Source organism: Calliphora vicina, chromosome 2 (assembly GCF_958450345.1).
Source record: "Calliphora vicina chromosome 2, idCalVici1.1, whole genome shotgun sequence".
Lineage (NCBI taxonomy): Eukaryota > Metazoa > Arthropoda > Insecta > Diptera > Calliphoridae > Calliphora > Calliphora vicina.
In genome coordinates this window covers 10,223,890-10,295,978 of record NC_088781.1, presented here as the reverse complement: position 1 = coordinate 10,295,978, position 72,089 = coordinate 10,223,890, and the positions used below count along the sequence as shown (strand labels likewise).

Genomic DNA, 72,089 nt, shown 5'->3' with positions numbered 1-72,089 from the left:
GTTTTTTTTATTGTTTTTTATGAATAATTTTGCAAGTTTACATTGCAACAACATTTTTTTTGGTGCATAGCAAAAAACCCAATAGATGGCCAGCCCAATAGATTTATGATACGTTCGAAACCAATTATTCTATTTGGTGAGAGATCAGTTACGTCCCCCGGGGCCATAAAGTCCCCTCCAAGCCATTTAGTTCTGCACGTTGCCAGCATTGGGCAATCGCTTACAACATGTTCAGAGGTTTCGGCATGAAGTTCACAAAACCTGCACTGTACATTCTTAACATTACCTTAAATATATTGGTGATACTTTAATCCACACTGCCCGGTATTCTCAAGTCACGCTTTCCGAGCGAAAGCAATGACTGGGATCTACGTCTGGATAGGGTAATGAATCGTTTGGACTGTCGTAGGCAAGGTAAATTACACCCAAATCCAGCAAATTCCGATTCAACACAGGAACGAATCGGCAAGACAGCGCCAGTCATTGCCAGTATGACCTTCATGGCCAGGTACCGAGTTCATTCAAGGAAGTCCAGCTCATCAGACCTCACCTCACAAAAATTGGCCCCATAAATTCCAGCCCCTCCTGTCCTGTCACCATGACTGATTTAACCATTCGTCCCTTTCAGGTATTAGGACCCTAAACTTTCTATCTAACACCAGAGTTGGTCGCCAGTAGGGTTCCTAATTTCCCGGACTTTTTTCTTTCCAAAAGCCAGAATTTTTTTTCGAATAAAGTATAAAATAAATGTTGGTCCAGCATAGGGTTTCTAATTTAATAGTGACATTTTATCGGTATTCTCGCAGTCGTAGTTTTAATCAGTATAAAATCCATAAATTCTTTGTCTAATTAAACATCTTAAGAATTTCGACTATGTTAAATATATAAAACATGCGTAGATAGAGAAATTTTACATGTTATTACTTTCTCTAAATATGAATAATATTCATTGAATATTCCTAAAAGTTAGACATCTTAATAATTCCTTTAAGAGTATAAACTTTGAATTAGATTCATTCTTAATAACCAAATTATTCTGCTGTGGCTTAAGTTGAGTGAAAAAAAATCGGTTATTCAACCGTAATATGTACTTCTTTACCAACTGACTACCTGTTGCTAGAACCGAAAAAATCTATGGATATAATGAAATGATTCAATTAGCAAAAAATTTGGCCATCGAAACGAATCTGAAAATTGTAACTTTTAGAAGAACACTTATGAAGAAATTCCCGAAAATTCCCGACAAACATTTCCCGAAAATTATCAAAAAAATATTCCCGGGAAATTTTTCCCGCGTAGGAACCCTAGTCGCCAGCCATAAAAGTTTGAAGGCATTACTGCAATAAATGAATATTGTTGTAAAACTCAACAAGAGCTAGCAAAATCATTGGAAGCTACTCAATAAGCAATTTCAAAACGTTTGCGAGCAGCAAAATTCATCCAAAAGCAGGGAAATTGGGTACAATACGAATTCAAGCCGAGAGACCTTGAAATACAGATTTTGCATGTCCGAAAAGATGCTTGAACGCTATAAATGAAAATCATTTTTGCACCGAATCATTAATTGCGATGAAAAACCGATCCATTACAATAACCCGAAGTGTAAGAGATCATATGTAAAGCTCGACCAAACAACCGAATCGACACTAAAGCCAAATGTCCATAGCGCTAAGATAATTCTCTGTAGTTGATGGGAGCAAAAGAATCCTATCTATTATGAGCTGCTGAAATCTGGCCAGACCATCACAGGGAACCTGTACCGAGCACAACTGATTCGTTGGAAGCAAATATGTGTGCGCAAAGACATGAAACCCTAATATTCCATTGTGACTACTTTCGGCCACATGATACAATACCTGTTAAAAAGTATTTAGAATGAAGTGGTTGGAAAGTTTTTCCTCACCCGCTTAATAGTCCAGATCTTGCCCCGTCTGACTACTATTTGTTACGATCGAAACAGAATGCTCTCTCTGGGATACGCTTCACTTTAGAACAGAGTCTCCTAAATTGGCTTAATTCGTTCTTGGCCTCAAAAGATGAGCAGTGCTTTTGGCTCGGAATCCATATGTTCCCATAAAGATGGGAAAATGTCTTAGCTAACAATGGCAAATAATTTGAATAAATTTTTATTGTACATATTGTTACGTTTTAACCTTTTCAAAACGTTGGTTTATTTCCTTTAAATAAACCGGATACTTTTGATTGCAAATTAAAGCCGTTTAGTAGTTTAAAAATTGTAACAACTCTTTATTTATTTAAAATGTACAACAACAGAATTAAATAGTCGCTTAGTGGTTTTTATACACGTTTATAAATTCGTGGAATTACAGACACACTTTTTAATGTACAAGAGTTCGCTGGAAAATACAGCACACTTTAAGGCACTCAGTTGATGTTTATTCGAATAGCGTCTCTGATCTGATCTGAACTCACTAACGACTGCAACCTCTGCCACTATCTATAACACTGCCATCTGCACTCTAGATTGTTCTTTAACTGTCAAAGCTCGTATATTCGAACCCTAGAGCACACGCCATCTCTGGTGAACTTTTTACAATGTTCGTTTATTCGTATTCAAATATACGAGTCGCAGCAAGCATTCAGCGTTGCCATTCTTACGATCAATGATCGACTCAAAGCTTTTATTTAATGTTAACAATGCCCACAGATATGTTATAGTTTGAGAGGCATTGCTTTCAAATAGCATTACGCAACTTTAAATCAGCCGTTAAAATCGTTATATTTGAATTCAAGTACAATTTCGTAACAATATGTTTTACCAGATTTGTTTAAAATTCATTGAAACATTTTTAACTTTTTGCCACAATTCGGCAAATGAAGTGATGTTTTCTATTTTAAATGTCACGGGACTTGTGCGTTTTGAGATAATGATCTTACCTAACCATCACTAAAAGAAAAATAAATCTATAGATAAATCGATATTCAGTTAGAAGCAAGAGTGATCACAAATCAAGATATTAACGATTTAAGAATATCATAGAAAAAATTCGTAGATCAATTAAAGATTTTTGATAAAAAAATTAGTGATCATCAGGGCAACCAAAAATTTGCAATATCATATTTATTGCTGTGCGTCGTATAAACATATGAGTTAGTATTTATCCGTTTCAGACAATTTTAAGAATTTTGGCATCGATTTGTTAGCGCATATTTTTGCATATTTTGCCCTTTACTGCATATTTTGCGTTTTATAGCATATTTTTGCATATTTAACTCATAACTGCATATTTTTGTTGGATATTTTCTTTTATTTTTCATTATTTTATTTTGCTTATATAATTTTATTGTTTGTATTGTAATTTTTCATTTCTATATTTTACTATTTTGTTAAGGTCCAATGATAATTGGCCTAAGTTACATAAATAAAAAATAGAGTACCCATAATCGCTTATATTCACAGAGTTTTCGTTGATTTAAGGGAGATTAGTTTTCATATATTTCAATTAAATTAAAAATATACGCACAAACTTTAAAATTTAACAAATAGCAAAAATACGTAAAAAATTAAAAGAAAATTCCAAAATTGTATGTTATTATGGGGAACTTCTTAAAAAACTGTTGGATACATTTAAAAGAAGGAATTTTAGTCAGCTTGAGATTGAGACAGTTTGAGCATTAATAGTTTACCACTAATGTAAAATTAAACAAGTATTCAACAGACGTTCAGAATATTAAGATCTATCGAAAATCTCACGTTCAAAACCCGTTGATATATTTACACAACTTTTAAAAAAATTTATTAAGAAATCGTTAAAAAAGAATATACGTGCAATCGATAAACGATACAATGGATGAGAAAGGAAGAAACATAGGAAATGTCACGGTATTTTGAGTCCCAGTGATAAAACTTAAACAAAAAGTTTTTTTAATTGCCGCAGTCTTAAATAGAACTAATCATTCCACTATTGTAAGGTTCTTTTATAATTCTATTTAAATTTTAGAAGCCGAATTCAGATGTTAATCTAGATACATGATGAATGCTCCAAAATCCTTTGCAATTTTTTACCAAAAAATTACACGCTATTCACAGAGTTTTTGAAACATTATTCAAATGATAAAAAAAGCTTTTAAAGCTTCATATAGAATAGAAACATTTGGAGAAACTTATTGGGTACATCCTCAGTAGGGATCCTATAAACATTGGGACACATGGATTGAGAATGTAAAATATTATGCCACTAATTACTAAAAAAAGTTTGAAGTATTAAGCAGTTTAAAAGATGAGACAAATCAATTGATTATGATTGTCTAAGAAACTCGGAAATCTAAAACAAAGATTTAGTTAAACAATTTTAGAACTTAAGTAAACACATAGTAATTTATTTCTAAATATAATAAAATGAATTGAATATAACTATTTTCATATAGTGCCAAATTCCCTAAAATCGATATTTAATCCATAATAACCAATTTTAATTTATGAGCTCAATATTTTATTTACTTCATATATATTTTTTTATGAAATTTTGAAATCAAACAATAACCAACTATTTTTAAGTGCATATTTTTTATATTTTAAGATCATATTTTTCGTTTTTAAGTGCATATTTTATGCGCATAAAACACTTTTTTTAGAGCATATTTTTGGTTGCCCTGGTGATCATACATTGCTTTTATCGAGTAAACGCTTGATTACAAAGCTATTAACGATTTAAGAAAATTATTTTTAATCGTGCTGCTTTTCTAGAGAAAGGCATTAACGATTTTAGATTTTCATTCCTAAAATAGATTTTTGTTCAGAAATATGGATGATCACTGATCATGATAATTTTTTCGATTGAAGGCGTATTTACAACTATATGATATAAGATTTTTTAAGAAATACGAGCGATCACATATCGAGCTAAGCTAAATGCCACTTAAAAAATCAATTTTTGGTCAGAAAAATAAGTGACCACAAATTTAGATATTTTGAGTTTCTGATATTCAAATTTGGTAATTGATCAGAAATATGAATTTCTCAAAGTTATTGACAATTCTGCCCCTGCATTTTATGTTATTTCGTTCAGTGTATACTTAAAATGTACGAAACAAATCTCGCTCACTCACCTAAGTCAAGGAAAAGATAACAGGGATTTTATTAGCACTTGCATATTTTGAAAATCGTCACTGGAAATTCAGTGCTTGTTGATATTTTCGTTACACTTAACAAGTACTACTTCAACGACAAGTTAACAAGTGTAAGTTTATCTAGGGAATAATACCAAAAAAGTGGAAAAAAAATATCAACAACAACCCATTCCGGCGTTACAGAGCTCTAACCAGCACCAAGTGGTAGCATGACAATCTTAGATAACTGAACATGAACGAACAACACAATCAACAATGACTGCTACTTATGACGGCAGTGAGCCGCTTTTTTTTGCACTTGAAATCAAAATCGTTATGGATAAGGAAATAAACAACAACAGCACAATACGTAAAGAAAACGCCAGTTACATGACAAAGTATTTTCTACTTGGAATTTCTTAGGTTTTTTTTAAGTAGCATGTGCTACAACTTCAACAGCAGTAGTTAAGGAGTTAAATAGGAAAAAAATCAGGTGAAATAATTACGTTTATAGCAAAGCACTTTAAGCAGCACTGAATACAGTAGATAATTGTAAGTAGTAGTACCTACGTGCAGCAGCAGTAGTACACTTCTAGTACCACTTCTACGTAGCAGACAAGGAAGAAACCAGTAGATACCAAAAAAAAACAGGGCAATTGAAACATTTCAAAATTTACAAATAATACAGATAATTGCAATAGTTAACAGCAAAACAGTTAGTAGTTGTAAAAACAAATACATGTTTTACATGTTTACAAATCACTTTAAGGTAAACAACAAGAGCCTATTAACACCAGCAGCAACGACAGCAACAATTGATGTTGCACATGCAACATTAAAGATTGACAACTTAAGATTTTTATAAACGCGATAATGAGTAGTATTTAGTAAGTTTAGAGGCATATTTTCACTGTTTAAGGTTTAAAGATTTGTTTAGACTTTCCTGAAACATGAGTGATCTCCAATCGCGCTCCTTTTCTCGATTCAAAGAGTATTTTAGACATTTTGCGTCAGAAATATGAATGATCACAGATCGAGCTTCTTTTCTTAATTAAACGCTTATTGGCCAAGTTATTAGCGAATTTAGATATTTTGAGTTTCTATATAAAAAAAATTGATTTTAGGTGATCACAGATCGAGCTCCATTTCTTGATTAAAAGCTTATTGGCCAAGTTATTAGCGTTTTTAGATATTTTGAGGTTTTAAATAAAAAATAGAATTTTGGAATGAAATATGAGTGATCACAGATCGAGCTCCTTTTCTCGATTAAACGCTTATTGGCCAAATTATAAGCGAATTTAGAAATTTTGAGTTTTTATTAAAAAAATCGAATATCAGTCTGAATATGAGTGATCACAGATCGAGCTCCTTTTCTTGATTAATCGCTTATTGGCCAAGTTATTAGCGAATTTAGATATTTTGAGTTTTTATACAAAATATTCAGTTTTTGGTCTGAAATGTGAGTGATCACAGATCGAGCTCCTTTTCTTGATTAAACGCTTATTGGCCAACTTATTAGCGATTTTAGATATATTGAGTTTTTATATAAAAAATCGAATATCAGTCTGAAATATGAGTGATCACAGATCGAGCTCCTTTTCTTGATTAAACGCTTATTGGCCAAGTTATTAGCGAATTTAGATATTTTGAGTTTTTGTACAAAATATTCAGTTTTTGGTCTGAAATATGAGTGATCACAGATCGAGCTCCTTTTCTTGATTAAACGCTTATTGGCCAAATTATTAGCGATTTTAGATATTTTGAGTTTTTATAAAAAAATCGGTTTTTGGTCTGAAATAGGAATGATCACAGATCGAGCTCCTTTTCTTGATTAAACGCTTATTGGCCAAGTTATTAACGATTTTAGATATTTTGAGTTTTTATAAAAAAAAATTGGTTTTTGGTCTGAAATATGAGTGATCACAGATCGAGCTCCTTTTCTTGATTAAACGCTTATTGGCCAAGTTATTAATGATTTTAGATATTTTGAATTTTTGTAAAAAAATCGATTTTTGGTCAGAAATATGAGTGATCACAGATGGAGCATCTTTTCTCGATTAAACGCTTATTTGCCAAGTTATTAACGATTTTAGATATTTTGAGTTTTTATATAGAAAATCATATTTTTGGTCCGAAATATGAGTGATCACAGATGAAGCTTGTTTTCTCGATTAAACGCTTATTTGCCAAGTTATTAACGATTTTAGATATTTTGAGTTTTTATATAAAAAATCATGTTTTTGGTCTGAAATATGAGTGATCACAGATGGAGCTTGTTTTCTCGATTAAACGCTTATTTGCCAAGTTATTAACGATTTTAGATATTTTGAGTTTTTATATAAAAAATCGAGTTTTGATCTGAAATATGAGTGATCGCAGATCGAGCTCCTTTTCATGATTAAACGCTTATTGGACAAGTTATTAGCGAATTTAGATATTTTGAGTTTTTATATAAAAAAATCGAATTTTGGTCTGAAATATGAGTGATCACAGATGGAGCATCTTTTCTCGATTAAACGCTTATTTGCCAAGTTATTAGCGATTTTAGATATTTTGAGTTTTTATATCAAAAATCGAGTTTTGATCTGAAATATGAGTGATCACAGATCGAGCTCCTTTTCATGATTAAGTGCTTATTGGCCAAGTTATTAGCGATTTTAGATATGTCGAGTTTTTATATAAAAAATCGAATTTTGGTCTGAAATATGAGTTCACAGATCGAGCTCCTTTTCTTAATTAAACGCTTATTGGCCAAGTTATTATCGAATTTAGATATTTTGAGTTTTTATATAAAAAAATCGAATTTTGGTCTGAAATATGAGTGATCACAGATCGAGTTCCTTTTCTTGATTCAACGCTTATTGGCCAAGTTCTTAGCGATTTTAGATATTTTGAGTTTTTATATAAAAAATCAAATTTTGGTCTGAAATATGAGTGATCACAGATCGAGCTCCGTTTCTTGATTAAACGCTTATTGGCCAAATTATAAGCGAATTTAGAAATTTTGAGTTTTTATTAAAAAAATCGAATATCAGTCTGAATATGAGTGATCACAGATCGAGCTCCTTTTCTTGATTCAACGCTTATTGACCAAGTTATTAGCGATTTTAGATATATTGAGTTTTTATATAAAAAATCGAATTTGGTCTGAAATATGAGTGATCACAGATCCAGCTCCTTTTTTTGATTAAACGCTTATTGGCCAAGTTATTAGCAATTTTAGTTATTTTAAGATTTTATATAAAAAATCGAATTTTGGTCTGAAATATGAGTGATCACAGATCGAGCTCCTTTTCTTGATTAAACGCTTATTGGCCAAGTTATTAATGATTTTAGATATTTTGAGTTTTTATATAAAAAATCGTTTTTTGTTAATAAATGTGAGTGATCACAGATCGAACTCCTTTTCTTGATTAAACGCTTATTGGCCAAGTTATTAGCGATTTTAGATATTTTGAGTTTTTGTATAAAAAATCGAATTTTAGTCAGATATATGTGTGATCACAGATCGAGCTCCTTTTCTTAATTAAACGCTTATTGGCCAAGTTATTAGCGATTTTAGATATTTTGAGTTTTTATAAAAAAAAATCGGTTTTTGATCTGAAATAATTTTGATCACAGATCGAGCTCCTTTTCTTGATTAAACGCTTATTGGCCAAGTTATTAATGATTATAGATATTTTGAGTTTTTGGTCTGAAATATGAATGATCACAAATCGTGCTCATTCTCTCAGCTATACCCTATTAAATGCATTTAACTCATTAAATCATGGCAGATGTTTTATTCAAATATTTGCATGGAGCACAGAGTTCAATGTGCAAAACTTGACTTTTTTAAAACAAACAGAAATCCCTTTAGAGAACTAAATTTGGGGTCATTTTTGTCTAGGCACGTAGCTGTTGACAATAATAAATAAACAACTGGCACATGTTACAAATTTATGACCTTGACATGTAATGCTGGCCATAGGGAAAAGTAAAAACTAAATCTAAATATTTCATAATAGAAATGCAAACATTGCTAAGCAAACACATGCAATTTAATTAAGTTTTCGAGACATAATAATGCGTTGGTTGAGTGAAGATGTATGAATAACTGATTGTTACTGGCAGGCAACGCACGATTACGCAAACAATCACAGATGATGATGATGATGACGATGATGTCAGCCGCCTTGAGCATTTACATTATGCTGCAGCAGGAATCACACAAAATACAAAAAGACAATCTAAAATAGACAATCTACAACATTGTTGGTCAATAATCGTAAATAGAGCAAATATTATTGGCTTTAATTAACATTGTGTTCGAAAATACCCTAACAACAGATTTCCAAAGACAAAATAAAACAGATGCTTTTACTATTTCACACCCTTAAGGGCTTTGTCTTCTTGTCCATACAATCATTGTCATCATTCGTGACAAACTCAGAAACAAATTTGTAAATGCTCCTACAAATTAAGGGCAACAGTATAATTAAAATTAAATGCCTGTATTGATTTCTCAATACAATAAATTCATTAAAATTTTAACACAACAAATTGATAAAATCATTAAAATTTAATGAATTTCTTATCTTATTACTTACTACACTTACTAGTTATTCAAATTGTTTGTCAGTCTGTCTGGCTGTGTAAAGCAAAACATCACACACACTTGAATTACTAAAATATGAAAATATTCTACATCATTGCCTCTCAATTACCCAGATCATTGAATATGCGTTTCAACAGCAGAAGCCCACTTTTTTTAAATACTTTTTTGAAAATATTCCCATGATAGTTTTTAAACAGTTTGTTTGAAAACATGAAATTGATAAGCTGCAATCTCAAATAAACCTAACGACTCATAAACAATTGGAATAGAGTACGATTATTAAGGGGCGTTTTAAGTGGTTCACCCACAAATGTAAATTTTTTATACAGTCAATCATCGAGTCAAAACTGAAGCCACAATTATTATTTGCCACTTTACAAACAAGCTTAAGAATCAATCGTAAATTAGGATACAATGTATGTAAAAAATATTAATCTTTTATTGCTCATAAATAAAAGTGTATTAAAATGTTAGTTGTTTCTTTAACAGAAACAAATTTGGATTCTCACGAAGTCATTGTTGAATAATTTAATTTAATAAAAATCTTTTTTTTTCAATTGACAATTGACTGTAAACTTTAATAATTGTTGCCTAAAGCCTCAGTGGCTTTCTAATCTGAAATGTTCGCATTAAGTTCCTCACTCGTTTGCATATATTCATTGCCTGTCACGATTATACAGATGTTGTTTAAATTACCAGGATTTTTCCGATTGTTAAAATATAAAGTATCCAACGCGCAAAAACATTTATGCGAATAAGTCACAGATTTGTTATCAAATTGAGTAAATGTAAAACATTTGTCTTCCCAACAAAACGGAATAAATTTATTCTCAAGCGATTGATTTGAAAACCATGTAGAAAAAACTATGTGAAAACCAAAAAAACACTCGTATGTGTGATTATTTTGAGTAATTTTTTTGTTTGAGTTTTTTTTATAGTTTCCGCTCTATGTTTCTCTACGTTGAAAACTTTCAAATATTTGAGAATGATTTGATATGACTTTTGACTCATTTGAGAAATACATTTAGTTACAGATTGAAGGTATTTTTTATTACAGAAGTATAACCAAATTACAGCGTACACATTGCATTAAATATCACCATCACCATTTGAGATTTATAGCTCGTTAAAGGGATTTTAGAGAGTGGGCCTTATATGTGAGCTATGGCCAAATATGGACAGATCGCCATGAAATTAGGTGACATGACTTCCATGGGCCGATTTCAGCCAGCTTCGTCCATGGTCCGAAAATAATAATTTGATTGAAATATCTACAAAATTGCGACTTGTAATTTGCTCACAAGCTTTACATGGACAGCTAGCCAGCCAGACGGACGAACGGACCGACGTGATTCTGAGTCGATCGGTATACTTAAAGGTGGGTCTTACTAGAAATATGTGTGGGAGTTACAAACATCAGCAAAATCGCATAATACCCTCCCTATTATGGTAGTGTAGGGTATAATAACCATAGAGAATAGACATAGAGCGGAAACTCTCCTGTCAAAGACCTAACTCAGTTGTCAGAAACATAAGTGGTGAGAATGTATTAGTACAAAAAACTATGTGAAAAAAACAACACTCGTATGTGTAATTATTTTGAGTAATTTTTTTGCTTGAGATTTTTTCTAGTTTCCGCTCTATGTTTCTCTATATAAATATTTTAAAATATCCCCAATAAAATCACCAGTCCCCAAACGAAATTGTCTGTCCCCAAGCAAACCTGTATGTGACACATAAATCATATTTTAAGCTGGGTTTCCGCATACACCGTAATCGGCGCCGATAACGAAAACTGAAACTGTCTCGTTTCTGAATTGTTTTCGTTTCAGTTGGGTGCGTTGCGAAATTATTTTTTAATTTTGGCTGTCGCACATTAAATAGAATTTCATTATTTTTGACAAAATCTATTATTTTTTCCTCTTCCAATAAAGAAAATTTATTTTTTTATTCATTTTGATTTTCTTTAAATTTGAAATAAAAAATAATTAAAATAGTTTCCTTCCTATAGCAGCCTACTTGAAGTTGTTTTCGTTCTGGCCCCAAATGACAGGTTTTTCGTTACTGATCGGTGCTGTTTCGTTCCCAATTTTCGTTGCCGATTTCTGAAAGGAAATTTTTTTCGGTGCAAATGTATGGAATTTCGTTTTCGGTGCCCATTACGGTGTATGCGAAAACGTAGCTTTATTATATTAATTGAATTACTTAAAATATATACAGTGGTCGACATAAGTCTACCATTTTATGAGAGAAACCCCGGTAAATAAAAAAAATAATAATGCAGTTTTGTTTGAAATCTATTTCTATAGCTATGCACCAAAAAAAATGTTGTTGCAATGTAAACTTGCAAAATTATTCATAAAAAACAATAAAAAAAACATTGACAAAAGTCTACATACAACCACAGCATGTCCTTGTTTTTTTGAATACTAACAGATAAGCAATGCAATTTATAAGTCTACAGTTCAAAAAATATTCAGTTACTTTGAAAACACATCTTCATTTTAAAAGAAGTCAACAAAAACCCAAAAGTCAATACCACAAAATTGGCCGAAGAACTCGCAACAAGATCACAAGTTATTGTTTATCCACGAACAATTCAAAGAACCTTAAATAATAATGGCAATTAAAGCAGAAATCCTCGTAAATTAGCGAACGGATCGTAAACTTCGTTTGGAGTTCGCCCAAAATCACTTTGAAAAGGACATGGAATTCAGGAAGCGAGTTTTGTTCACTGATGAGTTGAAGTATAACATATTTGGAAGTGATGGGAGAGATAAAGTATGGCGCAATACAAATACAGCAATGGATTCGAAAAACTTACTTGCTAAAGTTAAGCATGGTGGTGGCAGTGTGATGGTTTGGGGTACTGTCGCTGCTTCTGGAGTGAGAAGTTTGTGATTATAGAGGGTAACATGGATCGTTATCAGTACAAATCCATTTTGGAACAAAATTTCAGAGCACCGGTTGATATTTTAACTCTTGGTTAAAGTTGGATTTATCAGCAAGATAACGATCCGAAACATACGTCTCAAATTGTCAAAGACTGACTACTCTACCATGAACACGACAATTGTACATACCACCTCAAAGCCCGGACTTAAATGTGCTCAATAACATTCTACAACGGAAGATCCGAAAGCATCTTATTACTTGTGAACCAACGTTAAAGGAGAAGCTTCCAGAAGAATGTCAAAATATAAAGTCCGCAGAACTGGAAAATTTAGTAACTTCGATGCCCAGATTTTTGTAGATGACCGTGGTGGCCCAACGAAATATTGAATTTAATGAAAATTTGTATTCGCCGAAAAATGTTTATTTAGTGTACAGATCGTATGTAGAGTTTTGTCAACATATTTTTTTAATTTTTTGTGAATAATAGTTTAAATTAATTATAAATTTAGCGATATTTTTTTGTTATATTACTAAAAATGCATTTGAAATAAAACTGCATCATTACTTTTACTTATTATGGTTTAGAAGTCCGCGAGTTACGAAAATAATGGTCGTACGTAGACTTTTGTCGGTCACTGTACATACATATTTATTGGTTTGAGAATAATAATATAATAAATGACTCTTTAAAAATAGAAACTTTTTAAGCAAACTCCAACTTTAACCATTTATTTTTGTGCCATGGACATTATATTTTCCAAAAACAAAAAGATAACATATTTTCATGGTAATTCAATTAAGAATCGGCATTCGATATTTTGATAAATGATTGAAAAATGTAAAATTTATGTTCAGCATGCAAAAATTAGTAAGAAAACATGAATTGCAAGATGAAATTATTCCAAAAAAATATTTGAAAATAATTATTTGAAAAGATAGAGGGTTTTGCATTCGGAAAAAATTAATTGTATAAGATAGAGAAAAAATATGTTTGTTATGAAATTCACACCATAGATGGGGCTGTTTTACTGAACATTTTACCATCAAAAATTCATTTTCGTGAAAATCAAAGATAGATGGTTTTGAATATAGTCCCTCGATATTCATATGTATACTCTGGGTTCTTATAAAATTAAAAGACGATGTTTTACAGATATGTTTTTGCCTTTGCAAAACCAAATCATAGTAGATTTACTTGGCAGATATTTATGGATGAAATGCCACCAACTATTAAGAACTACGAGTATATTCAAAATTATTTTGTTCCCCATTTCCCTTGATTTATTACATTAATTTAGTTTATATACATAGTTTGCTTCAATGGCTCTCAAAACTGTACTTCTGACGCATACAATTCCAATTATGTCTTAATAATATTGGTATTAATATCGAGATAAAATTTAACTCAAATAACTTTTATATATGTACACAGAATTCGTACTACTAAATTTGTTTGTGATCGGTCCATAATTTACTCATATACAGGATGGCTGATGAAAGCCGACACCAAAAGAAAACTTAGTTCAGCCGGCTATGGCCGAAATACGCAGAAAAGAAACTCAACCCCCTGTTCGACTGTCCAAACTCCACCGGACTTTTTCTTGTGGGGTTATTGTAAACAGGAAGTGTTACAAAAACTATCAATTCGAGCAATTAATAATCAACTTGTTTTTTTTAATCTTTAAGTCCGGCTACCATTCATAAGTTTTCATCACCAACTAATAGCTTCAACCCTCACACCATAAAATTTGAAAACTTGTCCTACATTTTGAATTCTTGTTAAAGCCACAAATCTAATAAACATTGATAACATTTAACAATCACCTACCTGTTGATAGTATGATGAACATTTTTCACCATTGAAGAAAATCCTTGCTAAAGAACTTGAAATTCATTCACCATTTATTGCAAACACTAATACACTACACCCATTCTCATTATTCACAACTTTTAGCACTTTTTATTAAATTAAAACACATTTTTCTAATTATTTGTCAAAATATTACGCACAATTTTCATTTTCCTATCACAATTTACAAAAGTTTGTTTACGTTCTGCCAATTAGAAACAATGTTGCCAATTAATCACACACATTAAATGTCCAAATTGCAATAAATTGGCGCGAACAATGAATTTTGTTATTGCAAATTGCAGTAGGAAAACAAAAATAACAAAGGGCTAAGAAAATCATAGTGATGCCACTGTGAAAAGTAATTTTAGGTTGGAGTATTTACTATGTTTTGTACTTATTATGTAAACTACCCAACGCTAGGGGGCGAATAGGTTTAGACATCATTATTTTATTTTGACATGTAGATGGCAGAAGCGAATATCCTTATGTGATAACATATATGAGTACTAGAATTTCTGAAACGTTTTTATATTATATGAAATCATAGTTGCCAGATGATATTGAGTGAATGTAACTGCTTTATAAATGACAACTCCGAGTCGAATGGGCGTTAAAAAGTTTTAAAAAATTTAGCAAAATTTTAAATTTCAAAGATTTTTTGGTAATTATTCGAACTTTTTACTACATAATTTGAAAGTTAATTTTTAATAATTTGTAATAATTTAAATAATACCACTGTAAATTAATTTTAGAAAATTGGCACAATAGAATGCATTTTCTGCCCTGCCAATGGCATCATCAACAATGTTTTATTTTACATAGTTTGAATAAAAGTGATATGAAAACATCGTAAAATATCTCTAAAAAATCATAGTGATAGATACAAATTATATTATGATAAAATTCTATTTTTTTTTTAATTTATGTATATTTAGTACAGAGAAGCGTTTATCTCCAAACACATTGTGCTTTGATGTTGTGATTACAAACAAAATTAGTGTCAAATGAAAGCTTTAATTTTGTTTAATTCCAAAATCCTGTAGGCATTAAAATTCGAAAGTACTGAATACAACATCCGGCATAAAAATAACAATTAACCCAAATACAGTAATTTTGACTTACCTGCACAATCAACTTTGCACGAAATTTTGTGCAGGTAAGTTAAAAATGCAGTTAACCTCAATGCACTTACCTGCTCATTGATGCTGGTAAGTGTATTTACAGTTTGCTGCACAAAAAAGCAGCTAACGGCAAATAATTTACACGAAGCTTTGAGATTATTCTGTGTATAAATAACGTCAAATTGATATTTTAGCTACTTTTAAAATTATTAAGAAGCGTACAACATATTTTTTCATTCAAAATCGTATTTTTCTTATTTGTTTTGATTTAATTTTGTATTAGGCAGCTAAATTATTTTTTTTTTCATGAAAACCAGTTATAGCTTCCAAAAGTATTATGCACTTATCTTAAATGTGCAGGTATGAACAATGCACTTAAATTAACGAATTTATATGGAGTTTGGTAAATAAATATACAAAACACAAGTTTTGTGCACTTATATGCAAAATGCTCTTAAGTGAAAATTGGTGAAACATTATTTGTTGATGAAAAATTATGTACACTAATTTGTAAAAAAAGATATTTGAAACCCTCTACTAATTAAAAACAAATCATAGATTTTACTTCAAAAAGTGAATTTAAAAACATTTATTTCATGATACACATAAAGTTAGTAGCAAAATATATGTATATTATATAGTTTAGCTTCCATGCAAGATTTATAATTCCTCCACTTCTAACCTCGACCATACTCTCCACATTTTTATCCCAACCTATAGGTAATTTCGTTTCCTCGTTTGTGGTCAAATCAATGGGTATAGTATTGCATAGACTGCCATTGCAACGCAAACACAAGGGATCATTGTCGGTGCATTCCGGCAAATGGGAAGAGCAACCTCTAAGTACATAGGTGTGCTGCACTTTAGTAATCAACGTACTAACACACAAATCATCATATGAGGAACAATTTCGACGTGCTATGTTTATTGGTGACTTCATTAATGAGCAATCCTTATAATCCATCGACGAACATGAATAACAAGTTCTGATTGGAGTACGATTGCAACCATTTGCATCACGACATAAATGGCAAGCCTCATTATCCGCTATCGATGTATTTCCATAGCGAGCATAGAATTTTTTATCTGCACAACCTCTTGTTACACGATTTCCAGATTCACATGTAAAACAAGATTGAGTATTTTCTTCACATTTTTCCATTTTTAAAAATTTGCCTTGTACACAACTCGGCTGGTCTTCGGAAGAACAAACATTACACGATATGGTTAAGCAGTTGGTGTTACATTTCTCTCCATAACATTCTACTATACTTCCAGACGGATACCAGGGCTTATTGTTAGAACAGCCACGTTGTACAACGCCCGTCTGCTCGTTAACATGGGTAAAACATTTACCCACATGCCCATACAAGTTTTTATTCTGACAATACGTTTTAGTTGATGTCACACATTTATCTGCCTTCCCATCTTGGCCTCGCCAACATGAAGGATCGGGAGTGGCAAATGAATGCGTGCACATCAGACAATTTTGTTCTGTCATACCGGGTTCGTTGTTGCAGCCATTATAATTACATTTGAAGCAAGCATGTGGACAATTATTGGTATCGCCCATTGTGGTTTCACAACCTCGTATAACATTACTAGCATGCAGAACATTAGTAAAACAGCGATCGCCTTCTTTGTAAAAAGGACATGGTAGAATCAATTCTGGTTTCTTTTCTACATTAACACAGGCAGAGCCACTGCATTGATAACAACGTTGACGATCTGCAGGAAATATATCACGATTGCAAAGACTTTTTGTGCAGCGAGCACAAGGCTCCGGACAGTAACGGTTTGGAAAAAGTCGCAATAAACAACCGCGTCTTGTTATGCCAGATGCTAAATAGAGTACGGGAAATCAAACAAAATATATGTATTAGAAAGATGCATTTGGTGTATTAAATATAATATTTGATTTTTTTTGTGAATAATAGTTTTGAATAAAGGATATTACCATTTTGATAGAAAATGCAATAAAAAATCCACTGGATTTTTTTTCCACTTTTACCATGATATCTATATAAATTACTTAGTAATCTAGATATAGATAGAATCAAACATAAGTAAATCGAGAATTACTTTTGCAGGTAGATAATCTTCAAAATATCTTCATATTCATAATAAATTTATAAAACAAAGTTTCCATACAAAATTTGTTTTAAACAAAATTTTTTAGATATGTTTAAAAATTTATTATGAACAATACATCATTAAACTACTTTTAATATTCCTATTATCAGAGCTGCAACTTACCAACCACCTGCACACACTCATCTGTTTCCGATGCACATTCCTCAACGGCTATTTGTTGTCCAGGTTTAGTTGCACACTCAGCATCCTCCGTTGAGTCACACGAATAACATTCTAAAGCTGAATAAACCTCCAAAAGTTTAACAAATCAATCCCAAACTTGCAATATTACACTTACCTGAAGTGGTCAACGAAACTGAAATGAACACCGCCAGAAATAACAAAAACTTTGAGTTGATGTTGGCCGAAATGCAGCTAATGGCTTTCATTGTTTTTCCATAAATGACATGGTCAATATACACTGATTAATATTAATATTAGTGATACAAAGATACAATTTGCTGTTTGTTTTTAATTTAAAAAATACGGTGGCGTGATAAGATTATTATTAATATATGTATGTGTAAAAGTTTAAAAGATTTTTATCATTAACCGCAATGGCCAACAATATTTTAATTGTTTTCTTCTTGAAATTCGATGTCAAAGAGAATTTGTTGTATCTTAAGGCGGGCTAAGGAGTTCTGTCTATAAGTTAGGCGTCTCATAGCGGGCGCACAACTTATTAGAAACTTTTCATCAGAATTTAATAATACTGCACAGTTATCTATATTTGATTCTCCACATTGAATACTCGAATTATTATTATTACATGGATGTTGCTGTCTAGGATACACTGTGCTGTTTGTAACATTATTATCAATATTATTATTATTATTCTTGTGAACTTGCACTGTTGTTTGTTGAGGATTTTCCATTGAAATAGACACAAAATCAGTGGCCTGTACAGACACAGAACAATGTTGTATGTCGGTATTAGGGGTTTCAATATGTTCTGCTACATCTTTATTATTCCTAGCAGACTCTGGTACACTCTGAACCAGAGCTTCATTAGCGGCATTCACATCTACCGGGTCACAGTTTATACTCTGGCCATCTTCAGAAATATCGCCCAGTTCATCTAGTATTTTATCCAAATCATAGCTGAAACATAGGCAAATTAGTAAAGTTCAACGCAATATTAAAGTCTGTTCTACCTGACACCATCCAAATACGGAATTAAAAATGTCATTTTATCATAAAATACCCAATTTCGATGTTTATTTGCCACACTCTCTTCCGTTCTTTGCGAGAGTTTGTAGTGCTTAGCAAAGGAGTCGCGCAAAGATCTCCATCGTTTACGACATTCTGCCTCCGGGGCATCAATGGCTTCGCTTATCTCCAACCAGCATTGTTGGCGCAATGACGTCTTTCGGTATGCCTTCAAGGAGCGATCATAGATTACTGGACGAATAGATACTTGATGAATTAGGTCATCATCATCAAGTGTCAACAGTTTATCGGTTGTCTGCCTCCTTTTCCTTTTCATAGGTCTTTTCATTTTGTTTTTATTATTCTCAAACATGTTTTTAAAGAAATTTTCGAACAATAATATAAACAATGACCATGGAATTCACTATAGTAAATTCGCCTCTTTATCGAATGTCAAACTCCATATATAAAAAATTAACGAATTCGCTTGAGGTATTCGTGCTGCCACCTTGTTTAAATTCGCCTTCATGATTCTTTATAATGATGCCAGAAAGTTTAAAATAACTGTTCCCATTTGCGTTCAAATATACACGCGTTTAAATATACTCGCAAATATATAATTTAGACGGTTAATTACTTTAGAAATCTGGGTTTGTTTTTATGCTCATTGCACAATATCCAGCAAAATCAATATCTAGTTTTTCACAAAAACACTTAAAAATAAATGGTTTTATCTGATCATGTTGTTTTCTGATACAATTTTGTTATAGAGAAAAACCAGTTTATGTCAAAAACTTAAACTGTGGATGACAGTACAATGAAAACTTTTTAAAATATTCAATTAATAGGCTACAATGCAAATAAATTTGTATTTTTTATAGTATTTCATTAATATATAATATTATTTACTAATATTAACAACAACAAATAAGAACATAATTAGCTAATCCAGCAAACAACAAACAATTGGTCATTTCACAAGGTCTCTTATCATGTCATATTGTCTTAATATTTCACAATGGTTTATAGTATTAGTATTATTTTATTGTGTTATCGTAACCAACCAGCAGAGACCTGCGCCGAATGCTTAAGAGTCGGTTAAGCCGATCCGCCCAGTCGTGCTATATTAGGACATTATGACAATATGACTGATAAAAGACCTTGTGAATTGACCAAATGACTATGAAACAGTTTTTGAATGATAAATACAACACTGCAACATTTACTGTATGCTTCCTAAACACAGCCACTAATTATTAGTACACCCAAGGCGAATTTATTATAATAAATTCGCCTTGAGAACACCTATACACTCACTAATACATTACGACCGCATTTTAACAAGAAGAAGAAATATTTTACAACGAAGGACAATTTAGTTGTAAGTAATTTTGTTTGTTTAGATAATTCTCACAAAAAAATGGTAAAATTCTACACAGGTACATCTATTTTTACTTTATTCTTTATATAAAACAATTAACATTTTGATTTTTTTACAGCTAAACAACATATATAAAGAAATTGTATAAAAAACAAATTATTACTCTTTACGGAAAACCCAACAAATATCTTATTAACAAGAAGATTACCAATACAAAAATTAAACTAAATCATACATATATAACAGAAAAACAAATGTTTGTAAAAGTATAGTGACAGAAATCCGCTGATGGAACTTTTACATCTCTTTGCGACACAGATTTTAACAATTTGAGACAATTTATATGGATGTTTTTATTTTTCACAATCCTGTTTATTTAGCTCTACTTTTTGTTACTTGGTTAATACTTCTGGGACATTTCAAATGATTAATATTAATTAATTAAATATATATAATTGTATTGGCCTAGAAAGCCTTATTATAAAATGAAAAAAGAAAATAAAATTATTTATAGCCCATTTACATATACATGATACATCGATATTTAGGTCGGTTTACCACTATCCGGCTTTAATCACTGATACATGGACGTCTGCAAGGCGACGAGATCGATCTTTAGGTCGGTTTACCACTATCCGGCTTTAAATCACTGATACACGGACTCGGCTACGAATTTTGATAGCTAGGAGGCTGAACATTCCTTATAATGACTTCTGTAGAAGTTGACATGATAAAGACGAGTAGGACGAGGTTTAACATCTCCTCTATGTTTGCCCTGCTCTATCGGGGACACGGACTAACGGATCTATCTACTAGCGGAACACTAAAGGTTGAAGTTAAAGAAAAAGTATGGTATGTGTTTGGACCTTTACAATTATTTCTTCGAGTGTCTGAAATAGATAGTATGATCCAAAAGTTACCAGATTTCAGCCCCATCACAAAATTAAATATAAGGAATTTATTTCCCTCGGAAATGAATTTTCTGGAGAAAACATTTCTCCAATACCATATTATTCCGAGGGAACGAAACAAAATAGAAATATTTGACTTGTCAATTAAAAAAATATAATTTGTTTCAGTTGTTTTAATGAAGAATTGTTTTTTAAAAATATTTCTGTTTCTGAAACGTACCAAATAAAAAGTGAAAAGATTGATAAAAAAGGAGTTATCTGGAGTGTCATTTCTAAAAGAAAATTAAGAGACTCAGCAAGGAAATATATGTAAATGCAATAGAAACAATCTTGTAGTTGCTGTATTATGAAATATTTGCAGCTTTGCGAAAATTCTCTTCAAAATTATTGCTTTTGAAAAAATAACAACGTTCTTCCTCGTTTTGCATTGACAATAACAATTTTATTTTTAAATTTGTTTCCTTTAAACATTTGATAAAAAAAATTGAGATAAATTAAAAAACTTCCCTTCCCACAGCTGGGAAGGAAGTTTTTTAATTGAATTTATTTTTCACAGTGTAATTGTTTTGTAATTTCTTCTAGTTTCATCCAAGGCAAATTTATACAAGGTGGCAGCACGAAGAAATCAGGCGAATTCGATTATTTCCTTATATATGCAGCAAGACGAATTTATAAAAGGAGGAGTTAGTCAATCAGCTGATTACTTATTTGGTGCTAGCCTATGTCAATGCTTGTATTTATATTTCAATAGCTACATATTCTATGCTTATTAACAAAATATTAAATTTTTACATAAATAAGTAAAGCCTTCACTATTCAATTATCTACACTATATTAAGTTTGAATACATATTTATTTATTTCTGTTTTTTGACATTTGTTAAGACCAATTGTTGTTTTTGTATAACAGTCACCACCTTATATGAATTCGGCCTGATATGCAGTTTGACATTCAAAGAAGAGGCGAATTATTTTTTTATGTATGGAGTTTGACGTTTGCTATAAAAAAACAACTGGGAACAGCTGTTTAGTTGAGGTCACCATGAGTTTTGCCTTGGTTTCTTTTATTGTTTGCATTATTGATAAAGACGTTTATTTGTGTATCAAGCTAGAAAAAAAGCCATTTTAATTGAGGAAAAAGCAGCAGAAAGTGAATTTTACAAACGTGCCGTTTAATTGTTTTCAATACGCTGCACGGAATATAAAGAAAAAAAACTTAAAAGTTTATCGCACACACGCAAAATAAACAATGGGAACAAAAATGATTAACCTTCAAAAATTATAGCCCCATTTTGTTAAAGCAACTACAAATTTGTACTTTGGGCATTCTGTTACCGCAACTAAAGGAGCCACAAAACAAGATTAATTAAATATTAAATCTAAAGCAATAACAAACTAAAACTACAACTTAAGTAACAATATAATTTTTCCATTGACCTCTTGCATACAACAATAATTTGTTCGAGATAAAGGCAAAATATAAAAAGTTTTTAGTTCTTTGTTGCTGTACAGCTGGAGAAGTGAAAAAACCTCATAAATTACAAGAAAAACCTACCCCGAAGAATTGATTTTACTTTCTTTTCCCCTACATTTCATCAAATTTGAATTCATTGTACACTGACTGGGTGTTGCTGGGTCCAAAAAGAAAATTACAAAGTAAAGCCATAGATAGATCAACGTGATTAAATTTTATTTGATTTTCCAAACAATTTCCTAAATTCTAAGGTAAGGTGGTAAACAATAATGAAACGTGTCAGTAATTCTTCCCATCTCATTTTGAGTTGAATTTTGAATAGAAAGTAACAAACCAGTTATAACAGCCAGCAAATTATACTAATTACACGCTTCTCACTTTCTTCGATCTCTCATCTATTTAGGTTGAATTTGTCCCTTTTTGTTTTGTTTTTCTAACTGTACTTATTTTAGCGACAATCAAGATGCAGCGTTGGTCATATCCTAATGATGAATCGGCAGAGGCATGTGATGTCATGTTGGCTCCTCCTTCGAATGCACGTACCTCCAGCACTTCGTGCTCGTTTCCGGAACGAGTATGGAATTTCAAGGTTCTTATGAATCAGGATCTGATGACTCATGAAAAATTGGCGTTGGTGGGCAATTGTGAATCTTTGGGCAACTGGCAGCTGAGTGGCTGTGTCCTCATGACCAAGGATGAGGGTATGTACGCAATAACCACGGTTTAAAAAAATATACAAACAGAAACCGGTAGGTCTTCTATTGCAAACCACAACCACACAATTTTTCCGTAACCTTTTCTCCAGATTCAAATGTATGGAGTGTGCAGGTAGCAATACCACGAGATCGCACAACGGAATATCGGTATTTGGTCTGTGCTATCGAACCCACCACCGAGAAACCTTTGGTTCGACGCTGGGAAACCCATCTTGAAGCTAGACAAATACCAGAGTTGGCCGAAGAATGCGATACAGCCAGTGCAGATGTCTTTGGAGTGGTGGATGGCTGCGAGAGAGTGGATCGTGGTTGGTTGACTTCTGAAACAATAGTTCAGTTGAAATTCTTTAATGCTCCTTTTTCCTGGAAACAACGCATGAAACGTCGTTTGATGCATGTCAAGGTGACACCCATGAATTTGCGCATACCTAGTGGCGGAGACAACCTGCAGGCGGGTTCGAACTGTACCATATCGCCACTGGAAGATTCCTTGTCTAATGATACCCACGACACCCGAGAAAACGGAGGTGATGGCGGAACTGCATTTGCCTTTTCCGAAGTGACTGCTTTAAAGCCCGAAGATAGTGTTATCAGGCCTCAACCCCAGTTTGGCACTGCTTGTGGCCCCGACGAACTAGTCATATTTCATTTGACCATAAGTGACTTTGAGAACACAGCTTATCTGATCGATTTATATACATATTCTTCAAGAGCGGATCCCGATGAGCCACCCCATCATTTGGGTTATCATTATGTTTTGCCAAATTTATTTAAAATGTCGGAAGGTCGCTTGGAAGTGCCTATAACCTGTGCTTCACGTCACCGCCCCTTGGGTATGATGCAAATGGGTTATTTGATTGTCAAACCAGTACCCTCTCTTAGCATGGACATGTCCATCACTTATTCGCGCTACTGGAATCATAAATGGAAGGGTTTAGATGTGGGACATCGTGGTTCGGGCACCTCTTTCAAAGCCAATGATACCTTAATTAGAGAAAACACTATAACATCTTTGAAAAATGCCGCCGAACATGGCGCCGATATGGTGGAGTTTGATGTACAACTAAGCAAGGATTTAGTACCGGTAGTCTATCACGATTTCATGATTTATGTTTCTCTAAAGTCGAAAAATACCATGCAAGAACATGATTTCTTGGCCTTGCCCATGCGTGAGTTGACACTGGAGCAATTGAAGAATCTTCATGTCTTTCACACGGCCGAGGGCCAATCGCGAGCACAGCGCTCTTTTCACAATGATGATTTGCAGGAGCATCAACCATTTCCCCAGTTGGCCGATGTACTTGATGCCATTGATACTCATGTGGGCTTTAATATTGAAGTTAAATGGTCGCAACGTTATCAGGACGGCACCATGGAGGAGGAGTTTGAACATGTTGTAGATCGTAATTTATACGTCGATTGCATTCTAGATGTGGTTTTTCGCAAGGCCGGCAATAGGCGCATCGTTTTCAGTTGTTTCGATTCAGATATTTGTACAATGTTGCGTTTTAAGCAAAATCGTTATCCGGTCATGTTCCTGACTTTGGGTCAAACGGAAAAATATAAAAAATATTTGGATCCTCGAGGAAATAATATTGAAACGGCGGTATTCAATTCATTGGCCATGGAACTGTTGGGCATAGTAGCTCACACTGAAGATTTACTAAGAGATCCATCACAAGTAAGTGCATATTACAAATCATTGCTACACAGAGACCGAAAATAACGGAGCCACCATTAACATTTTAAACTTATTTTTGTGTAATTTTACTGTGAGAGTGATTTAAAATTAGAAAGTTTTAGGTTAGTGGTTGGTTGAATCACAAATAATCAAGGTCATTTTGATTATGTAGCCGAGTTATTTTCGGTATATATTGCTACATTATTATGTGTTTTATAATTATTTATAATGAAAATAATGTAAAATGTTTTCTTTTTCTTTAGGTAAATTTAGCTAAAAGTCGTGGTTTAGTTGTGTTTTGTTGGGGTGATGACAACAATTGTAAAGACACTATAAAAATGTTAAAAGATCTGGGTCTACATGCCATTATATACGATAAAATGGATGTATTGATACCTAAAGAAGTGAAGGTAACAATAAATTATTAAAATACATATATCAAATGTTTACTAATTTCTTTTTTTATTATTTTCAGCAAAGTGTCTTTTTACTACAAGCCAATGGTGGTCAGCGTGATTTATTAAAATTACAAGCATTAGAGATGGGAAAAATGTGGCATTCACCATCCACCTCATCCTCGAATACAACATAAATACTGTTATTTAATACTTATATTCCATATAAAACAAAGAAATTCAATAACAACAATTATAGCATTAATTTTCCTAAATTTTTTTAATAGCCTGATTTTATTGTAAGCTTTTTTTAGAACCATTTATTCATGTTTTTTTATTTGCAAATTTCTTTCATTTGTTTATTTCTTTTTTAATACAATATATTAATAATAGTTTGTCTAATTTATATACGTAAATCTTAAAAGAAGGGAAATATATTTAATACTCTTACAAAAAAGCAAAAATATGAACAACTTATATGTATGTAAAATAAGAAATTTACTGATTGCCTTTATTTCAAAAAACAAAAAAAAAAATACATAAAGATTTATCTAATATTTTATACATATTAATAAATTTATTTAATACAATCAAAAGTGAGTTTAAACACATTTCATTGTTATTAATGTTTTTGCTTAAATTATTTCAGGAATATTTTTAGTATTGATTGCGGCGGCACTCAGCAGGTAATAAATATTTTGAAATAAAATTGAAAATACATAACATTAGAAATCGTTTTTTTTTCTTGTATAGGCCTAAGATTTATTGCTATAATTACACTGAACAACAAAAGAAATAAAAATTGAGTACTATCGTCACATAATTTAGTTTAGGTTGTAGAACTAACTAATACTTTATACATCCTCATTCTGGCGCGGCACCAATTTATCATGTTCATTTATTATTTTTATTTATCCTGCATGCGCAAATATTTTAAATTTTAGTAAAATTATCGAAAATTACCGAAATTATCGTAACTGACACTATCAGGCCTGTCACACATTTTGTTCGGGATGGTTTCAATTCCGTAGTTTTCATTCCGATCGATTTTGTTTTAGGTTCTTTAGATCGTTTTTTTATCAGCCCAATTATGAATAAAAATTCCGCGGGAGTTTTTTCCCTTTTCTCATTTTTCCTATTCAAATTCAATGGAAAAAAACTCCCGCGGAATTTTTTAATCATAATTGGGCTGTATATTAAAACAAAAGTAAAGTTTTTGGAACATAAATTGTTTAAAAATATTAGAAAAACTAATAATTACAAAGGAATATCATCAATTCCACTTTGAAAACTAAAAGTGTCTTCATTCCGAAAGATATTTTAGTTTTAGTTTTTTTAGGCCTGTGACAGGCCTGTATATTTGATTTGTTGGTAAGAAAGTACATTTCATTTGAAGAAATGGAGCTCGATCTGTGATCACACATATTTCTGACCAAATTAGATTTTTTATATAAAAACTAAAAATATCTAAATTCGCTAATAACTTGGCCAATAAGCGACGAACCACGAAAAGGAGCTGGATCTGTGATCACTCATATTTCTGACCAAAATTCGATTTTTTACATAGAAACTCAAAATATCTAAATTCGCTAATAACTTGGCCAATAAGCGTTTAATCGAGAAAAGGGGCTCCATCTGTGATCACTAATATTTCAGACCAAAAACCGATTTTTTTTATAAAAACTCAAAATATCTAAATTCGCTAATAACTTGGCCAATAAGCATTTAATTAAGAAAAGGAGCTCGATCTGTGATCACTCATATTTCTGACCAAAAACATGATTTTTTATATAAACTCAAAATATCTAAAATCGCTAATAACTTGGCAAATAAGCGTTTAATCGAGAAAAGAAGCTCCATCTGTGATCACTCATATTTCGGACCAAAAACATGATTTTTTATATAAAAACTCAAAATATCTAAAATCGTTAATAGCTTGGCAAATAAGCGTTTAATCGAGAGTGATCACTCATATTTCAGACCAAAAACTTCATTTTTATATAAAAACGCACGATGTTTTAAATTGCTAATAACTTGGCAAATAAGCGTTTAATCGAGAAAAGAAGCTTCACTGTGATCACTCATATTTCAGACCAAAAACATGATTTTTTATATAAAAACCCAAAATATCTAAAATCGTTAATAACTTGGCAAATAAGCCTTTAATCAAGAAATGGAGCTCGATCTGTGATCACACATGTTTCTGACCAAATTAGATTTTTTATATAAAAACTAAAAATATCTAAATTCGCTAATAACTTGGCCAATAAGCGACGAATCACGAAAAGGAGCTCGATATGTGATCACTCATATTTCTTAACAAAAATCGATGTTTTATATAAAAACTCAAAATATCTAAATTCGCTAATAACTTGGCCAATAAGCGTTTAATCAAGAAAAGGAGCTTGATCTGAGATCACTCATAATTCTGCCCAAAAATCGATTTTTTATATAAAAACTCAAAATATCTAAATTCGCTAATAACTTGGCCAATAAGCGTTTAATCAAGAAAAAGAGCTCGATCTGTGATCACTCATATTTCTGAGCAAAATTAAATTTTTTATATAAAAACTCAAAATATCTAAATTCGCTAATAACTTGGCCAATAAGCGTTTAATCGAGAAAAGGGGCTCCATCTGTGATCACTCATATTTCGGACCAAAAACATGATTTTTTATATAAAAACTCAAAATATCTAAAATCGTTAATAGCTTGGCAAATAAGCGTTTAATCGAGAAAAGGAGTTTGATCTGTGATCACTCATATTTCAGACCAAAAACTTCATTTTTATATAAAAACTCACGATGTTTTAAATTGCTAAAAACTTGGCAAATAAGCGTTTAATCGAGAAAAGAAGCTTCATCTGTGATCACACATGTTTCTGACCAAATTAGATTTTTTATATAAAAACTAAAAATATCTAAATTCGCTAATAACTTGGCCAATAAGCGACGAATCACGAAAAGGAGCTCGATATGTGATCACTCATATTTCTTAACAAAAATCGATGTTTTATATAAAAACTCAAAATATCTAAATTCGCTAATAACTTGGCCAATAAGCGTTTAATCAAGAAAAGGAGCTTGATCTGAGATCACTCATAATTCTGCCCAAAAATCGATTTTTTATATAAAAACTCAAAATATCTAAATTCGCTAATAACTTGGCCAATAAGCGTTTAATCAAGAAAAAGAGCTCGATCTGTGATCACTCATATTTCTGAGCAAAATTAAATTTTTTATATAAAAACTCAAAATATCTAAATTCGCTAATAACTTGGCCAATAAGCGTTTAATCGAGAAAAGGGGCTCCATCTGTGATCACTCATATTTCGGACCAAAAACATGATTTTTTATATAAAAACTCAAAATATCTAAAATCGTTAATAGCTTGGCAAATAAGCGTTTAATCGAGAAAAGGAGTTTGATCTGTGATCACTCATATTTCAGACCAAAAACTTCATTTTTATATAAAAACTCACGATGTTTTAAATTGCTAAAAACTTGGCAAATAAGCGTTTAATCGAGAAAAGAAGCTTCATCTGTGATCACTCATATTTCAGACCAAAAACATGATTTTTTATTTAAAAACCCAAAATATCTAAAATCGTTAATAACTTGGCAAATAAGCCTTTAATCAAGAAATGGAGCTCGATCTGTGATCACACATATTTCTGACCAAATTGGATTTTTTATATAAAAACTAAAAATATCTAAATTCGCTAATAACTTGGCCAATAAGCGACGAATCACGAAAAGGAGCTCGATATGTGATCACTCATATTTCTTAACAAAAATCGATGTTTTATATAAAAACTCAAAATATCTAAATTCGCTAATAACTTGGCCAATAAGCGTTTAATCAAGAAAAGGAGCTTGATCTGAGATCACTCATAATTCTGCCCAAAAATCGATTTTTTATATAAAAACTCAAAATATCTAAATTCGCTAATAACTTGGCCAATAAGCGTTTAATCGAGAAAAAGGGCTCCATCTGTGATCATTCATATTTCAGACCAAAAACATGATTTTTTATATAAAAACTCAAAATATCTAAAATCGTTAATAACTTGGTAAATAAGCGTTTAAACGAGAAATGGAGCTCCATCTGCGATCACTCATATTTCAGACCAAAAACATGATTTTTTATATAAAAACTCAAAATATCTAAAATCGTTAACAACTTGGCAAATAAGCGCTTAATCGAGAAAAGGGGCTCCATCTGGGATCACTCATATTTCAGACCAAAAACATGATTTTTTATATAAAAACCCAAAATATCTAAAAACGTTAATAACGTGGCAAATAAGCGCTTAATCGAGAAAAGGGGCTCCATCTGTGATCACTCATATTTCTGACCAAAATTCGATTACTTATATAAAAACTCAAAATATGTACATTTACATATATTCTGTTGTAGGTTTTTGAAAACAAACTTAGGTTCTTTGTCTCTCAGTAGTGCTTCTATGTATATTTTATTCTATTTCCTATATGAATAAAAATGATCATTCAATAATATGTTTTTTTTCACATCGACAACGTCGTCGGGTCAGCTAGTTTTAAATATTTTTTGGTAAACATTTTTTTTTTCCAAAGTTGTTTTTTAATTTTAATTTTTTTTTTTAAATTTAAAAAAATTTTTTGGTTTTTAAAATTTTTTTTTGGTGAAAAAAAAATTTGGGTTAAAAAATATTTTTTCTGATTTTGACCCATTGTAGGTCCAACTTACTATGGTCGTTGCAAAGGTCTTTAAAATATCTATCATTAGATATCCATATTGTCTATATTAATGACTTAGTTATCCAGATATAGGTAAAAAATCGAGGTTGTCGTGGTTTTTTCCTCATATCTCAGCCATTTGTGGACCGATTTAGCTGATTTTAAATAGAAAGCATGTCTGACAGAATTATTGAAGATTTGGATTCCGACAGACGGACATGTCTTAATCGACTCCGCTATCTATAAGGATCCAGAATATATATACTTTATAGGGTCGGAAAATTATATTGTGGAAATTACAAACGGAATGACAAACTTATATATACCCTTCTCACGAAGGTAAAGGGTATAAAAATTAAATGGTCCATGTATGTAATGGCATCACGTGAGAACGGCTTATTTTTTTTTTATTCGATTCGAAATTTTCAGGAGATGGTTTGTAAAGAAAAAAATTCATAAATTCCTTGTAAAACGCGGAATTTTTGTTTGAGTCCAGTCAACTGTAATAAAAAAGCTCCCTAAAGTATGCAGTACAAATTTTGATATTCAGCTCAATTATGAATAAAAAATTCCGCGGGAGTTTGTTCCCCGGGAGTTTTTTTTCCCATTGAATAGGAAAAATGGGAAAAGGGAAAAAACTCCCGGGGAATTTTTATTCATAATTGGGCTGATTTTATTTGCAAATAAATAAGAACAGGCAGGTGTATGTGGGTTGGTGAAACTTGAAGAACTAACATTAGTAAATGCTACCGGGCGAAGCCGGGGCGGTCAACTAGTTTTACATAAAAATCAATTATTATTTTCATAAGATACGAATAGATTACACAGATATGAATCAGCTGGTTCCAGTAATATGACAATAGAAAACAAACAAAAGAAAATGTCAAAATGGTTGTGGTTTTAAAGAGGGAAAAATATATATCACATTCGTTGCCTATTGATAGGTTAGGTTTCATGGGCAGCCACTCGTCAAGCAGCTCCATTTAAAACTGATCCCCAACAGGGTATTTATAATACTTCCGTTGTCTCCGAGTTAAACCAACGAGATTCCCTGATAAAGGAGTAGATTTGTCTAAGATTCATCCTTGTTTGCTCATCCAAGTATGATATGAACGGTATTCCGAGAATGCGTTCCCTCAGTTTTGTCATAGCCGGACATTGACAAAAAAGGTGAGACACAGTCTCCTCCTGTTCTTCATTATGACAGCTTCTACCAGTCTTCTAGCATGTATCCCAATTATACAATGTCCTGTAATAAAGGAGACAATTAGCCTTATTTGCTCACGACGGAATTCCATAAGAAGATCATATACGGGCCAAGTCGACCACGTTGTAGCACAGGAAGGTTCATTGGTCCACCTGTTTTGTGCAGTCTCATATAGTTTCAGCTGCACAGCCATCTTGCATTTAATAAGGGAAATACGAAAAAATTTCGATCGTCTCCTCATTCATCATCGCAATTCGTCTGCCTTTTGGCCAATTCATCCATCGTGTTCAGGGACCCATATAAGCGTTATCCTAGAATGTCTATTGATAGTATGCATGTGAAAAGTATGCCTAAGGTGAAAAGTGTAAACTTGGTTTGTGTTGCTGCGAAATAATAGAGTGAATATCTTAAATTTCCGTTTATTTATTTCACATACATATAGCCCTTGTATTTCAATTTGTCATCTCCGCAGCCAAAGAATAACTCCGTAGCCATTATTTTAAAAAAAATCTCTTTTCAAATTTCATACAAAGTGAAACAGTTTAGCAATTATATTTGGCGATCAGTTTTACTATGCACTCATAAGGACTTGTAAAGTATGTTGTTATTACAAGCAATAAATTTATTTCAATTTGATACAACTAAATTTCGAAATACATATTAATCTTATCGCGTAATCTAGAAAACCGATATTATATTTATGACCGCCAACAAACATTTGAAATTAATCAAAATGTGTATACGCTCTGGTGTCTATGACTTGCCTAATAAATTAATGTTTTTCCATGGTACAATCAGTTACTAGTTCTGCCATGATGTTTTTCAAATAATAAACATACATACACTTTCAACAAGTCAATAATATTCAATATTCACAGTAGAAAAATTCAAATTAAATAAAACATTTCAATTAAATTTACTTTAAAAGACAACTAGTAGAATTGTTGTTAATTGAATCCTTCAAAATTCCAATTGAAATTTTTTGAAAGAAAATCAAAGCATTTCAAAATTTTGAACAGCATTCGTTTGCCTGTCGTTTTAAAAAAGAACAAAAATTATCTGTTGTTTAGCGTTTGTGTTTTTATTTTCTTAGTTCTATAGACAATTTTTGAAAAATTAAACATTTTGTTTATATTACAGAATAGAGAATAATTTTCAATATCAAATATAAACACAACTACGAGTTTGAGAGTAAAATTGTTTGGGTTTGGGTGGGTGTACAGCAAAAATGAATGTAAATCATATAGCAAACACATGATGTCGAGTATGTGTCAGCTGTGTTTTCCAAATTCAAAATACAATACAACAAAAAATTATAATAACCCAGCAGTTAAGCAAGTACCCTGCAGTTCATTGAACTAGTTCCGCCACGTCAAATTAGTTAGCCACTAAGAACTGCTACTAGTAAATTTGCAAACCATGCGCAATATTATTTACTTCACTATTAAATTCAATAGTACTAATTCTCCTGCATTTGAGAAAAATTAATTTTTCAGAGAGTTGAACCCATGACCTCTCGTTTGCTAGTCAAATGCTTCAACTATTAAGCTACAAAGATCTTATTTCTACATTTTTGCACATTCAGCATTACATCGAAGTGATATATTTTACAGGCTTTTATTTTACTCGAATTTATTTATAAAAACTTAAGGCGAATATATATTACTGAATATGCTGGCGAAAAGTAATGCATATTATAACCATTTAACTACAATTTTAGCAGCCACAGTGAAATAGTTTGTTGTACAAGTAGTAATAAAGAGTGAGTCCGAAAAAACTAATCCTTGATTAAACAAGTTATTATTTTTTAATCACGTTAGCTTTTAAAAATATGTCGATATTCAGCCCAATCATGAATAAAAAAATCCGCGGGAGTTTTTCCCATTTTTCCTATTCAACTTCAGTGTATCAACTGTTATTTCGGTCAAAATGGACAGCGAAATAAAGTACGTGAAAAAATAATAAAAACTTAAACAAAATCCAATATTGACTTCCAAAAAAATAGGAAAAGATCTGAAAGTTCATCATCACACTGTTTCAAAAGCCATTAAACAGTAAAAGGAAGACTTGAACATTGAAAGAATTGGCAAAGCAAAATAAGTCGAACGACTCTTTCGAAGAGCACCGAACACTTCTATAAGAAAAGCAGCTCGTAAAGTTAAATGCTCTGATTCTTTTGTGCTCACAGCAAAGTTAATTCTGAGTTCAAGTCGTATAAAGGTCTAAAAGTTTCAGATCGCAATGCGTTACAAGAACGAACAAAAGAACGAACGAAAAATTGGAGTAAAAATTTATAATGCAAACTACTGGCAGTCTTTTCACAACTTCCTTCAATAACAATACCGGATAAAAAAACAAAAAAAAAAATCCCCAAGAAGTTTATTAAATTGCGAGCCATTTGAAGTTGTGATAAAAGAAGCCAATCATTTGTGAAATCAGGCTCGATCAACACAGAAATATATATTAAGGAGTGTCTGTAAAAACGGTTTTAACCTTTCTTAAACAGAGTGCCTTCATATATCTGGCCCAATTTGGCATCATTTCACTATGGAAAAAAGGGCCTTGAGTGGTATTAAAACACCTACCACGGGATGAAAATCCACCCAACTGTCCAGAACTGTGGAAAGGTACTGGGCTCTTGTTAAAAAAGAATTAAAGGACACAGGAAAGGTATCTCAGGACATGTCCCGAATTTAAGCGTAAGTGGACCACCATCTCGTCCAAAAAGCTAACGGAAGCAACTAAAAATCGTTAATAGAAGGATTTCCGGAAAAAGTGGAAAAATTTATAAATACCAATTAATATGACAATATTTTAATGTTTAATAGATTTGTACAATATTTAAATAAATTTTCATATTTTTGAGAATTTTTATATTGAACGGTTTATGTTTTATTTAAATTAATACAAGTATTTTTTTCTATAGCTAGTGTAATGCTTCCAATTGGCAATTTTCAAACTGCTCGCTTGACTTGTATGTGCTCTTCGTAGTGCAGAGAAAAGTCAATTGGTTACTTCATACATCCCTTGTAATCTAGCATGGAGACAATTGCCATTTAAGTGTCTCTAAGTAATCTAGAGTGTAGGCACTTTAAATGTTTATTTTATACTGTATTTTTTTATAAGTAAATCGTATGAGTTGAATTAACCTAGTGTGAATTCAATAGTCACTTTAGTGTCTCTAAGTATCCTAGACTGTAGTCACTTTTAACGTTTATTTTGTACGATACTTTAGAAAGTACATAGTTATTTTACTTACCATAAGTAAACTATTGGCGAGTTGAGGAAGGAATTTTTGAGATGTCTTTTTAACAGACTATTTGAGGTCAATTGGCTTCTTCTTAAATGTTAAAATAACCAGTTATGTAGCTAATTAGGTAACCAGTTAGGTACCTAGTAATCTGTATGTGAATCTAATGCGTTGGAAAAATGGTCTATTGGCCCCTTGTTTAGGACATGTAAGACATGTACCATTTAAAATTGTATTTCAGAAAATTCCAATTTAATTTCAGAGATTTACAATTATATTTCAGAATTTTCTGATTGAATTTCATAAATTTCCAATTATATTTCAGAATTTTCTAATTAAATTTCAGAATATTCCAATTATATTTCAGAATTTTTCATTTATATGTATTTCAGAAATTTCTACACCATTTCCAATTGTATTTCAGAACTTAATAATTGTATTTCAGAAAATTCCAATTGAATTTCAGAAATTTCCAATTATATTTCAGAATTTTCTAATTATATTTCAGAATATTCCAATTATATTTCAGAAGTTTCCATTTATATTTCAGAACTTTCTAATTGAATTTCAGTATTTTCGAATTATATTTCAGAATTTTCCAATTGTATTTCAGAACTTTATATTTGTATTTCAGAAATTTCCATTGGTATTGCTATTAGAATTTTCTAAAATACAAATGGAAAATTCTGAAATACAATTGGAAAATTCTGAAATACAATTGGAAATTTCTGAAATACAATTAGAAATTTCTGAAATATAAATGGAAAATTCTGAAATATAATTGTAAAATTCTGAAATATAAATGGAAAATTCTGAAATATAATTGGAAATTTCTGAAATTCAATTGCAATTTTCTGAAATACAATTGGAAATGGTGTAGTTGTATTTCAAAAACTTTCATTTGTATTTCAGAATTTTCCAAATGTATTTAAGAAATTTCCATTTGTATTTCAGAAAATTGTAATAGTAATACAAATTTCAATTTCTGAAATACAAATAAAAAATTTCTGAAATACAAAGACGGTTTTCGAGTTATTCGACAAACCGGTTTTTTTGTCTCGAATTATTCGACAAAATCGAATATTTTTTAAAATTTATTTTAAGATTTTATGCGATTATTTTTAATAATTTTAATACAGCAAGTAAGAGAGCTATATTCGGCTGTGCCGAATCTTATATACCCTTCACCAAATTATACTTAAAAATAGTTTTTTATTTTTTTAAAAAAAGTATTTTCCAATTTTTTTTTAAATTTTTTATTTTTAAAAAATCTTTTTTGGGGAAAATTAATTTCGGACAAAAAAATTCAAAAAAATATTTTTCCGATTTTGACCCCTTGTAGGATCGATCCAACTTACTACGGCCTTATACATATGTATATGTCGTTGCACAGGTCTTTGAAATATCTATCATTAGATATCTATTGTCTATATTAATGATTTAGTAATCCAGATATGGGTCAAAAATAGGTCAAAAATCGAGGTTGTCCTGGTTTTTTCCTTATATCTCAGCCATTTGTGGACCGATTTTCTCGATTTTAAATAGCAATCGAGCCGGAAGAATTCCCGATATATTGGTGTATGAATCACGTATGTATGTAAGTTATTTGGGGGCCACGGAAAGTTGATTTAAACATAGTGGCGGCCAGACGGACATGGTAATATCGACTTCGCTATCTATAACGATCCAGAATATATATACTTTGTGCGGTCGCAAATGAAAAATGTAGAAATTACAAGCCAATTGATAAAAAAGGCTAAAAACCGGTTATTCGAAACCGTTTTTGATAGAAAAAACAGAAAACCAGTTTTTAAAAATTATGCTTTTTCGAATTATTCGAAAACCGGTTTTTAGAATATGTCGAATGACAACTCTAGTTGTGATCCTAAGTGATAGATAAAATCACTAGTTCGGGACAGTTACCAAGAACTGCAGGGAATATACAATACAACATACAAAATAGGATTTTGGGGGAGTGGGAAGTTGTGGTGGGAGTGTGGATTTTGTTAAGGAAAAGGTTTTTTAATTTTGTTGTAACTTTTGTAGTTGTTGCTGTTGTATTTTGGGGCCGGTGGACTGTTTGAGTGTTGGAACGAACGAACGAACCAACTGCTTGCTACCAACAATTGTGAGCATGCATGAATTTTTATGTAGAGTTTTTGAGTGGTGCGCTTGTACAATAAAATTGTTATTATTCCAAACAATACAAACAAAATACAACACTCACACATACACATAAACACACTTCTACTCTCACACATACAAATAATGAAAAACAGAAGAAGCAGAGTGTGGCAGACAGACATACACAGAACAGCAGAAAAAGAGCGATACGTCCCCGTCAGTCAGTTTTAGTAAAGTAGCTGCTGATTGAGTAAAAAGTTGTTGGGAACCAAAAAGGAAAACTTATTAACGCATTTTACTTTTTAATTTAGACACATAATAAAACAATTTTAATAGCAACAAAAACAAATTTTCATTAAAAACGTTGTTTAAAACCCTTAAAATTAAATTCTATAAAAAATTAAACAACTAAAGAAAATATACAAAAATTATAAATAAATAAATAAACGAAATAAAAATATCATCATAAAATACTAGAAATTAAAGTTCTTTTTTTTATTTTTAAACAACAAATTACAAAAGGTAGATACCTAGAAACATTCCTTAGTGGTGAGAAATTAAAGTTATAAAATTTTCAAAACAAATTTTTAAGCCATATGATTTAATTAATTCCTTATTATTTATTGCTTTTACTAATTTGTTACAAAAAGAAAAGTTCAAAGAAAATCTGAAAATTTCATTTTATATGTTAAGTGAGTTTTAACCAAAAAAAAAAAAGAAATAAAAAAACGTCAAGAAACCAAGTGCCAACCAAACGAGAAAAATCGATGAAGTTTTAGAAGAAGCTAAAATTTTTCTACTTGTTTCCTTTTTTTTGTATTTTGAAGTGAAAATTCACCCAGAAAAACGGAAATAATTAAAAGTTATATACACATAAATGTTTAAATAAAACATACAATTAAAAGCCAGTTAATTAAGAAAAAAGTAAAGTAAGGAAATCATTCAAATAAATGTTAAAAAGAAAATCAAAGCCCCAACTCATCATGTTTAAATCAATTCAAAGTTAAGTTAATTTATTACAAAATATAAAAAACAAATTTACCAAAGATCCATAAAATCATATAGATTTATTTAGAAGATGTGTTAATTCATTTAGTCGTTGAAATCAAAATAAAAAAAAATAAATAATGAAAAATAAACAAAAAATAATACAGTGTTTCTTTGTAAATTCTTCTATATCTTGGAGATACGAGTATGACCAACAAAAAATAATTGAGGTTGTATACATTTTCAAAACACACATACACACAGTGAAACAAACAAACGAACAGACAGATTTCGAAAACTGAAAAGTACTTGTACTGGAACAAGTCAAAGGCTGGCGGCGGCGGTTGGTGGTGGTACATAATATGGTGACGGTGACGGTACACTCTGTAATTTTGTTATTTTATATGAAAATTGTGTAAAAGATCTCTTACTTACCTGTTTAAAATCCTCGGCATTCTTGAAAGACACAAGTTCGAATGTGGCTCGGTTACAGAATGTTTAAAGAACGATTTCTAAAACAATTTCTTGCAACGAAGAAGACTCCAAAAACTTAATATGTATAACAACTGATTAGATCATTACAAATACAAGCTTTCTGAATATTGTTTTTGGAAAAGTAAAATTCATAAATATGGAGAACTACAGTAGGCCAAATTTAACTATTTCGTAGCACAGCAAAACTTTTTGGAGAGACAATCTACAGGCCTATCGCACATTGCGTTCATTATAGTCGCAGCTCCGTAATAATTTGATTCCGAAAAGAGTTTATAATTCTGAATTTCCAATTTAATTGGACAATATTTTATATATTAAATAGAATTGTTAATTATTCGAGTTTGATTTTGATCGAATAAAAGTTTACCATGTTTTCATGATTCGATTAATTTATTTAATTTCCTCGATTATTCGAACGAATAATCCTACTCCATTTCCATTTATTTTTTTTGGAAAATTCCAATTGACTTTCAGAAATTTCCAATTATATTTCAGAATTTTCTAATTGAATTTCAGAATATTCCACTTATATTTCAGAATTTTCCATTTATATTTCAGAAAATTCTAATAGCAATACCAATGGAAATTTCTGAAATACAAATAGAAAATTCTGAAATACAATTGGAAAATTCTGAAATAGAATTAGAATCTTTTTAAGTATAAATTAAAAATTCTGAAATGCAAATGGAAATTTCTGAAATACAATTCGAAAATTCTGAAATACAATTCTAAAATTCTGAAATTCAATTAGAAAGTTCTGAAATATAAATGGAAACTTCTGAAATATAATTAGAAAATTCTGAAATATAATTAGAAATTTCTGATATATCGAGCTATAACCGCCAAAAAATTTAAAAAATTTAAAAAATTGAAATTGGAAAATCTGAAATATACCCAGTAAGCACCAAAGCCTCAAAATTTCAAGCACTTGAACATTTTGTTGGAATTTGACTTGAATGGAAATGTAATTATACTTTAAACATGAAAAATATTTGAAAATTTATTTATTTTTCAAATTCAAGCCAAAAAACATATGGCTTGAATTTTTGTTTCCTTTTTACTGGAGAATGCTATTGAAATAAAGTGTAATACAACTGTAATTCAATTGCTTGACTATAATTCAAGGCTTGAATTACACTTGCTTTCATCTTGAATTCCAGTAAAAAAGTTTGTTGGGTAAATGGAAAATTCTGAAATATAAGTGGAATATTCTAAAATTCAATTAGAAAATTCTGAAATATAATTGGAAGTTTCTGAAATTCAATTGGAATTTTCGGAAATATAATTAGAAATTTCTGAAATACAATTGGAATAGTGTATAATATATTTAAAACCAGAAAAGTTTTAATAATTTGTTTGCTAACAATTTATTCCTTTTTTTCTCTTTATGGCCCAAGTTATGAAAAAATATAGGCTATTGATGTTTCCAAGTAAGGATCTATCGATGTGTCAAAGAACTAAAGCTGAATTCATTTGAATTGGAAACGAATTGCAATTAATTTTTACAAAATTCATTTGAATTGACTCAAATTTCATTCAATTAATTTTTTTGTGTGAATGATTCGCGAATTAATTCAAAAATGAATGATTCACTTACAGCTCTGTTTAGAAGTATGGGAAATCTGACATTATCTCTCATGTCATGTAATACGGGTCTCGGAATGATTCTTAAAAATGAAATGATTACATACCGAATATTTATTTCAATATTTTGTAGTATTTTACCAATTGGACAAGAGAAGGTTTAAACACTGTTTGGACACATGAGTACAGGATAAGTGTTAAAATTAAAATTTTGCTAGTTAGACTTTGACTTTTTTACGTTCTTGTCCAATAGTATTACAATCGATTTGATGTGTTTAATGGGTAACTGGATTATTTAGGTAGCGGTATTTGCTCTTATTTTGATGACCCCTTAAATACGCATGTTTGATTTCATATTAGAAATATTTTGAAATCAGACTTATTCCCAAATGACACACGTTTAAATTTATAAAAAAAATATTTTAAGAAACCCAACATACGAACGGATATTTTGTTCTAAAATGTTTTAGTTGGACCGATTTATCCCATTTTCTGATCAACATAGAAAACTTTTAATTTATTTAAAACATTTTTTTTCCAATTTTTTTTTTAATTTTTTCCAAATTTTTTTTTTAAATTTTTTTATTGAAAAATATAAATATAAAAATATAAAAAAAATTTTTTGTTGAAAAAAAATTCGGGTTAAAAATATTTTTCCCGATTTTGACCCATTGTAGGTCCAACTTACTATAGCATTATATACGTCGTTGCAATGGACTTTGAAATATCTGTCATTGGATATCCATATTGTCTATATTAATGACTTAGTAATCCAGATATACAGTCAGAGACTAAAGTTTAAATAAAAATTTTTAAACTTTTGTCGAGTGAATTTTATCGTATTTTTAAGAATTACCGTTATGTTTGTAAAGCCTATATTTTTTGTTATATATGAAACTAAATAAAACTGTATACTTTAAGTTTTCCTTAAACGTTTACTTTTCTTTAAACAATCAATATTTGAGATTGTATTTAAACTTTAGTCTCTGACTGTATATCAAAAATAATTCAAAAATAGAGGATATCCCAGCTATTTGTGGGCCGATTTTAAATAGCAACCGAGCCGGAAGAATTCTCTATATATTTATGTATGAATCATGTACATATTTAAGTTATTTGGTGGCAACGGACAGTTGATTTCAACATACAGATGGACATACGGACTTGGGTATTTCGATTCCGTTATCTATAACGATCCAGAACATATAAGGGGGATTTCACGTCAAGTGAACCAACTTTTAAAATCGATGTCTTCCGATGACTTACAAAATATTTATTTTGATAGATATTCCACTCGCATCCCACTACGAGACCAAAAAGCTCTTAAAGGAATAGACCTAAGCTTTCTTTTGAACAAAAAAAAAAAAAATATAAAAAGCGCCCCTTTTGAAAAAAAGTTCGATTTTGCGGAAAAAAATCAAAAATTGTATATCTTGAGTTACAAAACATTTATTTTGCTGTATATCCCACTCGCATCCCACTAAGCGACCAAATAGATCTTAAAGGAATAGACCCAAGCTTTCTTTTGGGCAAAAAAAAAGTTTAAAAAAGGGCGCATTTTGAAAAAAAGTTCGATTTTGAAAAAAAAAAAAAAAAAAAGTGAAAAATTGCATGTTTTGAGTTACAAAACATTTATTTTGAAAGATATCCCACTCGCATCCCACTAAGACACCAAATAGGTCTGAAAGGAATAGACTTAAGCTTTCTTTTGAGCAAAAAAAAAAAAAATTAAAAAAGGGACCATTTTGAAAAAAAGTCAAAGTTTTTGATTTTGCAAAAAAAGTCAAAAATTGCATATTTTGAGTTATAAAACATTTTTTTTGATAGATATCAAACTCGCATCCCACTAAGCGACCAAATAGGTCTTCAAGGAAAATATCTAAGCTTTATTTTATGAAAAAAAGAGGGCCCATTTTGAAAAAAAAGTTAAAAAAGTTTTTGATTTCGGAAAAAAAATATAAAACATTTTTTATTATCTAAATAAAAACTATTTGGAACACATTTTGCTAAGAACAATAGGTAATAAGTTACATGGATGAGAAAAATCACATGTTTGGCCAAAACTCTCTAACTCAGAGAGTTCTGGACCGATCTTGTTGAAAAATTGTGTCTGAATTACTATCCAATAGGTCTAACCTTGGTGTAAATTTCATCCCGAACACTTGACGTGAAATCCCCCATATACTTGTGGGGTCGCAAATGAAAAATGTAGAAATTACAAACGGAATGACAAACATATATATACCCTTGCCACTCATGGTGAAGGGTATAAAAATAAATTTGGTATTGAATATATGTAGGAAAACCTGATAAAAAAATAAATGAGTAAACAAATTTGTGTGAGTGTATAAAGGATACGGCACTGTCGAATATGATGCTCGTAATTGTTTTCTTTATAAACGCTTAGGTATTCGAAATTGACCGACAAATTTGGGTGAAACTCGATTTTTGGCCTAAACCAAAAGTAATATTGGTTTCACATGGGTAAGCTGCATTAATAGTCCCGATTTGATACTTCCTTTTGTCGTAATTCACTAGAAGTATTTACAAACTTTTCGAATGTAGTATTTAGTATTTCTTTTAACTTAACACTTAAGTAGTAAACCTCGTACTTTGACAAGTACAAACATGAAATAAAATTTGTTCTCCTGGAAATTTGGATAAAATCATTTTAATTTAAATAAATAATAACAATATGCAATACATAATAAATATAAATAGAATTAATTCCTTGGAAACTCTGTCCATTCAACAGACACTTGGCAAAAATACAACAATATCTAATAAAAATAACAACAATAACCATCATAGTGATTTGCTATTCTTGGTTCATTCGTGTTTGTAGATATATTTTTTTTTGTATACATATCTATATTGTTTTTGTTGTTGTTTGTATTTGTTAAATGTTTTTGCAATTGTTTATATTGTTTTATTTATTTTGTTGTGGTTCAAAACAATGATTCCACCTTATTTTTGCCCCAAACAATAATCGTGTTCGTCTTCGAACCAATACTAGCAAAACTGTTGCTATTTTCTAGGCGTTTGGAATTTGTGAGTGTGTGTGTGAGTGTGGTTGGTTGGATGTGTGTCTGTGCGCGATTCTTAAAAACAGAAGTGTGTAAATAAATTTTAATTATTTTTCTATTGAAAGAAATCATAACAAAACAAACTAAAACAAAAGCAAATTCAAAATCATTATTAAACATCATCGAAATCATATTAAAAATCGAATCTAACTGAAAAAATTCTATTCATTATGGATGATATAAATAATTAAATTGAATTGTGAGTGTTTATACCAACCATTCCATGTTCGATTTAGTGTTTGAATGTGTGTTTTAATATTTGAAATTTTCATTTCATTTCAGTTTTCAGGATGAGTCAATGTATTATTTTTCAATGTTTGTTGTTGTTTATTTAAATACAAAAACAACAAATCAATGTTAACAACAATTTGAAAACCCCCTCTTAAAGTTTTTTTTCTTGTTTTTTTTAAATACATACATAATAATTCCAATTAATTTTAAATGAGTGGTTAAAAAAAATGTATGTATGCATACCACCACAAAATTTGTTTAAATATTCTTAAATTATAGAGTACATACATATGTATAAATAATATAATTTTGTCGTTTGACATTAATTTATAGGAATTTTGTTTAAGTAGTTTATTAATACAAAGTGAAATGTATTATGTACTATTTGTAGCAAACTACTTATGTCTTTAATTAAGTGGCCACACTACGAAAGGAAGTACATAAATAATGTATACTATAGTCATACTAAATAATCAGCTTTGTTCAAAATGTGGTGAGAAGGAGGACTATACGCCACATTTTTGTTTGAGGCGTTCTAAAATTAAAACCACAATACCTATATTAATTCTTGTTTCGGATACTTAGATATGTTGGCCTTAGTTTTGATCATTTCAATCTTGCCTATCTCATCTTAATATACATATTTTTAACATTTCTAGACTGACCAAAAACGGCGAAACCACCCCACTTATGGGGTAAATACGCTATAGGTATGGCGTAACATAAGACAAAAAAATCTAAAAATATAATGGTATTTTACTGTTTTATATCTTAATTCACAAAACAAAGTATTATAAACAAGATATTTATTGTTTATTTCACATAACTTAGCAAAAAAAATTTAAACAAATTGTGACTGATTTTTTCTATATTTTATCAAAATTTTGCTCTAAATCACAGGGATTCCTTTTATCTGTCGCATGTGCCCCAGATGGAGTTTTGAGGTTTAATACAAATTTTTTTCATACTTCAAATTAAATGCACCAAGGTTAGACCTATTGGATAGTAATTCAGACACAATTTTTCAACAAGATCGGTCAAGAATTTTTGGAGTTAGAGGGCGTCAAAATTTGATATTTTGGCCAAACATGTGATTTTTACACGGTATTTGGGACTAATTTCTTCATGGGTCTGGGTAATAGATTACAAACTTTTATAACCAAACTAAATATTAAAGGGCTTATTCATAATCAATAAACCTTTTATAAATTTAAAAATTGATTATTAATAAGGAGTTACAATATAAAAACTGAAACTAAATAAATTCTAGGCATAGAATTTGTGAAATTTTCTAGTGTTCTTAGCCCTATATCTCGCAAATCATTCAAAATTATAATTTTCAGCTCGAATTATCCGAATTATCCTGTTGCTTTTCAGTATAAATTTGCCGCACAAGCAGTCCCCACATGATCTCCATAGCATTTAAAATCTGGTGAACGTGCCGTCGCACAGTGGCGACCGTAGAACAAGTGACGTTGTAAAAATCAAAAATTCCAAGTGCCCCTAAAAATATTGAATAAATCTATTTTACAGTAAATTGTCCAACGATTTCAAATATGCTACTCTTAATACAATCAGAATTTTGGTTGACTGATTTTCAGTTTTCAAAAAAACAGACCATTTTTAGGTAATTTGTACTATCGATCTATTTATTAAGAAAAGAATTTGCTTTGTATTTGTCCAGGTAAAATTATACTTACCAACTATCTATTTTTTCAATATTTCTCAACTTTGATGGAAAATAAAAAAAAACTGGCATTTTCTATATTTGCCATATTTTCAAAATAAGTTCTTTGATTATTCCTTTACCTAAAGAAAAGAATTCTTGCTCCATTTTTTGCAAGAGGTAAAATTTTGAAAAAAGACATTATTCCAAAATTTTTATATAACCGTGAAAAACCAACCAAACAATTTTTTTTAATCTTTTCTGGAATAATTTTAAATCATAAAAGCCTTTAAAAAGAAACATAAAAAATCAAAAATTTTAAAAAAATATTTTATTTTACTTCCCATAAAATTGATTTTTCCACAAATTGCTACTTTGCTAACCCATAAGTAGGCACCTGAAAGGCTTAGAACCACTTTCAAGCACTCATTTCATAGGCCGATCAATTATCTAGCATATTCCTTTTACATTTTTTTATTATCTCATTTGGTTCAAAAGTTATGATTTTTGCAACGAAAAAAACTCAAATGGCGCCACTGTGCGTCGATAGTTGATCTGGAAACAGTCTTGTTGATACAAATTTGTTTTTTTTCCTCAATTTTTTCCAAAGGATATGGATTTGAAGAGAGCATTTGTCGAAAAATTTCCAGAATCTGCGGTCAGACATGAAACCGTAATATTCAATCATAAAAACACTCGACTCGACAGGTATGTTACAATACCAGTAAAAAACTATTTATAATGAAGTGGTTGGGAATTTTCGCCTCATCCGCCTTATAGCCCTGACCATGTCCCGTCTGATTACAATTTGTTTCGATCGATGCAGAACGCTCTCTCTGGGTTACGCTTCATTTTGGATCAAAATATCCGAAATTGGCATGATTCATTTTTGGCCTCAAACGATGAGCAGTTCTTTTGGGTCGCAATCCATATCCATTTGCTAGAAAGATGGGAAAAGGTTATAGCTAACAATGGCCAATACTTTGAATAAATTTATATTGTACAAATGTTTTAAACTAAAAGCTAAAAAATTTTTTTTAAAAAATCCCGTATTTTTATGTTATACACCCTATATTAGAATGTGGGGAACATGAATATTAAATATGTACGCCTATAGAATGGAATAGATTTTGCAAAAATAAGACTATCTGAAAAATAATTTGGTCTTTATGTTCCATTCAGAGGGTACTATATTTTAAAATAATAAAAAGTTCTTTCGAAATATTGTTGTCCAAAATATTGAGCGAAATAAAGGTATATCGTACGTGACATAAAACGGAACTAATTTTGAGGTACATGTAGAAACATGCGAAAATATTCGAATCGTCAGAGGTGTTATGTTTTCTTTTAATTTCATACACTAAACGAAATATTTAAATAAAAACAATCTTTGGATGATTTTATAATAAATAAAATTTAATATCGTACGTGACAGATTTTTCTCTTATAATAAAACAATATATAGCATAATGCTTTCAAATAACAGTGCTGTAATAGCAAACTGTAATCTATGGGCATTATTAAATAAAAGCTTTCAGTTGATTTGATCGTAAGTTGGCAACGCTGTATTCGAATTCGAATATTCAGTTAAAGAACATTGTAGAAAGTACACCACAGATGGCGTATGTATTAGTAAGATCTAGAATATTCGAGTGCAGATGTTATAAATAGTGGCAGAGGTTGCAGTCGTGAGTCAGTTTATCAGAGAAGCTATTTGAATAAACATCAACTGAGTGCCTTAAAGTGTGCTGTATTTTTCAAGTGAATTCGTATATGTACATTATAAAGTGTCTGTATCTCTGAGAATTTATAAACGTGTATAAAAAAAACATTGAGTGACTATTTATTTTTGTTGTTGTACATTTTAAATAAATAAAGAGTTGTTACAATTTTCAAACTACTAAACGGCTTTTATTTGCAATCAAAAGTATCCGGTTTATTTAAAGGAAATAAACCAGCGTTTTGAAAAGGTTAAAACGTAACAATATATTCTGTAAATATATGTATACAAAAACTAAAAAAATTAATAGAAAATATACATTCGGTTTCAATAAACAATTTGACAATAGCAAAAAAACAATCACAGTCTCAAATTCATTTCATACTACAAGGTAATTTGTAGCCTAGTTTTCGCCACAATTTTAGCCTAAAACATACCTAAAACATTAAAAAATTAAATATAATCAGTTTAAACTATTATTTTTGTCTTTAAAATGTTGTAATATGATCTAAATACTTTCGCATAGTAACATTTTATTAATTTCTTCTATTCAAATCATCTTGAAAAAAAGTTTGGGTTTTTGTTTTTTCAGTCGTGGTAGCGATTCTCGTAGAATTGCCCATATGTAGTTGTGTTAAAAATCCAATTATGACCTCTTTATTTGGTTTTCACTATTTAGTTTCAAATGTAAAATACAAATTTTAAATTACCTTTGGTTTCTAAATATTTTACGATTTGCATTTCTCAGTTTAGTGTGAGTGCGGTGGTTTAAAGTGTGGCTGAAATTAAAACGACTCGTTTCCTTCTTACATACATACTCTACTTAATTATCCTTATTTTGTGCTCATTTCTATATAGGAAGCGCATGCTCCTAAATAAATTTACAAAATACGCGCGTTTTATTAGAACAAATAGAAGGAAACATGCTTAGTAAAAGGAAGCACAGCAGCAACAGTGTGTTTAAAAAAAATACAACAAATTATCAAGTCACTCTAATATATATATAAATATATCTACATATAAAAAATACACGAAAAAAAGCTAAAAATAAAACCAAATAACCATAAAATCAAATACTAGTCCTTTTATGCAAACGTAGAAAAGCAGTATTTAGTAGTAGTAATAGTAGAGTGGAATAGTATTTAGTTTAAGCTTTAATATTGTATAAAGTGTTTTCTTTTTCTATATAGTATTTGAACTTTTACTTCATTATCAAGTTTTTATTTTTCTATTACATATTTTGTGTTATTTTATTAGTTCAATAACCCTTGAGGAAATGTAAAAAAATTCATAAATATAAAACACGTGGGCAGAGACCTGCGCCGATTAAATTTCACGGCGGCGGCGGCTGACTCCAAAAGAGATCGGCGGCGGCTCGAAGCCTCCCTAAAGATAATATGAACTAATTAAAACCAGGCCAGTTCACTTTTGCAAGATTGATCATATTTGCGAAGGGCATCTAATTCCCATCTACATCTAGGGAAGTCCAAAAATTATTAGGCAGTTGAATTGGAATTTAGCCACTACCCTGTTGATTTAGATTTCAACTCTGTGTAGATAGATAAAATACGTTATAAAAAGTGTTCATATTTTGGGGAGTTCGTATATTAGGAAGTTCATATTATCGCGAGTGCACTGTACTCAAATTCTAAATAATTAATTGTAAAGTGAAAAATTTAAAAAGTGAAAATCCAAAAATTTTATGAAAATACTAATGAACTTTTATCAAAAACCGCGGCTGTTTTGAAGCCGACTTAAACTGAAAAAATGTCGGCGGCGGCTTTTAAAATTTATCGTCTGCCGTGCTCAGCCGGCTTACAGCCGTTGGGTGTAGGTCTCTGCACGTGGGCTTAATTTTTTGTAACCTTAAAAAAATATGCAGCATTTAAAAACAAAAATTAATTAAAATTAATGCTTTTTTTAATTCCTTTGCAGCTCTGAACATTGATTTACATACGCCTTGAATGTTTGATATTTTGCTAATAATTAAAAATAAAAAGCTGATAAAATAATAATAATAATCATAATACTTAATTATAAAACATTATTAATTAAATAAGTACTAATAATAATCATAATAATACACACACATACAGGCAAACAAATACACAAACACACACATACACATGTGTAGTTACAGATACATGTGTATGTGATTGCTTTAATCATGCAACATCCAGAGCAAAACCTTAAACTGCTGCCACAACACCAACAACAATGGCTTTACTAACCAGCTAATAGTATGTGTGTGAGCACGACTGTCTGTCCATCAATCAATCAATCAATCGACCAGAACAACCAACAACACATTAGCGCTACACGAATGCTGTAATCTGTTGCTGCAACAAGCTTTCCAATGTATCAATAATAACTTAAGTAGTAGACTAACAAACACGTCGTCGACAACAACATTTTATAACAACTGCTGCAACTACAACTACTTATTATTATTACTATTATTGTCATTATTATTATTAACAACAAAAAAAAAACAACCATTTAATCCTTGAATTAAACAACAACACAACAAAAAGAGAAAAAATATATAAAAGCATCATCACAATCATCCACTTCGTTGTCATCGTCGTCTTTTGTATCCAGACACTAGAAAAAGGACTCAAAGAAAATCATTTAATTAAATTTATTAAAATATTAATTAAAAGCAAAAAGCAAATACGCCATTATATATTTTAATTATACTAAAACAAAGAAAAAAAAGAAAAAAAACACTCACCCACTCATAAACGTAAGGTCAGTAATATGAAGGAGCCTTTGGCTCTTTTTTTTCTTTTCTGTTTTTTGGTTTTTTTTTGATTTAGATCATCATACATCATGACTTATATACCGAAAAAAAATTCCCATTTTTCCCGCTCTCACACAGCTATGAATTTAATAAATATGGATTCAGAAAATCGGGTTGTTTTAAACGTTGGCGGCATTAGACATGAGACCTACAAGGCCACACTCAAGAAAATCCCAGCCACTAGACTGTCAAAACTAACGGAAGCATTGGCCAACTATGATCCGCTACTAAATGAATATTTTTTTGATCGACATCCGGGAGTTTTTGCCCAGGTGTTGAATTATTATAGGTGAGTATGGAATTTTAAATATATGTATTTCTTTAAAATCTAAAAAATATTGCCAAGTTGACCCAATAATACTCAGCCGATATTGAGCACATGTAGAGATAATTCATGGTTACGATTTGATTGCGCCGAACATACTATGTTCTTTGTAATCACAAATGTTTGTCGCAAACAACTTTATTGTTAAATTCATTGAATTTCAAAAATAACTTAGTTTCACCAACAACGTTTACCCAATAAGCATTTTTACTGGAATTCACGTTGAAAGCAAGTGTAATTCAAGCCTTGAATTATAGTCAAGCAATTGAATTACAGTTGTATTACACATTATTTCAATGGCATTCTCCAGTAAAAAGGAAACATAAATTCAAGCCATATTGTTTTTGTTTGAAGAATATCAAATTCCAACAAAATGTTCAAGTGCTTGAATTTTTGGGGCTTTAGCATGCTTGTTTTATGATTATCAATAAACAAACAATTGATTCGTTTATTTCAAAAACCAGTTAAGCAACAAAAAAATACAAAATTGTTTAATTGGGCGATTACGGTTTTGTAAAGGTAAATGCATCGTTTATTGTAAAAAAAGGAAATACTGTCCCCCAATTATGGTGAAGTCAAGCAGAGAAATCCATGTTTAGTGCAGAAATAAGACAAGTGATTAATTTTATACTATGTAATACTAGACCCCAATCTATTCTTTTCATAAATGTTGTAGGTCTCAATAAATGTGAAAAAATAAAAGATTTACAAGCTACTTGGATTTTGGAATTTTTTTCAATGGCCTACAATGGAAGCATAATACAATGTATGATGACTTATAGTTATTTCAGAACAAATATGTATATATGAATATGATGTTAAACTCTTTAAAAAGTTCATTTGTCATTTTACTTTTGAAGTTCCTCATAAAATTAAATATTTCGTATGAAATTTACAATATTGATGGTTGTTTGTTTTAGAAACCATTCAAGTGCAAACTTTATATTATTTTTATACCCTTCACCTTCGTGAGAAGGGTATATATAAGTTTGTCATTCTATTTGTAATTTCTACATTTTTCATTTCCGACCCTATAAAGTATATATATTCTGGATCCTTATAGATAGCGGAGCCGATTAAGCCATGTCCGTCTGTCTGTCTGTTGAAATCAATTTTCTGAAGACCCCAGATATCTTCGGGATCCAAATCTTCAATAATTCTGTCAGACATGCTTTCGAGAAGTTTGATATTTAAAATCAGCAAAATCGGTCCATAAATAACGGAGATATGAGCAAAAAACCGGGACAACCTCGATTTTTGACCTATTTCTGATCTATATCTGGATTACTAAGTCATTAATATAGACAATATGGATATTGCAACGATGTAGATAAGGCTATAGTAAGTTGGACTTACAATGGGTCAAAATCGGGAAAAATATTTTTTAACACGAATTTTTTTTTTCATCAAAAAATTTTTTTGTCATACATTTTTTTCCAAAAAAAAATTTAGAAAAAACTTTTTTTAAAAAAAATTAAAAAACAATTTAAAAAAAAAAAATTTTAAAAAAAATTAAATTTTGTTTACCTAAAAATATTTAAAAACTGGATCAACATTAGAGTTGTCAAACCGATTTTCGAATTATTCGAAAAACCGGTTTTTTCCAATTTTCCGGTTTTTTAAACCGGTTTTTACAGAAGGACGGTTTTCGAGTTATTCGACAAACCGGTTTTTTTTGTCTCGAATTAACAAAAGTAAGAGATCTATATACCCTTCACCAAATTATACTTAAAAATATTTTTATTTAAACAAATTTAATTTTTTTTAAAAAAGTTTTTTTGCAAATTTTTTTTTTTAATATTTTATTTTTAAAAAATCTTTTTTGGGGAAAAATAATTTATGACAAAAAAAATTTTTTTGATAAAAAAAAAAATTCAAAAAATTTTTTTTTCCCGATTTTGACCCATTGTAGCTCCATCTTACTATATATTTATATTAATCGTTGCAATAGGATTTTAAATATCTATTATTAGATATCCATATTGTCTATATTAATGACTTGGTAATCCAGATATATGATGAAAAATAGGACAAAAATCGAGGCTGTCCCGGTGTTTTTTCCTTATATCTCAGCCATTTGAGGGCCGATTATGTCGATTTTAAATAGCAACCGAGCACGAAGAATTCCCGATATATTGATGTATGAATCACGTATATAAGTTATTTGGGGGCCACGGAAAGTTGATTTCAACATACAGGCGGACAGACTTCGCTATCTATAACCATCCAGAATATATATACTTTGTAGGGTCGCAAATGAAAAATGTATTATTCGAAAACCGGTTTTTAGAATATGTCGAATTTTTAACAACTCTAATCAACATATTTAAGTTAATATATTGGAAAAATATCTCTCCTTAGTCTTCGGTACTTTATCATTTCATTTAAAATAATAAAAATATCAACTAATTATTATATATATTTCTTATTTATTTAGAACTGGTAAACTTCATTATCCTACGGATGTATGTGGACCACTATTTGAAGAAGAATTGGAATTTTGGGGTTTAGATTCAAATCAAGTTGAACCCTGTTGTTGGATGACTTACACCCAGGTAAATACATAAATATAAATATCATTCGCAATAAATATGTATGTAAACTCTCTCCAATTTCTCTACCTTAGCATCGTGACACTCAAGAAACTCTTGCCGTATTAGATCGTTTAGATTTAGATACAGAAAAACCGTCCGAAGAGGAATTAGCTCGAAAATTTGGTTTCGAAGAAGACTATTATAAGGGAACATTATCATGGTGGCAGGAAATAAAACCAAGAATATGGTCATTATTCGATGAGCCCTACAGTTCGAATGCAGCCAAGGTATGATCAGTTATCATATACATAAATGATATGAATATCTAATATAACATTTTAACTCTTCCTAGATAATTGGTGTTGTTTCGGTGTTCTTTATATGCATTTCAATATTATCATTCTGTTTGAAAACCCACCCGGATATGAGAGTACCGTATATTGTTAATAAAACGGTGCTCACATCAAATGGCAGTTCCTCCTGGTATTTGGACAAGCCACAGACAAATGCCCACATAGCTTTTTTCTATATTGAATGTGTTTGTAATGCCTGGTTTACATTCGAAATACTAGTGAGTATTTAAAGTATTAAAATCACAATTTTCAATAAATTTTAATGTTTTTTTCTTCTTCTTCTTCCTAGGTCCGTTTTATATCATCACCCAATAAGTGCGACTTTATAAAATCTTCAGTGAACATAATCGATTACATTGCCACGCTCAGTTTTTACATTGATTTGGTATTGCAACGTTTCGCTTCACACCTGGAGAATGCCGATATTTTGGAATTCTTCTCCATCATACGTATCATGCGACTGTTTAAGCTGACGCGACATTCGTCGGGTCTGAAAATTCTCATACAAACTTTTAGAGCATCGGCCAAGGAGTTGACACTGCTGGTATTTTTCCTAGTCCTAGGCATTGTGATCTTTGCCAGTCTGGTCTACTATGCGGAACGAATACAAACGAATCCCCACAATGATTTCAATAGCATACCGTTGGGTCTGTGGTGGGCCCTAGTGACAATGACCACCGTGGGTTATGGTGATATGGTGCCAAAGACCTATATTGGCATGTTTGTGGGTGCATTATGTGCACTAGCCGGTGTGCTAACCATTGCACTGCCAGTGCCCGTTATTGTTAGCAACTTTGCCATGTACTATTCGCATACACAGGCACGAGCTAAACTGCCAAAGAAACGTAGACGTGTGCTTCCCGTTGAACAGCCCCGTCCACCCAGGCTCACAGGTTAGTTTCGTAGAGTGAAGAGAGCAATCGCTATGTTGTGTTTGTAAATATTTGCTTGTTATTGTTTGTGGCGTTTTGCTTTAGGTCAATCAGGAGGTGTAAGCGGTTGTGGTACACCCGGTTCTGGACCCAATTCCGGCCCTATGGGATCTGGTACCGGTCCTAGACGTATGAATAATAAAACCAAAGACTTAGTTAGTCCAAAATCGGGTGAGTATTTAGATAATAATGGGTTACTCTCGAAAAAGGGATTTAATTGGAGATGAAAGAAAACGAATTGATAGATAAAAGTAAAGGAAGTACTTAGTCGGTTTTAGATTTTAGGTAACTTATTTTTCGAATCGTAAATTTTTGAAAACAAATTGTTTCACACATTTAAAAGATACCGGAATCGATTTAGCAAAGTCCATCGGTCAATGTATTGGTTGCAGATACCTAGATAAACTTTGGATCCACTTGTAGTATCAATGTAGTATTTGGTATTGAAATTTAGCAATATAGGCTCATAAATTACTGAGATATAAATAAGAAACCCTCGACTATCTCGATTTGTTACCCATAATTTAACTTCTGTAAGCTTCTAATAATATATATAACTTAAAACACTAAAATCTGTCAGAAATACTTTCTGAATTGTGTGTGTTGAAAGAAGCATCCAAATCTGTACATAATTGGCCAATGATATAAGTAAAAATACTTTAAACATTCCATTTGGACTAGAATCATTTCGAAATAGGTCAAAATATTGAAGATCAAATCGATAAAATTTGGGTTTCGTTAGGAAGGGATTTTTTCAGATAACAAAAGTTCTTCCGGAATGTAAATTCAACTTTGAAGAGCCTAATCAAACCTAATTAGGATTCATATTAACAGAAATCTCTCTACAAAATTTTATGATAATCAGGGCATTTTTGGAAATGGACCCTAATGTCGCATTAATAAAACTCTTATCAATGTTCGTATTGCAATAAAATTCTACACAAAAAGTTTTTCTCTAAAGAGAATCTCTCTATCTTGTTTTGAGAGACTTGTGAATAACTGGTCCTACCACCCATTTTTTTTGGAATTTTAGTGATTTTTCAATAAGACCAGGCTCTCATATAAGTAATCAATGAGATACAATTTAATTCAAATACATTTCATGTGATAAAAAATTACATTACAGAAAGAGTGAGGTTCAGTCCATAACTGAAACTAGTTTTCAATTATTTTCCAGAGAATAGGCATAATTTAAAAGATCAAACAATTGGGGATATGAACTAAAACTTCGTTAGTTTTTCAAATTTTTAGCTTTTATTTTGAAACATTTGTACAATACATATTAATTCAAAGTATTGACCATTGTTAACTAGGACATTTTCCCATCTTTCTGATAACATATGGATTCCGAGCCAAAAGAACTGTTCATCTTTTGAAAAAGAACGAATCAAGCCAAAATGAAGTCGAATGGATCAAGGTCTCGGCTATAAAGCGGGTGAGGCAAAACTTCCCAATCACTTCATCTAAATACTTTTTAAAAGGAATGAACGAATATTCTGGGCGTTTTCGTTTAATGCTCGCATCAAACAAATCAGTTGCATTCGGTACAGGTTCCCTGTGTTGGTCTGGTCATATTTCAGCAGCTAATAATAGATAAGACTCTTTTGCTCCCATCAAAAATAATAGAATTACCTTAGCGCCATGGATATTTGACTTTTGTGTCGATTCGGCTATTTGGCCAGGATTCACATAGGAACTCTTAAGCTTCAGGTTATCGTAATGGATCCAGTTTTCATCGCAAGTAATGATTTGGTTCAAAAATTATTTTCTTTTATAGCATAACTTCGGTCATGCAAAATCGTTTTTCAAGGTCTCTATAGCTCAATTCGTATGGTACCCAATTTCCCTGCTTTTGGATGAATCCTGTTGCTCGCAAACGCTTGAGTAGCTTCCAATGATTTTGCAAGCTCTTGTTCAGTTTTATAACAATATTCATGGAGTAATGCCTCCAATTCTTGGTCTTCAAAGTTGTCTGGCCAAAAAGCACGATTTTCCACTCAGAAACTAATTTTTCACTGAAATGCAGATTTTTCACTAAATATCCGGATTTTCAATAACATATCGACAAACAGAATTTTTACCAAAAATAGGTTATTCACCATTCTTGTTCCTTATCTATAAACCAACCGTGTATTGGTTGAACTATATTTTCCGAAGCCCTTGGATGACATACGGACCTATATATGGTATCAATATATAGGAGAAATTAAATGGCTATCATAATTCGATTTTGCATTACACGTAAATATTTGCTTGTGGAAGCTTTCAAATAAAATATACAACTAAAATCAGTAAAAAATATCAGAAATACTTTCTGAATTGTCAGATTTGATAGAATCGTCCGAATCGGTCCAAATTTATACACCAAAATTATCTTTTGGAATCTCCCAGATTAAGTATAGAACTAAAACCACTCAAACCTTTCAGAAACACTTGTCCGTGTTGAAAGTATAACATAAATTTGGGAGATAAAAGCGAGTTTTTCGGTTTTTGTAAAATCTTTCCAATAGTTGTCCAAAAAAAAAAAAAAAAAACTTTATCTGTGCTGTAAATTTGCAAATATTTTTGCCTATATCTCGAACACTAAATTCAACAAATTATAACGTAATATAGAAATTTGTATCGACAATTGGCCAATTTCGAGAAAAATATTAATTAATTAATCTGAAAAAACCTTTAATAAAACCTATGTAATTAAATATCTAGATGAAAGTAGTGTATAGTTAGGAGACCTTTAATTTAACGTATATTACGATTCCGCATTTGCTGAAACTTTCGAGATATTAGCCAATTTTTCACAAAAAACCAAATTAAGGCTTAAAGCGAAATTGTTATTATTTTAATTTAGTTATTATGTCCAAAACAATACAAAAAATATTTACGATTCGAAAATAAGTACACATTATTGATTAGATTTACAATTGAAGAGAATAATAAATAAATAAAAAATAAAAAAACCGAGAGTTGTGTATAAATAGTGTAAATAATTATTTGTTATTTTGAATGGATAAAAAATATAATTCTTCCAACTATTTCTTTGGCATATTTTTGTCGTTGTTTGCCCATCAAAATTTTCTTTTTATAAATATTTTTAAGAAAAATCCAAAACAAGCATTTTTTTTCTAAATTTTAAACCGATGTATACAGATGATGAAGCTTTTAACCCATAATCCATTAATACTGATATAATAAATACTTTATAACTATTTATAATGTACAGTACACTACTTGCCAACACCCATTTAACACAATTAAAACTACAGAGCTGATTTCAATAATAATTTTATTACAATAAATATTAATTGAATGAGAAACAAGTGAAATTGAAGTGAATGGATGACACAAGTTAAGCTTACAGAACAAATAAAGACACTGCTTGGCCAAAGTTGTAAAAATACTTAACAATAATAATTAATATGTAATAATATTTAAAAAAAAATAAAAAAACATTAAATCATATAATGTTGTATTTGTATCTAACAAACTGCATCGCATCCAGAGCCAACTGATTTGCACATTAACTTGTCACTTGTAAATTAAATGCTTTGAAAAAAAAAAACAAAACAAAACAGAATACTAATAAAAAATTATAAATAAATATTTATAATAAATTTAAATATACTGATATCTATCTATTTATCTATCTATACATACATAATTACATTTAACATTTAAATAAATTACTTGTACAAAATTTATAAAACAAAATCAAAGTTTCGAAAGTATTACTTCTTAATTTCAATTTCAAAATGTCTTAACCATTCCGTTAATGAATTCATTACGTATTAATTCATAGGCTTAGTTCTTTTTTACTTCAAATGTATTGAATTCATTCTTTTGAAAATAAATTTTTTATAGAATTAATTCCTTATTTTCTTTAATTTAAATCCATTACAAAATACACATCTTTGAAAATGTATTGAATGCTACAATATTTTAATGATAATGGTAATTTCGTATTGAATTAAATTATTAATAATACATATTTAATATTTTGTAGATTTCAAACAATTCTATTATTGAAATAATTATTTGTATATTGGGTGTATGACTTTAAAATGCGGGATTTACAATATATGGCGTATCTTTTGAACGCGTTTTTGTTTTGAATAACTTACATATATGTCATTTTGAATGGTAAATATCTGTCATTATTCTCACTTAGTTATTGAACATTATAAACAACAAAGTTTTTTTTGGCTTAAAGCGTCATATGAGGGATGTTTGCTTTACTGCTTTAATTTGATACAAGTAAGAGAGCTATATTCGGCTGTGCCGAATCTTATATACCCTTCACCAAATTATACTTCAAAATAAAAATTTTAAATATTTTTAGGTGAACAAAATTTAATTTTTTTTGCAGTTTTTGGAAATTTTTTTTTTTTTTAAATTTTAAAATATTTTTTTTTCACCAAAAAAAATTCCGGTTTAAAAAATATTTTTTACGATTTTGACACATTGTAGGTCCAACTTACTATGGTCTTATATACGTCGTCTATCTTTGAAATATCTATCATTAGATATCCATATTGTCTATATTAATGACTTAGTAATCCAGATATAGGTCAAAAAATCGAGGTTGTCCTGGTTTTTTTCTCATATCTCAGCCATTTGTGGACCGATGTTGCTGATTTTAAATAGAAAACTTCTCGAAAGCGTGCCTGACAGAATTATTGAAGATTTAGATCCCGAAGATATCAGGGGTCTTCAGAAAATTGATTTCAACAAACAAACGGACGTGGTTTAATCGACTCCGCTATCTATAAGGATCCAGAATATATATACTTTATAGGGTCGGAAATGAAAAATGTAGAAATTACAAACGGAATGACAAACTTATATATACCCTTCTCACGAATGTGAATAAGGGTAAGGGTATAAAAAGAGACGTTGAAACACACAGATTGCTCACCAAAGCTTATAGTGAATGTATTCCATCGGTTTCAACGAGCGATGGTTTATGCGAGTCAGAAGTGGTGATTTTGATACGGAAGACATAGATCGTCCAGGCCAGCCAAAAAAGTGTGATGACCAAGAATTGGAGTCATTACTTCATGAAGATTGTTGTCAAACTCAACAAGAGCTTGCAAAATCATTGGCAGCTACCTAAGCAGCAATTACATTAATCCAAAAGCAGGGTATCACACGAATTGAAGCCAATACACCTTGAAAGAAATGATGCATGAATGCTATAAAAGAAAACCGTATCATTACTTGCGATGAACAATTAATCCATTACGATAAAGCGAAGCGTAAGTGATTGTATGTGAAACCCATCCAACTTGCCGAATCGACACCAAAGCCGAAAATCCATGGAACTAAGATAATTCTCTGTATTTGGTGGGAGCTGTTGAAATCTGACCAGACCAACCTGGAACCTGTACCAAACGCAACTGATTCGTTTGAAGCGAGCATTAACGGAATAACGCACAGAATATGCTCCCAGACATGAAACCGTAATAATCCATCGTGTCAACGCTCGACCACATGTTGCAATATCTTTAAAAAGTAAAAAAATTAAAAAGTATTTGGAATGAATTGGTTGGGATATTTTGCCTCATCCTCATTATAGTCCAGACCTTGCCCCGTCCGACTACTATTTGTTTCGATTGATGCAGAACGCTCTCTCTGGGATAAGCTTCACTTCAGAACAGAGTATCCGAAATTCGCTTGATTCGTTGTTGGTCTCAAAAGATGAGCGTGAGGGTGCTGTGGCTTAATTGGTTAGCGCGAGATTATTAAGCATGATATGGTATTTGTGGCCTGGGTTCGATTCCCAGCCGCTGCCAATCAACAAAATCAGTTTATAATAATTATTAGTTTACTAATAACTAATATTTATCACAGCGCCCTCCTTCGGTGGTATAACCGAAGTAAAATAATTAAATAAAGGTTGTTGGCTTGACTAATGCGCCATATCACCACCAGAGGCGCTGCAACCTGCACTAATAACAAACATAACGCGCAATTGCAGAGTTGTCATTTAAAAGCTTTTCTCTTCCTTTCACCACCTTTTCTTCTACACACTATCCCCTAAACACTATATATAGGCATATTAATTGCCTGAGTGTACTTCTCTTTTTTTTAAAAAAAAAGATGAGCAGTTCTTTTGGCTCGGAATCCATATGTTGCCAGAAATATGGGATGAATAAACTTATATTGTAAAAACTAAAATTTTGAAAAAATCCGACATTTTTAAGTCATACACCCAATAATTTAAATTATTTATAGAATAGCGTTAACGGTATTTACGATTATATCGGTAACGGTAATTGCAGTTACTTCGCTAACGGTAGCCAACCTTAATTTTTCTTCAATTCAAATCTATTATAAGAAGTGGGATGGGTATTATGCGTTATACACCCACCCTAAAGTATACTGATGGACTCAGAATCATTGTGTCTATTTAAAGATGTCCGCCCATCCGTCTGTTTATCTGGATGTCGAAGTCTATTGAAATTGGTAAAAATCTGTAAATTTTTTTACCTAGCTTCCATACAAATGTCCTCCCGAAACGGTACTTTATCGGCCATAAATGATTGATTCACACAAATTTTTCCAGAAATAAGATTTATATACAAAACATTTTGTATATAAACCTAAACATTTTGAGCGAATCGATTCATAATTGACAATAGCTCCAAAATAAGATCCACTTCTGAAAATTACTTTAACGAGCATAAAACTCTTAAAAATGTTGGTATCCAAATTCAAGACAAATATGTGTGAATTTGGCGATCGGTCCATAATTGGTCATCATAGCTTACTTACAAGGCCCACTTCCGAAAAACAGTTTAACGAGCATAAATCTCTTAAAACTGTTGGTATGCAAATAAAATTTAGCAGAAATAAGTTTCATATATGTAGAAATAAATTACATACATACATAATAAGGTCCACTGATCAACTATATTTATACCATACACCACCATAGTGGGGAGGGTATAAAAAAATATTAGAAAAATATTAGTCTAACACCCACCTTAGATAGACTTAGAATCACTTTCTGAATCGATTAAACTATGTCCGTCCGTCTGGCTGTCCATGTAAACCTTGTGTGCAGAGTACAGGTCGCAATTTTGAAGATATTTCGATCAAATTTGGTATATATTATTTTTTCGGCCCAAGGACCAAGCCTATTGAAACTGACTGAAACCGGTCCATTATTTCACCTAGCCCCCATACAAATGTCCTTCCGAAATTGGGCTTTATCGGTCATAAATGTTTAATTTATATATGTATCTACACAAGTTCCGCTCCAAATAAGTTTTATATATACAAAATTCATGTCACCAAATTTTGTTACGATCGCTCCATATTTAGTCATAGCTCTCATATAGACCCGCTTCCAAAAATCACTTTAACGTGCTTAAATCACTTAAAAATTTTGGTATATACACAAAATTCAACATAAATAACTTTCATATAGACATAAATCACACGACCTAATTTTATGGTGATCGGTAAATAATTGGTCATAGCTCCCATATAAGGCCCACTTCCGAAAATCACACAAAAATATAAATTATTGAAATTTTAAAAGAAAAATGTTTTTGCTCTTTTACTTAGTGTAGGGTATTATATGGTCGGGCTTGACCGACCATACTTTCTTACTTGTTTTATTTCAATACATTTTGAAAATGATGAAACAAAACTGAATAAAGAACAACTATTTTGATTCAATTTGTATTAGATTTGAATTAACAAAAATTAAATCATTCACAAAATGAATAAATTCAGTTATGAATTAATTCCACTATGAATTAATTTAACGATTAATGAATTCTATTTAAAAAAAGCCTTTGAATAAAGCTAAAGAATTAGATGTTGGTAATGGAATTATGGAATAAATGGCTGAGATTTTTAAATTCCGATTAAAGATTTTTGTGAATTAAGCTCAAATTGAATTAATTAATTCGAAGCTCTGAAGAAAAAGTACAATACTTTTAAATTACATATAAAAATACATTTAAACTCCCCAATTACACTTGTATACAAACAACAGTACCTTACTATACTATATACCAGATCGTACCCAAATACCTACATACATATGTTATGTATACTTATTTATTTATTTACTTATTGATAAAATTGTTGTTTTCTTTTTCTTTTATGTTTATAATTAATATGTTACAAAATACATATATTTTGTTTAATTTGGTTTTATTTTGAATATGTCTTAATGTTTTTTTATTACCAAACATGTTTTCATTTCAACAATTCAACATTTAATAAATTTAGATGAATATACGGCCATGCTTAGCAAACCTCGTGAAGGTAAAATGGGAAGACTGCTTTGAAATCCACCACAGTTGCGGCGTAAATCATCTCCTAAAACCTAAAAAAATATCAAATAAAATAAAGCAACATCACACCATCCAAACCAAAAAAACAAAAACGCACTTTACAACAAAAAAATAAAAAAAATAGTCCAACTAAAAAATTTAATGTTAACAATAATAATTAACTTTAAAACAAAAAAAAACATAAAACTGTAATTGAAAACAGCATATCGCAAAAAATAAAAATGATCATATCTACATATAAAATCCCGGATAATACAGGATACACATTCTAGTACATGTTACTTGAGGATTTATTTCGATCACTTTCACATCGTAATGAAAACTCATTATTCAGCTCATTTTCCCTCTCAACTTCATTATGATCTCATCATTTTACCTCCATCTTTATGTATGAAAAAAGACCTGAAACATTTTCACAATTTTCTCGCTTTTCGCCATGGATTGATTGATTGAGTTGGAGATTTTGTTTAGTAATCGAACTACAGCTGCGGTATGTGAATTTCTACGCTGGATTTGGTATTTTGTTATAAATTGGAAACAAATTAATTCTAAATCTACTTAAATTCTTATTCTTTTCTATACTTTTTTTCCTTGGAATTGAGTGTGTGTTGTTGTGTTTTGTCTTTTATTATTTTTCAGTTTTTCTTTTGTTTTTGTTGATTTTTTGGCTTTAACATAAAATTCACTGGTGATTTTGATAGATGATATTTATACCCTACATCACCATAGTGGGGAGGGTATCATGCGTTTGTGCAGATGTTTATAACACCCAAAAATATTAGTCTAACACCCATCTTAAAGTATACCGATCGACTTAGAATCACTTTCTGAGTCGATTAAACGATGTCCGTCCTTCCGTCCGTCTGGCTGGTCGGCTGGCTGCGTTTGTGCAGATGTTTATAACACCCAAAAATATTAGTCTAACACCCATCTTAAAGTATACCGATCGACTTAGAATCACTTTCTGAGTCGATTAAACGATGTCCGTCCTTCCGTCCGTCTGGCTGGTCGGCTGGCTGGCTGTCCATGTAAACCTTGTGCGCAGAGTACAGGTCGCAATTTTGAAGATATTTCGATCAAATTTGGTACATATAATTTTCCGGCCCAAGGACGAAGCCTATTGAAACTGGTCCATTATTTCACCTAGCTCCCATACAAATGTCCTCTCGAAATTGGACTTTATCGGTCATAAATGTTTAGTTTATATATTTATCTACACAAATTTCGCTCCAAATAAGTTTCATATATATAAAATTCATGTCACCAAATTTTGATACGATCGGTCCATAATTAGTCATAGCTCCCATATAGATTCGCTTCCGAAAATCACTTAAACGTGCATAAATCTCCTAAAAATTTTGGTATATACACAAAATTCAACAGATATAACTTTCATTAAGACATAAATCACACGACCTAATTTCAAGGTGATCGGTCCATAATTGCTCATAGCTCCCATATAAGGCCCACTTCCGAAAATCACTCAAAAATATAAATTATTGAAATTTTAAAAGAAAAATGTTTTTGCTCTTTTACTTAGTGTAGGGTATTACATGGTCGGCTTGCCCGACCATACTTTCTTACTTGTTTTATTTTATAAAAAGGTAAATTTTGAAAAATCGTATATCTAGAGATTTCCGGACATTATCCATTTAAAACTTATAATTCAATAGCGGTATTCGTTCGATATTGTCACACTTGAAGTTACAGACGATCTAAATATAGTGAGATCTCTGAGAAATCTTGAAATAAGTTGGGATAAAAGCGCTAGAACCACCATTTTACTTTCCCCAAAACGGAGAATGGTTCCTACCGGAACAATTTTTCAGACTTTTTCATTTGAGTTTTCTTAAGTAAACCTCCGCACCGTCAATGTCAATAAAATTAACGTCATGGGACAAATTAAGTCTGATTTATGCGAAAATGACATGGAAAATTTGACAATTCGAATGCTCGCCAAATTCAAACTAAGAGACGATTGGCTATAAGAGATTATTGTGGTGAGACAAACCAAAAAATATATTCCATGTAACTAATGAAAAATGTTATCTGAAAGGAACTGATCAATTTGTGAGACAGTTCAGCAAGTTTATTTCGAAAATATTTGTTTTAAATTAAACCTAAAACCTCAATATATTAAGAAAACATCTAGATCACTGGTGAATTTTATGTAAAAAAAAAAATTTCGTTGAAAAATTAAACAAAAATTTGTGTTTTCAAAATTTGTCTATTTGTATGTTTATTTTAATGAAAATTTCTTGTTTGTAAGTGTGTGTGTTTAAAAAATAAATGTTAAATAAAAAAAAAACTTAAAATAAGGTAAAATAAAATTGAAATAAAAATTTAATGTAAAAAGTATTTCTCGTATATGTGACATCAGTTGAATATTATTATGGTTAGGGATAGGTAAACAATCAAAATTAATTTAAAATTCTTATAAACATTCCTCTACATTTTAGTTTTTAAAACCATTTTATAGTTTAGTTAATTAATATTTAAACAATTTTATTATAATTTATGTCTCTCAACACTCAAAAATCGAAATCCATTATAAATCTATAATTATTTTATATCTTACAGATGTGGCCTTTGGTTTTGACTAAACTCATTTAACAAAACAAATAAACAAAAATCCTTTTAACAAGTTTCAAATTGACAACGCTCATATTCAAAAAAAGAAAAAAAATAATAATAATATCACAAAAATTAAGAACTAAAGAAAAAATAAAACACAAATGACACATTTATCAAATGCTCAAAATAACACTTCTGCCTCATGTATGGAAGCAAAATAAATGGGAGGGTGTGTTTCTAAACAAATCAAAATTAAAATATTATTTTTCTTTAAAAATATTAAATTAAAATAAAGTAGACACCCCCTTTATATTCCCATCATACACCAAAAAAAAATATTAGAATCCCCCGCCCTGTAATTATTTGTATATAGCAGGTGACTAAAACTAAGTTCGGGAATTTTTCCTGAGAAATTTTAGGTAGTTAAAAATGTGATAGAGTAAAAAAAAAGCTGTCATAAATTGATTGAAAAGATTGAACTTATTTGCTTAAAAAGTTTCGATCTAAATTTGTGATTCCTGTTTTTAATTTCTGCAATATTAATTTTTTATCATATGAAATGAATATTTCGGATTGTAGGTTCTCCTTCCGCCTGTTTGTTAAAATCGACTTTTCGAAATATCCAAAAATCTTTTTTTTTATAAAAATTGGTCTGACATGTCCAAGTATCATACATTTAAATTCATCATAAAAAGAGTTTTTCCAAAAAAAGGAGACGAATTACCGCATACCTGATCGAGTAAATTTAGTCGAATTTTTTCTTATTTGAGATTACCTGATTCGATATCGAGCTATCGACCACAATAACGATAATTCGGAACAAGCTCTTCTAAAAAAGTTTTGCTGTAAAATTCTCATCTAAATCAACGATTATATATCTTTTGGGTAATATCTTTACATTACAGGCAATTTGTCATAAACCCTAGCAAGACGGAACATTTTATCTATCTTACTGACTAAAATAAATGGAATTATTCTGGATAGAAAATTGAATTTCAAATTAAAAGTAGATGAAGGCGTGTGTCGATATTTAATGCAGTAAGAGAATCATAATAAATATTAAATTTTGAGGGCTTCAGGCATGGATAGATAGTACTTTATCTGATACTATTTCATGTGCAGAAGGTTTCGTATAAAAATCGAGACTAATTTTGTATTCTCAAACAATGTATGGTTTTTTGTATAGAAAAATTTATGTATAAGAGTTTTTTCTAAAGAAAAATTGGTGTATACGAGTTTTTTCAATAGAAAAATTGGTATATTACAGTTTTTGTTTAGAAAATTTGTGTATAACAGTTTTTTCTATAGAAAAATTTATGTATAACAGTTTTTTCTATAGAAAAATTTGTGTATAACAGTTTTTTCTATAGAAAAATTTGTGTATAACAGTTTTTTCTATAGAAAAATTTGTGTATAACAGTTTTTTCTATAGAAAAATTTGTGTATAACAGTTTTTTCTATAGAAAAATTTGTGTATAACAGTTTTTTCTATAGAAAAATTTGTGTATAACAGTTTTTTCTATAGAAAAATTTGTGTATAACAGTTTTTTCTATAGAAAAATTTGTGTATAACAGTTTTTTCTATAGAAAAATTTGTGTATAACAGTTTTTTCTATAGAAAAATTTGTGTATAACAGTTTTTTCTATAGAAAAATTTGTGTATAACAGTTTTTTCTATAGAAAAATTTGTGTATAACAGTTTTTTCTATAGAAAAATTTGTGTATAACAGTTTTTTCTATAGAAAAATTTGTGTATAACAGTTTTTTCTATAGAAAAATTTGTGTATAACAGTTTTTTCTATAGAAAAATTTGTGTATAACAGTTTTTTCTATAGAAAAATTTGTGTATAACAGTTTTTTCTATAGAAAATTTTGTGTATAACAGTTTTTTCTATAGAAAATTTTGTGTATAACAGTTTTTTCTATAGAAAATTTTGTGTATAACAGTTTTTTCTATAGAAAATTTTGTGTATAACAGTTTTTTCTATAGAAAATTTTGTGTATAACAGTTTTTTCTATAGAAAATTTTGTGTATAACAGTTTTTTCTATAGAAAAATTTGTGTATAAATGTTTTTTCTATAGAAAAATTTGTGTATAACAGTTTTTTCTATAGAAAAATTTGTGTATAACAGTTTTTTCTATAGAAAAATTTGTGTATAACAGTTTTTTCTATAGAAAAATTTGTGTATAACAGTTTTTTCTATAGAAAAATTTGTGTATAACAGTTTTTTCTATAGAAAAATTTGTGTATAACAGTTTTTTCTATAGAAAAATTTGTGTATAACAGTTTTTTCTATAGAAAAATTTGTGTATAACAGTTTTTTCTATAGAACAATTTGTGTATAACAGTTTTTTCTATAGAACAATTTGTGTATAACAGTTTTTTCTATAGAAAAATTTGTGCATAACAGTTTTTCTATAGAAAAATTTGTGTATAACAGTTTTTTCTATAGAAAAATTTGTGTATAACAGTTTTTTCTATAGAAAAATTTGTGTATAACAGTTTTTTCTATAGAAAAATTTGTGTATAACAGTTTTTTCTATAGAAAAATTTGTGCATAACAGTTTTTCTATAGAAAAATTTGTGTATAACAGTTTTTTCTATGGAAAATTTGTGTATAACAGTTTTTTCTATGGAAAATTTGTGTATAACAGTTTTTTCTATGGAAAAATTTGTGTATAACAGTTTTTTCTGTAGAAAAATTTGTGTATAACAGTTTTTTCTGTAGAAAAATTTGTGTATAACAGTTTTTTCTATAGAAAAATTTGTGTATAACAGTTTTTTCTATAGAAAAATTTGTGTATAACAGTTTTTTCTATAGAAAAATTTGTGTATAACAGTTTTTTCTATAGAAAAATTTGTGTATAACAGTTTTTTCTATAGAAAAATTTGTGTATAACAGTTTTTTCTATAGAAAAATTTGTGTATAACAGTTTTTTCTATAGAAAAATTTGTGTATAACAGTTTTTTCTATAGAACAATTTGTGTATAACAGTTTTTTCTATAGAACAATTTGTGTATAACAGTTTTTTCTATAGAAAAATTTGTGCATAACAGTTTTTCTATAGAAAAATTTGTGTATAACAGTTTTTTCTATAGAAAAATTTGTGTATAACAGGTTTTTCTATAGAAAAATTTGTGTATAACAGTTTTTTCTATAGAAAAATTTGTGTATAACAGTTTTTTCTATAGAAAAATTTGTGCATAACAGTTTTTCTATAGAAAAATTTGTGTATAACAGTTTTTTCTATGGAAAATTTGTGTATAACAGTTTTTTCTATGGAAAATTTGTGTATAACAGTTTTTTCTATGGAAAAATTTGTGTATAACAGTTTTTTCTGTAGAAAAATTTGTGTATAACAGTTTTTTCTGTAGAAAAATTTGTGTATAACAGTTTTTTCTATAGAAAAATTTGTGTATAACAGTTTTTTCTATAGAAAAATTTGTGTATAACAGTTTTTTCTATAGAAAAATTTGTGTATAACAGTTTTTTCTATAGAAAAATTTGTGTATAACAGTTTTTTCTATAGAAAAATTTGTGTATAACAGTTTTTTCTATAGAAAAATTTGTGTATAACAGTTTTTTCTATAGAAAAATTTGTGTATAACAGTTTTTTCTATAGAAAAATTTGTGTATAACAGTTTTTTCTATAGAAAAATTTGTGTATAACAGTTTTTTCTATAGAACAATTTGTGTATAACAGTTTTTTCTATAGAAAAATTTGTGTATAACAGTTTTTTCTATAGAACAATTTGTGTATAACAGTTTTTTCTATAGAACAATTTGTGTATAACAGTTTTTTCTATAGAAAAATTTGTGTATAACAGTTTTTTCTATAGAAAAATTTGTGTATAACAGTTTTTTCTATAGAAAAATTTGTGTATAACAGTTTTTTCTATAGAAAAATTTGTGCATAACAGTTTTTCTATAGAAAAATTTGTGTATAACAGTTTTTTCTATGGAAAATTTGTGTATAACAGTTTTTTCTATGGAAAATTTGTGTATAACAGTTTTTTCTATGGAAAAATTTGTGTATAACAGTTTTTTCTGTAGAAAAATTTGTGTATAACAGTTTTTTCTGTAGAAAAATTTGTGTATAACAGTTTTTTCTATAGAAAAATTTGTGTATAACAGTTTTTTCTATAGAAAAATTTGTGTATAACAGTTTTTTCTATAGAAAAATTTGTGTATAACAGTTTTTTCTATAGAAAATTTTGTGTATAACAGTTTTTTCTATAGAAAATTTTGTGTATAACAGTTTTTTCTATAGAAAATTTTGTGTATAACAGTTTTTTCTATAGAAAAATTTGTGTATAACAGTTTTTTCTATAGAAAAATTTGTGTATAACAGTTTTTTCTATAGAACAATTTGTGTATAACAGTTTTTTCTATAGAACAATTTGTGTATAACAGTTTTTTCTATAGAAAAATTTGTGTATAACAGTTTTTTCTATAGAAAAATTTGTGTATAACAGTTTTTTCTATAGAAAAATTTGTGCATAACAGTTTTTTCTATGGAAAAATTTGTGTATAACAGTTTTTTCTGTAGAAAAATTTGTGTATAACAGTTTTTTCTGTAGAAAAATTTGTGTATAACAGTTTTTTCTATAGAAAAATTTGTGTATAACAGTTTTTTCTATAGAAAAATTTGTGTATAACAGTTTTTTCTATAGAAAAATTTGTGTATAACAGTTTTTTCTATAGAAAAATTTGTATATAACAGTTTTTTCTATAGAAAAATTTGTATATAACAGTTTTTTCTATAGAAAAATTGGCGTATAACAGTTTTTTCTATAGAAAAATTGGCGTATAACAGTTTTTTCTATAGAAAAATTGGCGTATAACAGTTTTTTCTATAGACAAATTTCCGTATAAGAGTTTTCTCTTAAGAAAAAATTGTGTATAAGAGTTTTTTCTATAGAAAAATTTGTGTATAAGAGCTTTTTCAATAGAAAAATTTGTGTATAAGAGTTTTTTCTATAGAAAAATGTATAACAGTTTTTCTTTAGAAAAATTTTTGTATAACAGTTTACTGTTTTTCAATGCAAAAAATTTATGAATAACCTGTTTTTCCGGTATAACAATTTAAAATACAAAAAACTATAAAGAATGGGTGTGAAAAAAAACCATTTGAAAAATATAGTTTTTCATTCCTGGTGGGCTCTGAAACTCGATCACTTGATCTACACCGCAATAGTTCAATTAATTTATAACGAACGATCTCGTTCATTATAACTGGGGCTTTCATAACACGTCCATGGTCGGATTTGTTAGATCCTCTTGATGGTATTAAACTGGAAATTCGGACTTTCCATTTTTCTTATTAGATTATAGGATTCGAACTTGTTTTATGTCACCTGCTGTATAAAATAATCAAATATTTAGTATGAAATTATAACCCCATTCAAAACGAGAGCTTTAGAAAAACTTAAATACCAACCAAAATAAAATTCCCTTTAGAAATCCTGTTAGTTCAACTGATTAGTTTATATAAAAAATATTTAAAAAAATAATAATTATAAACATCAAATGTAAATAATATAAAAAAATAAATTTATTAAACAATTGAAAACAAAATTGCATGTAAATAGTCTGCTTTTACTCTTTTCCTTATACATATATTCAAAAGTACTAAAGCATGTGTTTGATTTCCTCTAACTATATTTAACTAACTATTAGAACTATCTATCCAAAAAAAAAACTTAAACAAATTTGTCTTGCATCTACTGCTTTTCCAGCTTGCTTTAAACTAGCTTCAATTCTATATACTTATACTCGTATTTCATTTTTATAAAAACAAAATTTATTAGTTATAAAACTAGATTTAATATAAATTTATTAATAAATCAATTTGTATATCTTTTTAACCATTCTGTAGGTCCAATTGGTGCCAGTATTGTAGCCATGAGTCCTCGTACCATGCTGGATTTAAATCCCGCCTTAGCCATGGGCAAACCCACATTCGAATCACGAGGACCACCCATTACATCGAAAGACTTTAAGGATACGGATAAACACACAACGGAAGCATCAAAGAAAAACTTTTTATAGAGTCATTAAAAAAGCATTAAAACTTGAAAAACACAACTGAATGTTTTCGAAACAACAACATGATGTTCAAATTCAAAATATATATAACCCAACTTTCTCTGTCTTCACAACACTGTATCTATAAAGAAAACTCCCTAACTCTATTTGAATAACTTAAACTCAAACTCAGCTCTTTAACTTTTGATTAGCAAAAAAACCAAAATATTAAATTAAACTTTTTCATTCTAAAAACTCGGCTTTATGAGTGTCAACAAAAAACAAAAACAGAAAAAATAGTATAAATTAAAATCCACAAAAAAAAAACGAAACCAAAAACCCTTAAGCCTAAAATCCTTTCAAAAAAAGAAAACTAAATGAAATATTTAAACCAAAGTCCTTACTTAATAAATGTATATTTATTTATACCTATATATGTATGTAATTAATTAATTATACTTGTAACTATTACAACCACAAATAATGAAAGTAATTATTAAAAAATCTATAATCTATTATCATTCCAAAAAAAAAAAAAGTTTAAAACTCTTATTATTTCTTTTCTTTATCTTATGGTTTCCTTTAACACTGTCCTCTTGTTTGCCAGCAAAATATGAAAATGAAAAAAGAAACATACATACAGATTTGAAAAATAAAACAATATCAAGGATTCTATATTATGGAATTGAATTTAATATGAAATCCTTAGCAATATTTATATCCTTAACATATCAACAACAAATATTTTATATTTTCTATTTTAGTTTCTAACAGATTTTGTACGATGACAAAAAACAAAAAACGAAACGAAACTCAAAAAAAAAAAACTATAGAAATGAAATGATCTCAAAATTAGTTTTAAAACTTTTTGGAATTTATGTGCTGTAATTTATAAGAATACAATGGTAATACAGTTGATATTGACTCTTACAGCGAATTCAATACACTGGATCTGCTTTTTACCTCGCTGTTACTATTTATATACATACACAGTGCCATCTTCTAATAGTTTCATGAATTATCTAACAGATTACCTAGAGCTTTTAGCAGCTTTAATGTTAATGTTAGCAGCTTTAACAGTTAATGTTGTCATACTTATAAACAATGTTAATAAGATCGTGTTATCAACTTTGTTGATCAGATCATTACATTTAGAGTGCATTATACGGCTTTGGTCTGTTAGTAGCTAAATTACAAATGTACACGCAGAGAAAAAATATAGTTGGGTATGGTTACTGTAACCATTTCAATATTTTTACAAGTTTTTAACTATATTATTGTCACAGTAACCATTTATATGATTGTGGTAACCATAATATGGTTAATTTACGATTCACATGATTGTATCAACCATATATATGGTTACAGTAAACAAATATATGTTTGTGACAACCATTCATATGATGAAGGACTTATCATATTATGTTGATCTCGGCTTAAGGCTTATCATAATCTAAGAACAATATATTATGATAAAATTAATTATCATAAATATGGTTGTCACAAACATATACTTGTTTACTGTAACCATATATATGGTTGATACAATCATGTGAATCGTAAATTAACCATATTATGGTTACCACAATCATATAAATGGTTACTGTGACAATAATATAGTTAAAAACTTGTAAAAATATTGAAATGGTTACAGTAACAATGCCCAATTATATTTTTTCTCTGCGTGTAGATAATGGCTGTAGTTGGTCTCCGAAAAGAATATTTTAAGGCTGTAATGGTGTTTTGACTATCAGAGTATGGAGTATGGAACAACCTTCCTTCCAGAT

The 72,089-nt window shown here is 30.0% G+C and overlaps 4 protein-coding genes across 10 annotated transcripts; 2 read left to right on the top strand and 2 right to left on the bottom strand.

The window, feature by feature from the left end:
- Nucleotides 1-16,094: 16,094 nt before the first annotated feature.
- LOC135951719 (uncharacterized) lies at nucleotides 16,095-18,132 on the bottom strand. Its single transcript, XM_065501410.1, has 3 exons — nucleotides 17,967-18,132; nucleotides 17,792-17,908; nucleotides 16,095-17,377 (listed from the first exon to the last, which is right to left on the bottom strand). The coding sequence occupies exons 1-3, from the start codon at nucleotides 18,055-18,057 to the stop codon at nucleotides 16,125-16,127; spliced, it is 1,461 nt and encodes a 486-aa protein (XP_065357482.1). The 5' UTR covers nucleotides 18,058-18,132; the 3' UTR covers nucleotides 16,095-16,124.
- LOC135951720 (transcription factor Adf-1-like) lies at nucleotides 18,023-19,240 on the bottom strand. Its single transcript, XM_065501412.1, has 2 exons — nucleotides 18,823-19,240; nucleotides 18,023-18,769 (listed from the first exon to the last, which is right to left on the bottom strand). The coding sequence occupies exons 1-2, from the start codon at nucleotides 19,188-19,190 to the stop codon at nucleotides 18,241-18,243; spliced, it is 897 nt and encodes a 298-aa protein (XP_065357484.1). The 5' UTR covers nucleotides 19,191-19,240; the 3' UTR covers nucleotides 18,023-18,240.
- A 2,943-nt stretch (nucleotides 19,241-22,183) lies between these two features.
- Nucleotides 22,184-25,970, top strand: LOC135949835 (glycerophosphocholine phosphodiesterase GPCPD1). Of its 2 annotated transcripts, XM_065499278.1 has the most exons (5): nucleotides 22,184-22,833; nucleotides 22,986-23,283; nucleotides 23,388-24,979; nucleotides 25,243-25,389; nucleotides 25,455-25,970. In XM_065499278.1, exons 2-5 carry the CDS (start codon nucleotides 23,046-23,048, stop codon nucleotides 25,569-25,571), a joined length of 2,094 nt encoding a protein of 697 aa, XP_065355350.1. In that variant the 5' UTR covers nucleotides 22,184-22,833; nucleotides 22,986-23,045; the 3' UTR covers nucleotides 25,572-25,970. The 2 variants fall into 2 exon arrangements, with proteins under 2 accessions (XP_065355350.1, XP_065355349.1); XM_065499277.1 differs by having other exon boundaries at nucleotides 22,185-23,283.
- A 10,900-nt stretch (nucleotides 25,971-36,870) lies between these two features.
- On the top strand, nucleotides 36,871-70,827 carry Shaw (Shaker cognate w). Of its 6 annotated transcripts, none has more exons than XM_065501614.1 (8): nucleotides 36,871-37,195; nucleotides 49,262-49,534; nucleotides 52,008-52,125; nucleotides 52,197-52,391; nucleotides 52,457-52,675; nucleotides 52,747-53,350; nucleotides 53,444-53,560; nucleotides 61,634-61,790. In XM_065501614.1, the coding sequence occupies exons 2-8, from the start codon at nucleotides 49,275-49,277 to the stop codon at nucleotides 61,690-61,692; spliced, it is 1,572 nt and encodes a 523-aa protein (XP_065357686.1). In that variant the 5' UTR covers nucleotides 36,871-37,195; nucleotides 49,262-49,274; the 3' UTR covers nucleotides 61,693-61,790. The 6 variants fall into 6 exon arrangements, with proteins under 6 accessions (XP_065357686.1, XP_065357687.1, XP_065357685.1 ...); XM_065501615.1 differs by lacking the exon at nucleotides 61,634-61,790 and adding an exon at nucleotides 64,279-64,415 and having other exon boundaries at nucleotides 37,066-37,195; nucleotides 53,435-53,560; XM_065501613.1 differs by having other exon boundaries at nucleotides 37,066-37,195; nucleotides 53,435-53,560.
- The last annotated feature ends 1,262 nt before the right edge of the window (nucleotides 70,828-72,089 follow it).

Coding starts and splice junctions, on each gene's coding strand:
- LOC135951719 (XM_065501410.1), bottom strand. CDS start 18,057: ATGAAAGCCATTAGCTGCATTTCGGCCAACATCAACTCAAAGTTTTTG. Junction 17,909..17,966: donor AGTTTCGTTGACCACTTCAG/GTAAGTGTAATA, acceptor AGGTTTATTCAG/CTTTAGAATGTTATTCGTGT. Junction 17,378..17,791: donor TGAGTGTGTGCAGGTGGTTG/GTAAGTTGCAGC, acceptor TACTCTATTTAG/CATCTGGCATAACAAGACGC.
- LOC135951720 (XM_065501412.1), bottom strand. CDS start 19,190: ATGTTTGAGAATAATAAAAACAAAATGAAAAGACCTATGAAAAGGAAA. Junction 18,770..18,822: donor CCGTATTTGGATGGTGTCAG/GTAGAACAGACT, acceptor CCTATGTTTCAG/CTATGATTTGGATAAAATAC.
- LOC135949835 (XM_065499278.1), top strand. CDS start 23,046: ATGCAGCGTTGGTCATATCCTAATGATGAATCGGCAGAGGCATGTGAT. Junction 23,284..23,387: donor CCTCATGACCAAGGATGAGG/GTATGTACGCAA, acceptor CCTTTTCTCCAG/ATTCAAATGTATGGAGTGTG. Junction 25,390..25,454: donor TGATACCTAAAGAAGTGAAG/GTAACAATAAAT, acceptor TATTATTTTCAG/CAAAGTGTCTTTTTACTACA.
- Shaw (XM_065501610.1), top strand. CDS start 49,275: ATGACTTATATACCGAAAAAAAATTCCCATTTTTCCCGCTCTCACACA. Junction 53,351..53,434: donor CCGTCCACCCAGGCTCACAG/GTTAGTTTCGTA, acceptor GTTTTGCTTTAG/GTCAATCAGGAGGTGTAAGC. Junction 53,561..70,153: donor CTTAGTTAGTCCAAAATCGG/GTGAGTATTTAG, acceptor ACCATTCTGTAG/GTCCAATTGGTGCCAGTATT.